Source organism: Hyperoodon ampullatus (genome assembly GCF_949752795.1).
Source record: "Hyperoodon ampullatus genome assembly, chromosome: X".
NCBI lineage: Eukaryota > Metazoa > Chordata > Mammalia > Artiodactyla > Ziphiidae > Hyperoodon > Hyperoodon ampullatus.
This window is the reverse complement of record NC_136913.1, coordinates 42,821,371-42,893,459: the sequence shown is the minus strand read 5'-3', so window position 1 is coordinate 42,893,459 and position 72,089 is coordinate 42,821,371. Positions and strand designations below refer to the sequence as shown.

General features: G+C 39.1%; 1 protein-coding gene across 1 annotated transcript; it reads right to left on the bottom strand.

The window, feature by feature from the left end:
• Positions 1-28,144: 28,144 nt before the first annotated feature.
• Positions 28,145-66,734, bottom strand: RP2 (RP2 activator of ARL3 GTPase; the record flags this gene model as incomplete). The annotated part of the gene is made up of 5 exons (XM_079727480.1): positions 28,145-28,358; positions 29,733-29,818; positions 47,081-47,195; positions 51,824-52,489; positions 66,633-66,734. The coding sequence occupies 5 exons, from the start codon at positions 66,732-66,734 to the stop codon at positions 28,275-28,277; spliced, it is 1,053 nt and encodes a 350-aa protein (XP_079583606.1). The 3' UTR covers positions 28,145-28,274.
• Positions 66,735-72,089: the final 5,355 nt, after the last annotated feature.

The following is a 72,089-nucleotide window of genomic DNA, read 5'->3' as shown; positions in this document are numbered from 1 at the left end:
GTGGGTTCTAGAACCAGACCAGGACCCCTGAGTATTCCAGGACTGACTGGATGAAGAATGCAAGAAACTCTGTCAAGGCACCAATACTGGGTTAAGAGCACTTCTCTAGCAAACAAAACTGTAGAGAAGAGCATAGCTGAAGAAAAGGTGTCAATGATGGTAGCCAACACTGAGATCTCATGTAATTCTCTCACCCTTGGAGAGAGTCATTATCCTTTTACAGTTCAAGTATTTAAATTTAGAGCTCACTTTAAATGAAAAAGAAAATGATATGTTATAGAGGTAGAATACTCCTAGGCTAAACAAAAGAGGAAAAAAAAAAACACATTTTCACTTATCCAGAGAGTAATCACACGATACTATAAAAGCATGAGAACTACACTATTCAAAAGGTACAGAGGCCTGGGATCCACATTCCCATTGTTTACAGATGTTATGAAAGTATTAAATTAAATAAAAACGCGATGCTTTGTTCAGGCCGACTCCTTTCTCACACCCCGCCTTCACCCCCAGGCTGACAAGAAATGGCTGCAGGGAAGGTATTTAAGAGAACTACTCTGGGAAAGTGGATTCTGGGTTGCTTAAACTAAGCCAAGATGTTGTGCAACCAGTCTTTACCTAAATTATTTTCCATTGCTTTGCCAGTTTTGAGAGAAGCAGACAGTTATCTTTATCAGGGAATGAGGTCGCCTTTCCCTCCAGGCCACTGGAATCACCATCAACACGGTTTTGATTTCTTACACAATCAGACGGCAGGGGGGTGGGGGGACGCGGTGGGGGGGACACGGGGACCTCAACCTCAGCTTCATAGATCAACGGATCTCACATCAAAAACAATCCCTCTAACATCTGAGACCATGGATTTCCCTGCAACTCAGAAACCCAGAGAAGCGGCCAAACAAGTTTCTTGCCAAATGCTTAGGAGCTGCATATGTCCCAGGGCTACACAATGATACCAACTTTTAAACATGCCTTCACATACCACCATTACGGTCACACACTCGAAATCCCGCCCCCCCCTTTCCTCCTCACAAATAATAAACGCAGGTTGCCCGGTGCAATTTAAAGCCAGACTTCACCGAAGCAGTGGCTCTGAAAAGCGAGAGAAAAAGATTGGAGGGAGGCTATCTTTTCTTTTCTTTTTTTTAAATCGATTGCCCCACGGCGGAGGGAATAAAACCAACTCGATTGCTGGAGAAAAGTTAACTTTGCCGTGCCCAGCGATGGGAAATTTTTCCCATAAGACTGGCAAAGCCCTCCCGTTTTCACCACCCCCGCCTCCGGACCGCCCGGCGCTCACCGCGGATCCGGACCCGGAGCGCCGGAACAATGACGCGAGGGGGAGGGAAAGTTCGCCGGCCCGCGGGGCGCCCGGGCTCACCGGGGACCTCGCCGCCGCCCGCACTGCCCGGCCCCCAGTCTCCGGGACTCGGTTCTTCCCGCCCCCCGACATCGAAACAGTCAGGGCGCGCCCCCGCTCCCCGGAGCATCCGGCCCCAGGCGGCCAGCAGAGCAGGTCCTCCCGCCGCGGGTCTGACCCCAGGAGCCCCGAGAGCAGGCAGTGGACCGGGAGGGAGGGGGCGTCAGGATGGGGCACCGTAGGGAACGGTCGCAACAGTTATGGCGCTCAATTCCTGCCCGAGTGTAGCCGCAGCCGAGCCCGGCCGGGCGCCCCCACCACCCCCGCCCCCGCGCCGGCCACCCGGCGCTGCGCCGGCCGGCCGAGGGACCACCGGGCACTTCACCTTAGCCCACACACGCTCTCGGCCCCAAGGCGCTGGGGACGCCGGAGGCCACCGCTGTAAGGAGCCGGAGCGACCCGGAGCGCGGCGAGGCTGGGCCGGGACGTTGCGCTCCGCGGCGCCCGTTTCCACTCCCCGAGGCCGCCACTCCCGCTGCCCACCCAACGCGACGCCCCCTAGCCCGCTCGCCCCGCGTCCAGCCTCAGCGGCGCTTACCTTCGCGCAGCTCGGTCGCCGCTCCTTCCCGGCTCCACACTCGGGCCCGGCAACGTGCCTGGTGAGTCGGGTAGGGGTGGTAACCGCCCCCCGAACCGCTCGCTTTCTTCTCTCCCCTCCCTCGCACCTGCCCCCTAATCTCCTCCCCACCCCCGCCCCCCGCCCCCCGCCCGGCCACGGGATCCGCCGGGGCCGCCCCCAGTGCCTCAGCTCCCGCCCTCGGCCCTCGCCCGCCCGGCCCGTGAGGCCTCAGCGCTGGGCAGGCGGTTGGGCGGCGGCGGCTGCAGCGGCGGAGGCGGCGGCGGCGGCGGCTGAAGCGGCGCGGAGCACTATTGTATTCCTGACACTGTGCGCTCCCACGCTCCGCCTCTTCCCCTTCCTTCCTCCCCCCCGTCCCCCCAGCCCCCGCGCTCCACTCACCGCCCCCCCCCCCACGCAGCCAACCGCTGTCCGCGCTCGCCCTACCCGACTGGCTCCCCGCCGTCCGCCCGCCGCGCGCTCTTCTGGCGGGCTGGGCGCCGTCGCTACCGCCGCGAGCCTCGAGGCTCCGCCCACTTAGTGCTCCTGCACCCGCGGCGCCGGGCTCCAGGTGGGTTCCTCTCTGCTCCTGCTGGGCGCGTTGCTGTCGGGAGGCGCCTCAGCGCCTCTAAGGGCCGGAGGCGCTGACTACGGGGAGGTTCCTGGGCCGTGTTGAAATACTACCTAAGCTTTTCATGGCCCCTTTCAACTCTAAAGTTGTATAAGTGGACCCTCATGTATACAACTCGTTGTCGGCCACTATTGATTTAAGTCGTTTGCACTTGAATTACCTATAATAATCAAGCCAAAGTGGCTATTAACAGAATAAATTTATTCAGTTACAAGCACAAGTGGTTTATGATGTGTGGCTTTTTGATGAGTCAACTTGGTTAGGCTACAGCCCCCATTTATTCAATCAAACACTAACCAAGGTGTTGCTGTGAAGGTATTTTCACGTAATTAAAGCTCCTGATCAGTTGACATAAAGTAAGGGAGATTATCCTGGATAATCTGAGTGGGCCTGATCATTCCTTTCTGACTGCATGCCCAATAGATTTTGGATTTACTTAGCCTGTCCCACATTTGTAAGCCAATATCTTCTAATTAATGAATGAATAGAGAGAGAGAGAGAGAGAGAGAGAGAGAGAGAGAGAGAGAGAGAGAGAGAGAGAGTGTGTGTGTGTGTCTATAGCTATTGGTCTGCTTCTTTGGTTGAATACTGACTCATACAAATGTTTAAGCAACAAACCCTTTACCATGAACTCATAATTGTCATTTTCATTTACATTTCTAGACTAAACAAAAAGGTAAGCTCTATTTCATAATATGCAAATGTGTGAATTCTAAAATATTCATGGTCCTTCAGACTTACCTCATTTTATTATACTTATGTTGAAATAATTATAGATTCACAGGATCTGTAAAAAAATATTACAGAACAGTCTCATGTAATCTTCACCCAATTTCCCCCAATGGTAATCTCTCACATAACCAAGATATTGACATCAGTACAATCCACAGGCCTTATTCCGATTTCACCAGTTTTACATGCACTCGTTTCTGTGTCTGTGTATATAGTACTGTGCAATTTTATCACATGTAAATGGAATCATACCTTTTGAAACTGGCTTTTCTTCACTCAGCATAATTTCCTTGCTATCCACCCAAGTTGTTGCATGTATCAATAGTTCATTCCTTTTTATTACTGAGTAGTAGTATTGCTATGGATGTACTACAGTTTGTTTAACTATTTACCCATGGACGGACATTTGGGTTCTTTCCAATTTTTGCCTATTAAGAATAAAACTGCAATGAATATTCATGTAGAGTTTTTTGTGTAAACATTAGTTTTCACTTCTCTGTGACAAATGCCCAAGAGTGCAATTGCTGGGTCGAATGGTATAAATTTAGTGTTATAAGAAACTGCCAAAAATTCCAGATTGTCTGTACCATTTTACATTCCCACCAGCAATGTATGAAAGATCCAGTTTCTCTACATCTTTGCCTACATTTGGTGTTGTCACTATATTTTTATTTTAGTCATTCTAACAGGTGTGTAGTGATACCTCTTTGTTTTAAATTGCACTTCTCCAATAGCTGATGATGTTAAACATCTCTTCATATGCTTATTTGCCATTTGTATATCCTCTTTGGTGAAATGTCTGTTCATGTCTTTTGCCCATTACATTTTGAGAATTCTTTATATATTCTGGATATAAGTTCTCTGTCAGATATGTGGTCTGCAAACATTCTTCCCAGTCTGTAGCTGGTCTTTTCATCCCCTTAAGAGATTTTGAAGGCCAAAAGTTTTAATTTTGATGAAGTCCAACTTATCAATGTTTGCATTTATGTATCATGATTTGGTGTCATGTCTGAGAAAAATTTCACCTAGTCCTAGGTCCCACAAATTTTCTCTTGTATTTCCTTCTAAAAGTATTATAGTTTTATATGTTACATATAAGGCCATGCTTCATTTTCAATTAATTTTTATATCAAATGTGAAGTTAAGGTCGAGGTTCATATTTTTGCCTATGAATGTCTGATGGCTCAAACACAATTTGTTAAAATAACTATTTTTTCCTCCACTGAATTGCTTTTGCACCTTTGGCAAAATCAGGTGGGCATATTTGTGTTAGGCTATTTGTGTGGGGCTATTTCTCCGTTCTCTAGTCTGTTTTATTGTTCTATGTGTCTATGCCTCTGTGAATACCAAACAGTCTTGATTACTGTAGCTATATATTTCTTTATTCTTCTTCAAAATTGTTTTAGCCATTCAAGGTCATTTGCCTTTCTATATAAATTTTGGAGTGAGCCTGTCTATATCTACAAGAGCCTTGCTGGGATTTTGATAGGAATTGTGTTGAACCTATAGATCAATTTGGGGAGAATCGACATCTATACTATACTGAGTCTTCTATCCATAAACATGATATGTGTGTCTCTCAATTTATTTAGATCTTCTTTGACTTCTTTCATCAGCATTTTGGAATTTTCAGCATGCAGATCGTGTACATGTTTTGTTAAGTGTATATCCTATTTCATTTTCTTTGGCGTGATTGTAAATAATATTGTGTTTAAAGTTTCAGCTTCTTTATTCATTGCTCATTATTAGTATATAGAAATGCAATTAATTTTGGCTGTTGATCTTGTATTCTTTGACTTTGTTGAACCCACTTACTAGTTCTAGGAATCTTTTTGGTAGATTCTTTGGGATTTTCTACATAGACAATCATGTTGTCCATGAGTATGGACAGTTCTATTTCTTCCTTTCCAATCAGTATGCCTTTTATTTCCTTTTCTTGCCTTATTGTGCAGACTAGAACTTTCAGTACTATGTTGAATAAGAGTAGACATCCTTCCCTTGTTCCCTATCTTAGGGGGAAATTTGCCATTAAGAAAACTGTTAGGGGGCTTCCCTGGTGGCGCAGTGGTTGAGAGTCCACCTGCCGATGCAGGGGACACGGGTTCGTGCCCCGGTCCAGGAAGATCCCACATGCCATGGAGCGGCTAGGCCCGTGAGCCATGGCCGCTGAGCCTGCGCATCCGGAGCCTGTGCTCTGCAACGGGAGAGGCCACAACAGTGAGAGGCCCGCATACCGCAAAAAAAAGAAAAGAAAACTGTTAGCTGCGGTGTGTTTGTTTATTTGTTTGTTTTTGTAGATGCTGTTTATCAAGTTGAGCAAGTTCCCTTCTATTCCTAATTTGCTGAGAGTTCTTATCATGAATGAATGCTGAATTTTGTCAAATGCTTTTTCTGCATCAATTGATATGAACATATGATTTTTCTTCTTTAGCCTGTGGATATGGTAGTTTGCATTAATTGAATATTGATTTTTGAACTAACCTTGCATAGCTGGAATAAGCCCTGCTTGGCCATGGTATAATTGTTTTTATACCTTTCTGGATTCTATATCACTAATATTTGATTGCAGATTTTTGTGTCAAAGTCCCTGAAAGAAGTTTTTCATGCCATGTTTGTCTGGTTTTGATATTAGGTGAATACTGGCCTCATAATATGAGTTAAGAAGTTGTGCAGAAAAGAGTTAACATAGCAGGCCCTTGGCGGGCCTCTGGGAACTGGGATTTCAGGAGGGTTTCCACCATCCCCAGAACTGATAAGAGTGACTCACTATGCCTAAACTGTTTGTACAAATGTGATTTATACTGGGACTAAAATTCAAGTCTCCTGATTTCCAAGCTGTGCAGAAGAGTTAACATAGCAGGCCTGACTGTTATCCTTTGAAAGGCCTGTTTGCAAGGTTGGTTCTTGGATGGCATCTGGAAACTTGGATTTGGAGTGAGTTCCTCCCATTCCCAGGACTGATAAGAGTATCTCACTGTGCCTAAACTGTACAAACAATATGGTTTATGTTGATCATCTGCTTTTCTTCTGGGAGTCTGGAATTTTGGTAAGTGCTAAGCAGAGGGTGCCTACATGACCGACCCTCAATAAATGCCCTGGGAGCTAAGCTTCTAATGAGCTTCCCTGATAGACAACATTTCACATGTGTTGTCACAACTCTTTGCTGGAGGACATAAGTGCATCCTGTGTGACTCCACTGGGAGAGAACCCTTGGAAGCTTGTGCCTGGTTTTCTCTGGACTTCCCCCATGTGCCTTTTTCCTTTGCTGATTTTGCTCTGTATTCTGTCATTGTAATAAATAATAGCCTTGAGTCTGACTATATGCTGAGGTCCTAGTTGAATCATTGAGCCTGGGGATGGTCTTGGGGACCCTGACACAGAAATGTTCCCTCCTCTTTGGTATTCTTGAAAAGACTGTGTAAAATTGGTGTTAATTCTTTAAATGTTGGTAGAATTTTCCAGTGAAACCATGTGGACCTGGAACTTTTTTTCCCAAGACCTTTTAAATTACAAATCTAATTCCTTTAGTAGTTATTGGACTATTCAGATTATAAATTCCATATTGTTTGAGTTTTGATAGTGTGTGTTTTTCAAGGAAACGTTCCATTTTATCTAAGTTGTCAAATTTATATGCATAGGGTTTTTCATAGTATTCCGTTTTTTAAAAAAATTATTTAATTATTTTCACACCGCACGGTGTGCAGTATCTTAGTTCCCCGACCAGGGATTGAACCTGTGTCCCCTGCAGTGGAAGCACAGAGTCCTAACCACTGGACCAGGGAATTCCCCATAGTATTCCTTTTTTAAAAAAACACATCCATCACCTCACACATTTACTCTCCCCTTCTTTTTCTTTGGTGAGAACATTTAAGTTCTACTTAGCAATTTCAATTATACAATACAGTGTTATCAATTATACTCACTATGTCATACATTAGATCCTCAGACCTTCTTCATCTGACAGATGGAAGTTTGTACCCTTTTTGTTTGTTTGTTTTTGGCCGCTTGGCATGCGGGATCTTAGTTCCCCAACCTGGGATTGAACCCGTGCCCCCTGCAGTGGAAGCATGGAGTCCTAACCACTGGACCGCCAGGGAATTCCCTGGAAGTTTGTACCCTTTTACCAACCTCTCTCCATTTCCCCTACCCCTCAGCCCCTGGCAACCACTATTCTACTCTGCTTCTATGAGTTCGACTTTTTTTTTTTTTTTTTTAGATTTCACATATAAGTGATTCCATGCAGTATTTGTCTTTCTCTGACTGGCATATTTTACTTAGCATAATGCCCTCCAGATTCATCAATGTTGTCACAAATAACAGGTTTTCGTTCTTTTTTTTTTTTTTTTTTTTTTTTTTTTTTTTGCGGTACATGGGCCTCTCACTGTGTGGCCTCTCCCATTGTGGAGCACAGGCTCCGGACGCGCAGGCTCAGCGGCTATGGCTCACGGGCCCAGCCGCTCCACGGCATGTGGGATCTTCCCGGACCGGGGCACGAACCTGTGTCCCCTGCATTGGCAGGCGGACTCTCAACCACTGCTCCACCAGGGAAGCCCCTACAGTGACATTTTTAATAAACATTTTGGTCAGGGATTGACTATATATTTGCTATAGACAGACATTTCCATAGCATCTTCCTTCCAAAGAATTTGGTTACCAGGTTGAGAACTTTATTTTCCTTTCAATTGGCTTCAGGATCTGTAGAAGTATCCCCTGGCTCATTTGTGATATTAGTGATTTATGCCTCCTCTCTTTATCTTAGTCAATCAGTGCTATAGGTTTATCAAGTTAATTGATCTTTTCAGAGAAACAGCTTTTTGCTTAATTGATTTTCTCTATTGTTTTCCTTTTTTCAATTTCATTGATTTCTGCTCTTATCTTTGTTATTTCCTTCCTTCTGCTTGCTTTCTTGGAGTTCATTTTATTTTGTTCTTCTTTTTCTAGTCTCCTGAGATGGGAGCTTACATGATTGATTTGAGGCCTTTCTTCTTTTCTAATGTAAGCACTTAGTTCTAAATTCCCATGCCAGCACTACTTTAGCTACATTCCACAAATTTTGATATGCTGTATTTTCATTTTCATTTAGTTCAGTGTATTTTTAAAAATTTCCCTTGAGATTTCCTTTTGACCTATGGATTAATGAGAAATGTGTTATTCAGTTTCCAAGTATTTGGAGATTTTCCTGTTGCCTTTGTTATTGATTTCTAGTTTGATTCCATTATGGTCTGAGAACATACTCGGTATGATTTCAGTTTTTTACATGTGTTGAAGTTTGTTTTATGACTCAGAATATGAGCTATCTTGGTGAATATTCATTGGTATTTGAAAAGAATGTGAGTTATGATGTTGGATGGAGTGTCCTATAAATTAGGTCCTGTTGTTTTATGATGTTGTTGAGCTGTATAATCTTTCTGATCTTATGTCTAGTAGTTCTGTTGCTGAGAGTGGGTATTGAAGTTTCCAACTATAATTATGGATTTGTCTGTTTCTCCTTTCAGTTCTATTAGATTTTGCTTCATGTGTTTTGAAGCTCTGTTGTTTGGTGCACACACATTTAGGATTGCTGTGTATTCTTGGTGAATTGACTCTTTTATCGCTGTGTAATATTCCTCTTTGTCCCTGGTAATTTTGTTTGCTCTGAAGTCTACTTTATCTGATGTTAATATAGCCACTCCTGCTTTTACAAATTAATGTTTGAATAGTATATCTTTTTCCATCATTTTACTTTCTATCTACCTATGTTATATTTGAAGTGAGTTTCTTGTAGACAACGTATAGTGGGGTACTTTTAAAAGCCATTCTGTGAATCTGTCTATTTTATTTTCTAAAATTTATTTATTTATTTTTGGCTGTGCTGGGTCTTCATTGCTGTGCGTGGGCTTTCTCTAGTTGTGTCGAGTGGGGGCTACTCTTCCTTGCAGTGCGTGGGCTTCTCATTGCAGTGGCTTCTCTTGTTTCAGAGCACAGGCTCTAGGCGCACAGGCTTCAGTAGTTGTGGCACATGGGCTCAGTAGTTGTGGCTTGCAGGCTCTAGGGTGCAGGCTCAGTAGTTGTGGCACACGGGCTTAGTTGCTCTGTGGCATGTGGCATCTTCCTGGACCAGGGATCGAACCTGTGTCCCCTGCATTGGCAGGTGGATTCTTAGCCACTGCACCACCAGGGAAGTCCCTGAATCTCTGTATTTTAATTCATGTATCTATACTATTTACCTTTAACATAGCTATTGATACCTTAGGGCTAAAGTCTAATGTTTTATTAATTGCTTTCTGTTTATTCCCTCTCTTTCTCATTCCTCTGTTTTCCTTTTCTTGCCTTATTGTAGGTTACTTGAATACTTTTTAGAATTCCATTTTGATTTACATTGTATTTTATTTATTTATTTATTTATTTTTGGCTGTGTTGGGTCTTCGTTGCTGCGCATGGCTTTCTCTAGTTTGGGCAAGTGGGGGCTACTCTTTGTTGAGGTGCACGGGCTTCTCATTGCAGTGGCTTCTCTTGTTGCTGAGCACCGGCTCTAGGTGCGTGGGCTTCAGTAGTTGTGGTATGAGGGCTCAGTAGTTGTGGCTCGTAGGCTCTCGAGCACAGGCTCAGTAGTTGTGGCACACGGGCTTGCTTGCTGTGTGGTATGTGGGATCTTCCCGGACCAGGGCTCGAACCCGTGTCCCCTGCATTGGCAGGTGGATTCTAAACCACTGCGCCACCAGGGAAGTCCCTACATTGTATTTTTGAGTGTATCACTTTGTACGGTTTTCTTTTTCTTTCTTTCTCTATTTCTTTCTCTCTCTTTTTTTTTTTTGGAGGTGCTGTATGGCATGTGGGATCTTAGTTCCCTGACCAGGGACCAAATCCAGGGCCCCAGCAGTGGAAGCATGGAGGCCTAACCACTGGACCACCAGGGAATTCCCTTTATAGTTTTCTTAATGTTTGCCCAAGGTATTAAAATACACATATGTAATATCACAATGTACTGTCATCAACATTTCACCACTTCTAGTAAAGTGTAGAAATCTTATTTTCATTTATGTCCCTTTACCCTCTCACTTTTTAAATGCAATTTTCTTATCTATTTCCTCTACATACATTAAACCCAACATCAGACGGTTTTTTAATTTTTGTTTCAAGAATCCGTCATGATTGAAAAAACTCATGAGGAAAAGGATAGTCTGTTATATTTATCCTTATTTTTACACATTTAATTGTTTCCCTTCCTTTCTGAAGTTCCAAGCTTCCTTCTGTTATCATTTCCATTCTGTTTGGAGAGTTTCCTTTAGCCATTCATTAATGGTAATTCTGCTAGTAAAAAATTTATAAGTTTTCTATTATCTAGGAATGTCTTTATTTCCCCTTTATTCCTGAAGGATATTTTTGCTGATCATGGAATTCAGATTTGACTTTTTTTTTCTTTTGGCTGTGCCACATGGCTCGCAGGATCTTATTTCCCTGACCAGGGATTGAACCCATGCCCTCAGCAGTGAAAGTGCGGAGTCTTAACCACTGGACCACCAGGGAATTCCCAGATTTGACTATTCTTTTCTTTCATCATTTGAAAAAATGTATCACTATTCTTTTCTTTCATCATTTGAAAAAATGTATCACTATTCTTTTCTTTCATCATTTGAAAAATGTATCACTTCCTTCTAGCCTTTATAATTTCAGATGAGAAATTCACTATCATCTGAATCAGTGTTATTATACAGGTAATACATTTTCTTTTATCCCTAGCTGCTTTCAAGATTTTTTTCTTTATCTTTAGTTTTCAGAAGTTATTTATGATGTGTCTTGGTGTGGATATTTTTTAGTTTTCCTGTCTGAGTTTCACTGAGCTTTTTGAATTTGTAGGTTTTTGTCTTTCACCAAATTTGGGTCATTTTCACCTATTATTTCTTTGAATTCACTTTTACTTTTCCTTCAGTGACTTCAATTTTATGAATATTAGCCTTTTGTTGTTATTGTCCAACAGGTCCCTGAGACTAAGGTTTTTTCCCCCCTTCATCTTTTTTCTCTCTTTTGTTCAGATTGGAGAAATTCTACTGTTCTGTCCTCAATCACTGAGTCTATCCTGTCATCTTCATGCTACTATTGAACCCATCCAATGAGTTTTTAATTTTGATTATTATATTTTTCACTTCTATACTTTGTTTGGTTCTTTTTTTTGAAACTTCTGTTTCTTTTCTTTTTATATAAATTTATTTATTTATTTTTGGCTGCATTGGGTCTTTGTTGCTGCACGTAGGCTTTCTCTAGTTGCAGCAAGCAGGGGCTACTCTTCATTGTGGTGCACGGGCTTCTCACTGTGGTGGCTTCTCTTTCTGTGGAGCACGGGCTCTAGGCATGTGGGCTTCAGTAGTTGTGGCATGCGGGCTCAGTAGTTGTGGCTCGCAGGCTCAGTAGTTGTGGCACATGGGCTTAGTTGCTCCATGGCATGTGGGATCTTCCTAGACCAGGGATCGAACCCATGTCCCCTGCACTGGCAGGTGGATTCTTAACTGCTGCACCACCAGGGAAGTCCCGAAACTTCTGTTTCTTTGCTGAAACTTTATGTATTTCTCCATTTGTTTCTTTTTTCTTTTTTTTGGCCTCGTCACGTGGCTTGTGGGATTAGTTCCCCGACCAGGGACTGTACCCGAGCCCTCGGCAGTGTAAGCACAGAGTCCTAAGCACTGGACCACCAGGGAATTCCGTCTCCATTTGTTTCAAGAGAATCTGTAATTGCTCATTGAAGCATTTTTTATGACAGCTGCTCTAAAGCTCATTTAAGATAAATCCAACATCTGATTCATCTCAGTGATATATCTGTTAATTGTCTTTTCCCAGTAAAGTTGTGATTTTACTAGATCTGGGTATGATGAGTGCTTTTCCATTATCTCCTGGACATTTTGGATGTTAGGAGACTCTGGATACTACTTAAATCTTCTATTTTAGCAGGCAGTAACACTATTTAGGTTTAGTGCACAAGTCCTAGTCTACTTTTGTGGGCTGTGGTTCCAATGACAATTTTGTTTTTAGACCTCTTCCAGTCTCCTTTGTGTGCTATTTGAAGCCGCCTTGAAAAGAGAGGTGGCATTGCACACTGTAGTTCAGTTCTCAGACCTTCAGGCATGTTGATTTAGTCACTTTTACCTTGTGGTCAGTCAGGTGTCTTTCCAGGACTTCCTATACAGATTTAAAGAATCCCTTTCTCCAGCTCCCTCCTCTCTGAGATCCTCTCTTCACTCTCTAATTGAGAGGATGAGGGTGGTAGCTGCCACTGGCCGACAAGGGTAAAAGTCTGGACCCCTCACTCTGTCTCTACTGACATGGCAACACCAGGTAGGGGGAGCATCTCTCTGGATCCTTTCCTTATGCCAGGTGGGAGAGGAGTGGCAGATGTCCAAACTCCCCCATACATTCTCAGCCAACACCACTGGTGGGAGAGGAAAGTGCCTCCCCAGTCGCCTGCCACTTGATGGGGGTCAGGAGATCCTGTGCCTCCCTGGGCCATCCTATATCACCAGGTTCAGGGTAGGGGGGCTGGGAGATGCCAGGCCTGCTGGGGCTGAAAGTGCTAACCCTGGCTACCTGGTGCTGCTGGGTGAGCCACAGCAGTGTGGATTCCTTGCTGGTGCTTTGGCCAGAAAGAACAGGGGTTTTTTTTGGCTTTGCTGTTTTTTGTTTGTTTGTTTGTTTTGGTCTGCTCTGATTGGAGATCCTAGGTTGCAGGCTTCCCCAGCACCCAGTCTGGAACACTGAAAAACCAGGGAGCTCACCTCCATGTTTTCTCGAGTCCTGAGGTCTCTGGGCAGCCCACATTCCTCTTTCCAGCACCAGAGTCTCTTTACGATGGACTTTTGTATTATTTCCGGGGATTTTAGTTGTACTTAGCAGGGAGGAGCAAGGAGAAATGAACCTATGCCATCTTGTCTGGAACTTGAAGCTACCTCATCATTTAAAAGAAATTAGTGAGGGCTTTCCTGGCGGTGCAGTGGTTAAGAATCCGCCCGCCAATGCAGGGGACACGGGTTCGAGCCCTGGTCAGGGAAGATCCCACATGCCGCGGAGCAACTAAGCCCGTGCGCCACAACTACTGAGCCTGTGCTCTACAGCCCATGAGCCACAACTACTGAGCCCACGCACTGCAACTACTGAAGCCCACGTGTCTAGAGCCTGTGCTCTGCAACAAGAGAAGCCACAGCAATGAGAAGCCGGCGCACTGGAACTAGAGAAAGCCCACGCACAGCAACGAAGACCCAACGCAGACAAAAATTGAAAAAAACAATTAATGAAATGATTAACAAAGAGATTTCTGTTTCAGTTGGAAAACACGAAGAATTTGCCATCATGATGACTTAAGCTTGCACTTTAAAGCCAAAACGACTTTTCTTTCTTTCTTTCTTTCTTTCTTTCTTTCTTTCTTTTTAATTTGTAAACTAGAACTGCTAATGCTTGGACTTCAGTGGAGAGAGACTTTCAGAAAGCCTAGGGGACTGTGTATCTGTCTTTGTTGAGCCACTCCTTGATGAAACTGGATGCAAGATCTCTAGACCACCTGTGCTATTGTGCAGACACTATGGTGGTATAACTTGCCAGCAATGGGCTCAGGCAACCAAAAGTGAAAAGGCCAAAGAAATATAGAGAAGTAAATTATCACTCTTGGCAAAACCTTCCATCCTTCTCTTTTCTCTCCAATCTCTCTCTTACTCATCACACCAGTTTCACATGATAAAAATCAATAATAGGCCCTATTTTCCTTAGACAAGTAAAACAGCTACTTTCCATATAATTTCATCTGTCTGTGTACTGTACTATATATGTAAATCCATAGACAAATGGTCTGGAAGAGTACAGACCAAATTGAGAATGGTACTTACCAATGGGGAGTAGGGATCAAAGAGCATTTTTAGATTTATCTCCATTTTTTTCAGGGAAAATAAAATGGTATTATTTGTGTAATTAACAATTAATAATAAAACAACCCGTGCATCTGCCGAGCCACATGAGAGAGACTGATAAGGAAAAGAATATAAGATATGCTCCCTTTTCCTCGGCCAAAAATTATTTCAAACTTGTGAAATCTGGTAACACCTAACCTTTGTTCAGAACTTCATGACTATGACTCACAGGAATATTTTCAGATAAAATTTGGAAAATTGCTGATTTTTCAAACAAAAAAAGCAATTGTAAACACCTGGAGAATTTTATCTGCACTCATGGTTGAAATGAAAACATGTAAAAATGGTCTTCATATGCACATAAGTAAATACAAAGGAAACTACAGTGAGAGTATAGTCAGTGTGATAAATTCACGAGCCCTGGTAACCTCAATTGATTCTTTACTATATATTGATATCCAAAATAATGCTATCAAGTAGAAACAATCTGCAAAAAAAGTTGGAGAGAACTTTTAATTCACAAGAGTTCACTTGTGAAGGCTATATTCATGGAAGGAGACAGAAAATCAATGTGTGGAGAATCTACTGTGTTCCAAGTGTTTTAACTTATATTTTCTCATCTAATCCTTCCCCAAACCCTCCAGATAATAATCATTATTCCCACTTCACAGGTAAACAAACTGAGGCTCAGAGAGAAAATAACTTACCCCACATCATTAATAGACAGTAGGTATGCTTCATGCAAAATGCTTTTTACTCTTGTGTAGGTTTCATTATTGAAAGCATCCACCATTTTTATTCCAAGGGAGAGTAGAAATTGCCAACTAACCTAGCCCAGTATTCATTAAACATTTGTGGCATGATGGGAATTCCTGGCGGGCCAGTGGTTAGAACTCAGCGCTTTCACTGCTGGGGCCTGGGTTCAATCCCTGGTCAGGGAACTAAGATCCCGCAAGCCAAGCAGTGAAGCCAAAAAGGAAAAGAAAAGAAAGAAATGATTTACAAATGAAGAAATACACACCTATTCCTTGAAATACTTCTTCCTTTTTAGGTGTTAACTGCAATTGAGTTGGAAGACTAATTTTCGTACCAATAAACTGAAAAGAATTTAGTGGAATCAAGTAATAGCATACGCCCAATGGATGAATTATAATCAGTGAAGCTTCCTTTTATCAGATGGTTAATGACCTTTATAGACCAAATATGTATTAATGCTGATGCCACAGATTGATAATATTGGCTCCTTCTCTTCTTAGAAGTCTGTCCAGGCTTGTGATTTATTTTCACAAAGAACAAAATGTTCTGATGGCATTTAAAAACAAAATGAAACACCAACCAACACCTTAGTGTTACAGGGCTAGGCTATAGTTCCCAGCTATTCATTCAAACACTAATTGAGGTGGGGCTGTGAAGGTGTTTTGTAGATATGATTCAAGTCTTCCTGACTTTAAGTAAGGAAGATTATCCAAGATAATCTGGGTGGGCCTGATTCAATCAGTTGAAGGCCTTAAGAGCAGAACTGGGGCTTCCCTGAAGAAGAATTCCCACCTACGGACAGCAGCATCAGCTTGTGCCTGAGAGCTCCTGCCTGCTCGTCCTGACACTCCCCTCTACAGACTGCAGATTTTGGACTTGCCTAGCCAGCCCCCACGATCACCTAAGCCAATTCCTTGGTTCTGTTTCTCTGGTGGAATCCTGAATGATACAATCACTATCTTTACTTTTAAATCCAGAATCTATACGTACTTAAGACAAAAATTAATTTCCCCTGAACTTTGTCTTCTCTCCTTAGATTGGATTTTTCTAAATCAGAAATTTCAAAAGGGGTGAACTGTCTGATTCCAGAGAATGCTCAGCTTTAGAGACTAACCATCATTTTCCATATTAGAAGTAAACTGCACCATGTGTGGCTTAGGCGAGAGTGGTTCCTCTTGGAAACCATCATCTAAGTGAGTTCTCAGAAGTCTCTATCTGGCTTTCTGAAGATATAAGCACCAGGATCTTTGGGATAGAAAGCCACGAAAACTGTTCCAGGCCTTCTATGCTCTATTTAAGGCCATCCATAAATCCTGCATGTCTGATGGGATACATGAACCAGTTGTTGTTTTTGTTTGTCTGAGTCACAACAGCAATAATTTGGTTCCTGAAGTTCTTCAGAAATTTCTTGGAGATTTTTTACTTCTCTGAGAGACCTTACCCAAATGATGTCATCTCATTCTTTATCCCTCTGAAGAAACTTTTGGGTTATTTGGAGAAATGTTCTTAAACTTTTCCCCTCCCATCTGTTTATGGTATATTCTAAACTACACGGATTATAAGCTTCATGTGGCAAATACTGAGAGTTGTTTACCCAATATCTATTCTTTTCATCTTACTGTCAGAACCTCAAATTTTCAGGGAGACAATATGCCCAGTAAGAATACTCACCTCCTCAGACTCCCTAGAAGGTAGGATGGCCATGTGATCCAGCTCTGGCAAATGAGATATAAGTTGAAGTCTACCGAATGAGACTTCTGGGAAAGTTACTGTTTTCCCAATGGAAAGGTACAGATTTAGCTGGCCTTTTGCCATTCACCTTCTGCATTCTTTCTACCTAGAATGCAGTCACCATACCTAGAGGTCTGAAAGCCATGTTACTGGCATAAAGAAAAAGTTACATGTTTCGGATGGCATTGCAGGAAGATAGAAAGAGCCTAGGACCTTAAAGACATTTTGGAGTTGTTGGGCTGCCTAGCTGCCTACCTCAAGACTTTGTTACATATGACCCATCACCTCAGCTCATATAAGTTCAGTACTCATAGTTGTTCAGTCAGAGTTACTAATTGAGTGGCATTAGAGTACTAGAGCCCCCTACACATGTTTATATTTGTATTCATCCGACCAGTATTCATTTGCCTTAGGCAGTATTTGGCTGCCTGAGGCCAACAGGGGGCAGGTACAGAAGTCTCGGTGGCTGTCCACAGTGAGTTTTGTGTCATGTTAGAAAAATAAGACACAAGAAAAGTAATACTTCAGAGTTTTGTGTGATTAAGGTGAAGACCTAACACTGAGGCTAGAACTTTTACTTACTTTATTTCACTGAATACTCAAAATAACTACAAAGCAGTCATAATTCTTATTTTACAGAGCACAAAACTAAAGACATAACTTATAGAGATCTACACAGGTAGTATGTAGTAGAATGTAAGTCAAACCCAGGTCTGACGTTTCTCAAACCCATACTTGTTTTTCTTTGCAACTCTGACATGACTAGTTCAAATGATCAAGGGTCAGTGGCTTATTGGAGGAGATGGAAATCAGGCCAGTCCAGAAGGAAGGGCAGAATTTGAAGCTTTGGGGTAAGGGGGCGGGAAAAGTGGAAGAGTGATCAAAGGATTCCAGGCATGGAGAGGAACATAAGCAAAGACCAGTTTTCATTGATCATGACTATTCGCCAGTCAGGAGATCAAACGGCTAAAGTGGAGGACTGAGTTCTTCAAACAAGTAACTGTGATAGCTGCTGTGGGCTATACCAAAGTTAATTTTGTGAAAGTACCTGGCATGTGTTGCCACTCAGTTTTTTTAAAATTTATGTTATTGAAGGATAGTTGATTTATAACGTTGTGTTCATTTCTGCCATACAGCAAAGTGTTTGTTATACATATATATATTCTTTTTCATACTCCTTTCCATTATGGTTTATTACAGGATATTGAATATAGTTCATTGTGCTATACAGTAGGACCTTGTTCTTTATCCATTCTATATAGAATAGTTTGCATCTGCTAATCCCAAACTCCCAATTCTTCCCTCCCCCACTCCCTGCCACTCAGTTTTTGACATTGTTTTTGTTCTTTAAGAAAGGGACTTCCCTGGTGGCACAGTGGTTAAGAATCCACCTGCCAATGCAGGGGACACGAGTTCAATCCCTGGTCCGGGAAGATCCCACATGCCATGGAGCAACTAAACCCATGCGCCACAACTACTGAGCCTGCGCGCTACAGCCTGTGAGCCACAACTACTGAGCCCGTGTGCTGCAACTACTGAAGTCCATGCGCCTAGAGCCCGTGCTCCACAACACGAGAAGCCATCGCAATGAGAAGCCCGTGCACCGCAATGAAGAGTAGCCCCTGCTCACCGCAACTAGAGAAAGCCCACGTGCAGCAACAAAGACCCAACACAACCAAAAATAAATAAATAAAATAAATTTATTTTAAAAAATCAGATATCATTAAAAAAAAGAAAGTGGTCCCAGACTTGAAAACAAAGGTGTTCATCATTTGGATTAATCCAGAAGTTGACAATCTAGCTTGTCAACTGTGCATCTCACAAGATGATGCGAGATCAATGATAACAAAAACACCCCCAAAGGCTATGCTCTTAACTACTATGCAGGGCAAAACCGTGCAGTGTATGGGATGTGTGAGAGGAAGCGAGCAGAGATCTTAAGTAGGGGTCCTAATGAGGAGGCCAATGTAGCAACCATGTGCCTACATTAGGTTGATAAGTATGGGCATGCAAAGGAAAGGATGGAGAAGAGAAACATTTCAACAACAGGGCTAGTTAAGAGCTGCCTAGCACGGGGTGGGGAGAAGAACATTCTAAAATGACCCCAAAATGTCAGTGGTGTAACTGAGATAATTTCGTGTCATCAATGGAAACAAGGGTGCCAGGACAGGGAGACCATCTGGGAAGGAGGAATGTGATGAGTTCAGTGTACTACATGGTGAGACCAGGGGAACAATTAAAATTTAACTACTCGAGTGAAGATATTTGGTAGAGCTGAAGATTGAGCAACAGCAGCCAGATAAATGGCTGTCCTTAGCGGTGCTGGTTGAAGCTGTGAGAAAGGTTCATGGACCTAAAGGAAAGGACACAGAGATCAAAGCAGAGGATTCACGACTGACCCTTGTACCATGATAACAGCTGAGGTGGAAGAGGGAAAAGGAAGGGCAGAGAGAAAAAAAAAGAAATGAAGAGCTAACCAAAGAGACTAAGTCTCAAAGAAGTAGGAAAAACTGAGTCTAGCACAGTGCCTGGCCCAAGAAGCAGTGCTCAGTGAATTCGTGGATGGTGGATAACTGCCTTCATTATCACAGGAACCAAGGTGGGAGAAATTTTAAAGAACAAGGCAATGATTATCAGTGAAAAATGCTATAGGGAACAAAGTGTGATTAAAAAACAAACAGGGAATTCCCTGGTGGTCCAGTGGTTAGGACTCTGCGCTTTCACTGCCAAGAGCCGCGGTCGGGGAACTAAGATCCCACAAGCCACGTGGTGTGGCCAAAAAACCAAAAAACAACAATAACAAAACCCCCCAAAAAACAAACAAACAAAAATAACAACAACCTATGGATCTTGACGAGAAGATTTAGAGGCACTCTTCTGAAATATAAGTGGCATTGACACACACAGTATAAAGGGGGTTGTAATACACATGAATAGCAATAGGAGAAGTGCCACTGACTTGAGAGTTACTCAGTTCCTATCCCTTCATCAAGTTGGATTCTTCCTCAACTCTCTTGGTCACTCAGGAAACATCTTTTCTATCAGGATCCAGGTCTGGTCTAAGGTATCAAGCCAAAGGTTGTCTCTTTCCAGCCATCTCTGGGTATTAACTTTTTTTTGCTTTCCCTGAATTCCATTCCAAGTAAAAAAATCCATCCCAAGTTAAAAAATCACCAACTTGTCTTTGGAAAAAGTATTCCGATGATTTTTTCTATTCTTATTCTTTTTCTCTTTTACTCTCTAAGCACCTTCTTTCTGCTTCTTTACTCCCAACTTGGATCTAAAAATAGATAATATATTTACAAAGTTCAAAAATCAAAGCTGTAAAAAGGTATACATTTAGGAGTCTCATTCCCACTTCTGACCCCATCCCCCTTGGTTTCTCTTGCCTCCTCTGGGCAACTTTTATTGGTTTATTTGTCCTTTCAGTGTTCCTTTATGCAAAATTAAGCATATATATACATGTACTTATTATCTCCCCTTTTCTTACACATAATGTAGCACAGGGGGTACACTGTTGTAGACCTTGGTTTTGTAACCTACAAGTAACATTACTCCTTATCAGTACTGCCCACTGAAGAAAAGCCCACAACCTAAACGTTGTGACTTATGTTTTATTTGGGGACCTTACTGAGAGAGGACTATAGCCCAGGAGAAAGCCTCTCAGATAGCTCTAAGGAACTGTCCTGAAGAGGTAAGGGAGTGGCCAGGATATACAGGAGTTTTTTCCAAAAAAAAAAAAATGTAGTCGAACGTCAAAAGATTATTGCTGGGGCTTCCCTGGTGGCGCAGTGGTTGAGAGTCCGCCTGCCAATGCAGGAGACACAGGTTCGTGCCCTGGTCTGGGAAGATCCCTCATGCCGTGGAGCGGCTGGGCCCGTGAGCCATGGCCGCTGAGCCTTCGCGTCCGGAGCCTGTGCTCCGCAACGGGAAAGGCCACAGCAGTGAGAGGCCCACTTACCGCAAAAAAAAAAAAAAAAGAAAAAAAAAGAAAAAGATTATTGCTAATCACACACAAAAAAGACATCACCAGTGAATGACTTTAGTGCTCTTCTATGTATGGGAAGATGTAAGAGTCTGGGCTCATCGAAATTATTCCTTTGATATGCATCTTAACTATCTAGGGCCAGTATCCTGTTTTTCTCCATCTGGATTCCCCTGAGGGTACACCACTGGCGGGGGGGGGGGCGCTGCAGTGCCCGATGGCTTAATGGCAGGCAACATTGTTATTTACTAGAATGGCAGGCAACATTGTTATTTACTAGAATGGCAGGCAACATTTTTTGTCCACAGTACATAGAGATCTTTGTTTTTTGCTATTCGAATGTTGTTTCTCTGCCCATCTTTGATCTTCTTCCCCCACCTTTAATGCTTTGTACAGCCCCCTTGTTTAGGCTTTCTAACTGCCTGAAGGGCCATATGTATTTTGAAAGATACCCACAAGTAATTTTGATATGCCCCTCTCTCTGGAACAGTGGTTAACAGACAGCCATTTAAACCCCAGCTCTACCACTTACCTGCTATGATAATGCTGGTCTTTAGGAGAAAGGAGACTCAGGGTTACTAGTCTCCCACTACTTCCCTGGACAATCCTGCACACGTTCTATTGATGATGATGGCCAAGCTCATCCCTAAACTCTCCAAGTGAGAAGATGTCAAGAGATAAAGAGGGAGGATAACATCTGAGAGGGACTAAATGACTAACTTTCCCCACAAGCCCAAAGCAAGTAGCTGACTGCTGTTTTACTTTAACTCAGCTCCAGCATCAACAAAGCACCACTCTGGCTTATGCAACACATTTCCTCATTGAATAAAACAAACTTGAATACGAAAACACATCAGAAAAAAATTTAAGTCAGAAACTGCTGTGCTCTTCTCTGTTTCCAGTGCATACCACTGATGTTCTTAAAGCTCCCCAGGAGCCTCAGTGGGCAGAGACCCTGTTTACTGTTTCAACACAAAATGGGGGGAAAAAGTAAATATTGTAGAATGTTTTTATTCCAAAGCCAATCAAGGAGAGTACATGAAGAGAGGCATTACAGAAAAGACTAAAATCTGATAGAGTAGAGTGAAGCACTGGATTATGTCATTCAGTCAAAAATATTTATTAAATATAGATCACATTACTGGACCCTAAGCTACTCTCTATGAATACAAAGGTTTCTAAGCCTTGATTTTAGTGCTTGAGGAGCTAACAGTCTAGGACAGAGCTTCTCCAACTTTAATGTATATATGAATCCCCTGAACACCTTGTTAAAAGGTAGAAGCTTGCAGACAGAAAATGTTGCCTGCCATTTCAGTAAACAATGTTGTCCACCATCAAGCCAGCAACCACTGCAGCTGCCCCCTGCCCCATGGTGCACCCTGGGGGAATTCAGGATGGAGAAAAACAGGATACAGGCCCTAGATAGTTGAGATGCATATCTAAGAAATGATTTCTATGAGCCCAGACTCTTGGATCTTCCCATACATAGAAAAGGACTAAAACCATTAACTTAGGATGTCTGCTTTTTGTGATTAGCAGTAATCTTTTGATGTTCGCTACATGTTTGTTTTCTCAGCAAAAACTCCTATATATCCTGGCTCCTCCCTTACCTCTTTGGGGAAGTTCCTCAGAGCTATCTGAGAGGCTGTCTCCCAGGCTACAGTTCTCAGTAAGGTCCCTGAATAAAACATATACATATATATTCTTTTTTTTAATATTCTTTTCCATTATGGTTTTTCATAGGATACCGAATATAGGTCTCTGTGCTATACAGTAGGACCTTGTTGTTGATCCATTCTATATATAAAAGCTTACATCTGCTAACACCAACCTCCCACTCCATCCCTCCCCCAAACCCCTCCCCTTGACAACCACAAGTCTGTTCTCTATGTCCATGAGTCTGTTCTGTTTCACAGAGAGGTTCATTTGTGTCACATTTTAGATTCCACATATAAGTGATATCATATGGTATTTGTCTTTCTCTGTCTGACTTATTTCACTTTGCATAATGCCCTCCAGGTCCACCATGTTGCTGCAATTGGCATTATTTCATTCTTTTTTATAGCTGAGTAGTATTCCATTGTATATATCTACCACATTTTCTTTATCCATCTGTTAATGGACATTTAGGTTGTTTCCATGTCTTGGCTATTGCAAACAGTGCTGCTATGAACATAGGGGTGCACATATCTTTTTGGATTAGAGTCTGAATAAAATATGACTTGCAACTTTTAGGCTGTACATTGTTCTTCAGTTGACAGGCTTATTCAACAGATCTGGAATGGGGCCTGATATTCTAATAAACTCTAGGTGATGCTGATGCTGATGGTCTACAGGCCACACTTTGAGTAGCAAGGGAGGAATGGCTAAAGAAATAGAATAAAGTGTTACAGGAAATCTATACAGAGGACTGTGTAAGCACCAAAGAGGGGCTGCGCCTTTGTGAGAGTTAGAAAAGGCTTCGTAAAGAAGGAGCCTGATGAGCTGAGCCTTGTTCTCTGGGTGATTGCAGGGAAAAAGTCAAGAGGTCTACACTGTAGTTCAGTGATTATGGTTTGAGTTGGACAGGCCATCTAAATTTTCTGACCCTCAAATTTATCATCTGTAAAATGAGGGATTGAAAATGTCCATATGCTTCACAGTCCTAAAACTAGATGACTCTAATGAGACAATTTTTTTTTTTTGGCCACACCACACGGCATGCAGGATCTTAGTTCCTCGACCAGGGATCAAACCCATGCCCCCTGCAGTGGAAGCACGGAGTCTTAACCACTGGACCGCCAGGGAAGTCCTGGGATAATATTTTTTTTTTTTTTTTTGCAGTATGTGGGCCTCTCACTGTTGTGGCCTCTCCCGTTGCGGAGCACAGGCTCCGGACACACAGGCCCAGCGGCCATGGCTCACAGGCCCAGCCGCTCCGCGGCATGTGGGATCTTCCCAGACTGGGGCACGAACCCATTTCCCCTGCATCGGCAGGCGGACTCTCAACCACTGCGCCACCAGGGAAGCCCTGGGATAAATTTTAAAATCACTTAATATATGCTCAGTTTAGAAGTTAGGGTGAAATAGTATAAAAGGTTCTATTAATGAGCCTAACAAACTGACCTACAATTGACAAATGAAAGTACATCAATCAATAAGAGAACAGCACTTAAGTCTTAACAGCCTCTTATATGTGTTTTCTCTTATTCAGTTGCCTATTTGTAGGTGGGTGTATGGCTTCACAACTGAACTACTTTAAAAGATTACCATACTACTTTGCTCAGCACAGTAATACTTAACATCCATAAAGCACCATTTCAAGGCACTTTACAAACATCAGTTAATTACTTGTCACACCACTTGCAAGTTACTTTTCATTAGTCCAATTTCTAGTGGACAGATTAAACTGAAATGGGGAAGACAGACCCCAGAGGGAGGATCAGAGCCGAGAGAAGGATGCTGGGGGCTCCCTGCTACCTGTGCGCCTGCTCCCACAACATCTACTTATAGGTAAGAACCTGCCCTAACCAGGAAAGCACCAAAACACTAGAAAAGGAAAAAAAAAAACAAAAAACGCTGCTTCTGAACATCTTGCTGGAGTTGGCCACTAAAAGCCAAAAATGTCACAAATGTCAAAGGAAAGAGAAGAAGTAGTATAAAGGTTTACTGCCTCCCCACCTGAGTAGGACCGATTGCCACCGTCTTCAAACACTCGACCAAAAAAGGAAACCAAGGGCCTCCCTGGTGGCGCAGTGGTTGAGAGTCCGCCTGCCGATGCAGGGGACACGGGTTCGTGCCCCAGTCCGGGAGGATCCCGCGTGCCGCGGAGCGGCTGGGCCCGTGAGCCATGGCCGCTGAGCCTGCGCGTCCGGAGCCTGTGCTCCGCAACGGGAGAGGCCACAACAGTGAGAGGCCCGCGAAACGCAAAAAAAAAAAAAAAAAAAAAAAAAAAGGAAACCAAGTCAACGGTGAATGACTCCGTTTTCACAAAAAAAGTTTTCATTACTAAAATTCGAATGAAATGTGGCTTTTTTTAGTGTTACACTTTTAAAGGATATTTTCTAGAATGGATTTTGAAGGAGTAATCATACCTTAATTACAGTATCTTCTTGTCCTATGTAAAACAGAGTTAAATATGACCCTTTTATTATTTATTTATTTATTTTGGCCGCACCATGCAGCATGCAGGATCTTACTTCCCTGACCAGGGATCCAACCCGTGGCCCCTGCATTGGGAGCACGGACTCTTAACCACTGGATCACCAGGGAAGTCCCTAAATATGTCCCTTTTAAATGAGAAAAACACAGTGCTTTGTGACCACCTAGAGGGGTGGGATAGGGAAGGTGGGAGGGAGACACAAGAGGGAGGAGATATGGGGATAGATGTATACGTATAGCTGATTCACTTTGTTATACAGCAGAAACTAACACACCATTGTAAAGCAATTACACTCCAATAAAGATGTTTAAAAAAAAGATAAAATCATAACTCACACAAACATAAAATGAAAAAAAACTGAGAAAAAATTTAAACTCAGCACAGCAAGAATTATCCAATAAGTAGGAAGTAATTTTTGCTACTATCTTGCACAGTTCTGTTTTTTCCCCCAAATGCTCTAAATATACATGTAGAAGCTTTATACGTAGAAATAATGATAATAAATGTTATTTTTTAAACTAACCAATCTGCAGTTTCTCTGATATATGGGCTGGGAGAGGGAGAAATTGGGTACAAAGGCTGATAAATTTGGTAGCAATTCAAAAATAAGGTCCATTTGTATAAACCTGAAAGTATATCGCAAACAATTCACTATTTTCTTAAATATGGAAGAAAAAGATGCCTAATCTTAGTAAGTATTCAATCATAAGAAAATGTATCTTTTAACAAAGGGAGCATGATATTGGAAATTCCTTAGATTAAAACAGGTTTTCTACTTCCTTTGCATTTCTCCAGAGTGCTTTGTACACACAACATGGCATACAGTTCATTTCTCATTAACATAAGACAGATTAGACCATTGTATTTTACTTTTATCATTAAAAAATTTGTGTCATGATCATATTTTGGTACACGTATGAGTAAATATATGTTATAGAAGTGCTCTTCAAAAATTAGTGTTAATTCATTTTCATTTTAACAATATTTATTACAAATCACATTTTATAAACACTAGATAAATTACATACAAAAGCTAGATATAAATATACAGAAGCAAAAACAGCAGTACTATTAACACAAGAGAAATAAGCTAATATAATGTCTAAACATGTATATCTTAATAAAATTACTAAGTTTTCATTGCTAATACTTTTTCATGAATTAAAAATCTATTCAGAAATGAAATGTAGAATACTCTAATTACAATCAAGGTTTAGAATGATAGAAACAACAACCGTAGCACTACTTATTTTTTAAAAATCTTTTCAAACATTCAGAAGCAAAGAACTGTCCTGAAAGACAAATTAAACTTGGGTAAAAGCTCTTATCTAACTGAAGAGTATAAAATTTTAGGCTTTGGTTAATAGATACTAAATTTAGTGGAAATTTTTAAATTAACATCTCCCGTATATGTAATATTCCTGAGTTTTTGCTAAAATACCATAGGTAAAATAAAGAACTCAATTTACAGCGTTGTATAACATTGTATTATATTTCTGAAAAACAAAGTATTGTGATTTTTTAAACTGTGAATAATGGGATTTAATAATGTAATTATGGGAGCTTCCCTGGTGGCGCAGTGGTTGAGAGTCCACCTGCTGATGCAGGGCACACAGGTTCATGCCCCGGTCCGGGAAGATCCCACATGCCGCAGAGCGGCTGGGCCTGTGAGCCATGGCCGCTGAGCCTGCGCGTCCGGAGCCTGTGCTCCGCAATGGGAGAGGCCACAACAGTGAGAGGCCCACGTACCGCAAAAAAAAAAAAAAAAAAAAAAAAGTAATTATGATCAGAAAGAATATGTTTAATTTAGCTTACCTATGAGAAAAATTAATGTCCTCTGACTACTACTTGGCAAAGCTCATTTGTAAATTATGATAAAAATTATATCAAACCCATCACTGATTTTTGTTTGTATCTTATGAATTCATTTTGATTTAAAGGATAGGTTATGTAGAATAGAATGCTCTTGTAGAAAGACTGAAATGATACAATGCTAATACAAGGTGAGGCACAGGGTAGGTGGTCAATATTACTTACTAATTTAAAGTGAAGTCTTTTAATGTATTATTTCTGAACATCGACACACAATTCAATGCAATAGTTGTAAATGAATCTGAAAATATCCACAAAAATATTTTCAGTTTAAACACGAAAATACATTATTAGTAACAATCATAAGAGGAATTTTTACAAGTGATTATTTTCAGCCTTAGTTTTATCAAAACATAGTTAAATTTAAGGTTCCTTTTAAAAATAGACCTATGAAAGCTAACTTCTTATTAGCTGCTCTGTGTGGTGTAGATGGCAGGTTCAGTCCATTCTCACAAGGTCAGCCTATCAAGATCTTCTGATTACCTTACGTTACAACAAACCCCTTAAAACAGAGTTTCCCCTGGGCACTGAATCGATTTGCCTAAGGATTGGTCCAAGAATGTGGATTTTTAAACAAGTAGCTCTCCCCTGGTCCCTGGTAAATTATTACGGTCAGGTTGATCTGGAAAATAATGTTTTAAAGCAACCAAAATAATTTTATCATATTTGAACATTGATGGATAGAAGTGGCATATCTAATGAAAATCAAGTTTATCTAGCTTGTTAATAATCTGCATAGCTTATCACTATGCTTAAGTATTTCTTACCTAAATGTTGCAAGGCTTTGTTTTAATTCTAATAGCTCATAAGAGCTGATAAAACAATGATCACTTTTTTGAACTGCTGGTGATTGGGCTTCTATAGTTTCAGTGTTGTATATACCTTTTCTTACCAGGAAGCAGAAGAGTCATCTAACAGTTGTATTCAAAAACTAAACAATGTGGAATTTATTCAAATAATCATACTACTCACAAAGTAGTCTTTAAACAGCTATACCAACATCAGTTAGTAGAGTTACTTGCAAAACTGGTTATCAAATACCTATTAATTAAAAAATCTTAATTTACGAAGTATTATGTCAACTCTGTATACAAAATTTCATTTGCCATATTATGCAACTAGGAAACAAATATTTAACTGGATGTATATACATGAAAAAAATGCACATAGGTTCATTCTAACTGATCTGCTAGTAACGAATCCTTCTAAATTAAAAAAGAAAATAAGCAATGGAATATATTCTCAAATATCATGGAGTACTGAGGAAAGTGTAAATTAGAGATTTGAAAGAACGTTTAATTAGGACTAAAATCATGAACTGTTAGCCACTTCTATTTTCTAATAACAGTATCATATGCAGAGAAACAAAACCTACAAGCTCACTGAACTGGGTTAAATGGTTTTTAAGCTGATTAAAACTACTTAATTTAAAATGAACTCTTTTTGAACCTCAAGTAAATGATGCAGTATTCAACAATTTATTTTAAAAATGACTTTAACAACTTTAGCATCAGTAAAAAAAAAACATTGCTAATACACAAATTGAAAAGGGCTTAAAATCAAGTCCTTGGTTCCACATTGCATTTCATATTCCCATTTGTATATCAGCAAAGTTGTAGAAGCTGTCTATATCTCCAGATGCCGCATCCTTGCTTTCTGACACAAACATCTATGTTAAACATAAAAGAGACAAAAAATACATGCTAGTAATCCCCAAATTCCAAAGCCCACATTCTTCACAGAACAGTCACAGGCTTGCTATTTAAAAGAAATTCAAGTACATCATTTATAATATTTGTGGATTTTCTGTAGAATTCATGCAATATAGTTTCAAAAGCTATGATGTAATTGAGCTCTTTTAAAAGCACTTAAGATATAATTAAGATCTTTGCTTTCATAATACTTAAGTTGTATTTTATTACACTTGGAATTTCAGTTTTTAAAATATGTAACAGTCAATATTATGAAAGCTATGAATAAAGAGGTTTATTTAAAGAACTCTTAATTTCTTCTATTTTCTAAATAAGAATCTCAATAGGCTGAGAAGGAAAACTTGAGATTATCTTTTTCAAAGCTGCTAAAGATATATTACTAATTTTAAATTAACTATTTTCCAAACATCAACAAAGCAGTACTCAATAGAACCCTTCAAAAACAGCTTTTATAAATGGCAGCCAGAAATTAGAGGAGACCTGGGTTCTATTTAGCTTTATAATAAACTAGCTGTATGAGGCTGACAATTTAATAAACCTCTCTGGGCTCAGTTTCCACATATGTAAAATCAGAAAGTTGGATTAGATAATCTTTAACTCATTCAGATCTAAAAACTCCAAATCATATAATCATTTTCTCTCTGTTTCCTTTTCTATTCAATTTGATTTGCCTTCTCCCTTAGTACTGTTGAGATGATAAAATGAGACAAAAGACAAAGTACTTTAAATTATGCAAATTCAAGGGACCATAAGCCAAATCAGACTACAAAATCAAAAATTTCCTCTCAGATAGTTATCAAAAAACCCCAGTTATATATACTCATGTAGTCCTCTTATAATGTTTGGTTTTTAAGCTATATTAAGTTGTTTAAGTTTGAAATATTCAGATACAGCAACCTCATCAACCATATCTAGAAAATACCTACATGTAGTGATTTCTAGATATAGCTCAACTTCAAGTTTTGATCAAGTATTACTGAAGCAAATGAAAATGAACACTGGGCAATAGGATTGTCCATCTAAAGTATACAGTCTTAGAGATATAACATTTTCAACATATCACTACTTTTAAAAAAGGAAGAACTTGAAGAGACATTTGGTGAGACATTTTACTTTAGAAACATGTATTATTGAAGGTTTTTAATAAGTAGATACTTTGTAAATTTTTAACCTATTAAAATTTTAGTTTGGCAAGGAAAAACCAAAGCTTAGCTCCCAATTATTTACCATAAATTCTAAAAATCATGATGTGCTGAAAATACTATTTAATTGTAAGGAAAAGGAAAGGAAAGGAAAGGTTTGAATGAAATATAGTCAATAAAATCTTGTACCTTGGTCCCACTGAATATCTCGTTGACAATAAGTTGACATCCTTCTACAGCACCATCTCCATTGAACTCCAAGGCAATAACAGGACCTATAAGCAAACCCAAGAAGTGTTGTCTTAACATGAATATAAATCTATTCTCAAATTAATCTTTTTATTCTTCCCTGAAGAATCTTCAGCATCTTCTTTGGGGGTAAGAGAAAAGAAAGAAGGGAATAGACAGATGGGACACGTCACTTCAGCTACTTCCTACTCTAATAATAAAACGAATTAACATAGAGTCTCATCACATAACAAGTAGCTTCAGTGCCATTATAGGACTAGTGTCACACTTTTAAGTGTTGTAAATAGTCTGGCTTTTCTGGTATTCATACTTCTACGAAAACCATAAAAAGTACAAAAAAATAGTTGATAAAATAACAAATAAGATCAGAAGCTATTCAAATCATTTTGCTAGGCAGCCAGTCTTGCTTCCAACTCTCCTACTTACCAGCCAAGTTCTGGGCCACGAATAATGAAGCTAAGCCAAGTAGGAATTGAGGCCAGGCACCAAAAGTAATGACCATCTGAAAGTATTTTTCCTGAATGTGCCATAATACTATATTCTAGAATCAACGACCAAGTTTTTATTTTTTAATTCTCCAAATAGGATATTTGTGCCTCCTTTCCCATATTTATTTGATTACTTATAAACCACCTGTACTTTAAATTCTGATACAAAGATTCGTGATTCAGTTTGGCTTGGATTTAAATGTAGCATTGGAACTACTGGTGTCAAACTGTTGGCAAACATGGCTGTAAGTGAGCCAAACAAAACAAGCCTTTCAATTCAATTAAATTTTTTTCCACTATCACTATATTCCTAATAGATTTGCTTTTTATCTCCTTCAGTAATGGAGAAGTCCTGACCTCCAGGAAATTACAAATTTCTTTAAAAAGACATAAATCTACAATCCTGCAGCCTCTGGAACAAAAACCACATTCACAGAAAGACAGACAAGATGAAAAGGCAGAGGGCTATGTACCAGATGAAGGAACAAGATAAAACCCCAGAAAAACAACTAAATGAAGTGGAGATAGGCAACCTTCGAGAAAAAGAATTCAGAATAATGATAATGAAGATGATCCAGGACCTCAGAAAAAGAATGGAGGCAAAGACTGAGAAGATGAAAGAAATGTTTAACAAAGACCTGGAAGAATTAAAGAACAAACAAACAGAGATGAACAATACAATAACTGAAAAGAAAACTACACTAGAAGGAATCAATAGCAGAATAACTGAGGCAGAAGAACAGATAGGTGACCTGGAAGACAGAATGGTGGAATTCACTGCTGCAGAACAGAATAAAGAAAAAAGAATGAAAAGAAATGAAGACAGCCTAAGAGACCTCTGGGACAACATTAAAAGCAACAACATTCGCATTATAGGGGTCCCAGAAGGAGAAGAGAGAGAGAAAGGACCTGAGAAAATCTTTGAAGAGATTATAGTCGAAAACTTCCCTAACATGGGAAAGGAAAAAGCCACCCAAGTCCAGGAAGTGCAGAGAGTCCCAGGCAGGATAAACCCAAGGGGAAACACGCCGAGACACACAGTAATCAAATTGGCAAAAATTAAAGAAAAAGAAAAATTATTGAAAGCAGCAAGGGAAAAATGACAAATAACATATAAGGGAACTCCCATAAGGTTAACAGCTGATTTCTCAGCAAAAACTCTACAAGCCAGAAGGGAGTGGCAGGATATACTTAAAGTGATGAAAGGGAAGAACCTAAAACCAAGATTACTCTACCCAGCAAGGATCTCATTCAGATTCGATGGAGAAATCAAAAGCTTTACAAACAAGCAAAAGCTAAGAGAATTCAGCACCATCAAACCAGCTCTACAACAAATGCTAAAGGAACTTCTCTAAGTGGGAAACACAAGAGAAGAAAAGGACCTACAAAAACAAACCCAAAACAATTAAGAAAATGGTAATAGGAATATACATATTGATGATTACCTTAAGCATGAATGGATTAAATGCTCCAAGCAAAAGACACAGGCTTGCTGAATGGATACAAAAACAAGACCCATATATATGCTGTCTACAAGAGATGTACTTCAGACCTAGGGACACATACAGACTGAAAGTGAGGGGATGGAAAAAGATATTCCATGCAAATGGAAATCAAAAGAAAGCTGGAGTAGCAATACTCATAACAGATAAAATAGACTTTAAAACAAAGAATGTTACAAGAGACAAGGAAGGACACTACATAATGATCAAGGGATTAATCCAAGAAGAAGATATAACAATTATAAATATATATGCACCCAACATGGGGGACCCTCAATACCTAAGGCAACTGCTAGCAGCTGTAAAAGAGGAAATTGACAGGAATACAATAATAGTGGGGGACTCTAACACCTCACTTACACCAATGGACAGATCATCCAAAATGAAAACAAATAAGGAAACACAAGCTTTAAATGACACAATAGACCACATAGATTTAATTGCTATTTATAGGACATTCCATCCAAAAACAGCAGATTACACTTTCTTCTCAGATGCACACGGAACATTCTCCAGGATAGAACACATCTTGTGTCACAAATCAAGACTCAGAAAATTTAAGAAAATTGAAATCATATCAAGCACCTTTTCTGACCACAATGCTATGAGATTAGAAATCAATTACAGGGAAAAAAAGTAAAAAACACAAACACATGGAGGCTAAACAATACGTTACTAAATAACCAAGAGATCACTGAAGAAATAAAAGAGGAAATCAAAAAATACCTAGAGACAAATGACAACAAAAACACGATGATACAAAACCTATGGGATGCAGCAAAAGCAGTTCTAACAGGGAAGTATATAGCAATACAAGCCTACCTAAAGAAACAAGAAAAATCTCAAATAAACAATATAACCTTATACCTAAAGGAACTAGAGAAAGAAGAACAAACAAAACCCAAAGTTAGTAGAAGGAAAGAAATCATAAAGATCAGAGCAGAAATAAATGAAATAGAAACAAAGAAAATAATAGCAAAGATCAATAAACCTAAAAGCTGGTTCTTCGAGAAGATAAACAAAACTGATAAACCATTGGCCAGACTCATGAAGAAAAAGAGGGAGAGGACTCAAATCAATAAAATTACAAATGAAAAATGGGAAGTTACAACAGACACCACAGAAATACAAAGCATCCTAAGAGACTACTACAAGCAACTCTATGCCAATAAAATGGACAACCTGGAAGAAATGGACAAATTCTTAGAAAGGAATAACCTTCCAAGACTGAACCAGGAAGAAATAGAAAATATGAACAGACCAATCACAAGCACTGAAATAGAAACTGTGATTAAAAATATTCCAACAAACAAAAGTCCAGGACCAGATGGCTTCACAGGTGAATTCTATCAAACATTTAGGGAAGAGCTAACACCCATCCTTCTCAAACTCTTCCAAAAAACTGAGGAGGAAGGAACACTCCCAAACTCATTCTACGAGGGCACCATCACCCTGATACCAAAACCAGACAAAGATACTACAAAAGAAGAAAATTACAGACCAATATCACTGATGAATATAGATGCAAAAATTCTCAACAAAATACTAGCAAATAGAATCCAACAACACATTAAAAGGATCATACACCAGGATCAAGTGGGATTTATCCCAGGGATGCAAGGATTCTTCAATATACGCAATATATGCAAATCAATCAATGTGATACACCATATTAACAAACTGAAGAATAAAAACCATATGATCATCTCAATAGATGCAGAAAAGGTTTTGACAAAATTCAACACGCATTTATGATAAAAACTCTCCAGAAAGTGGGCATAGAGGGAACCTACCTCAGCATAATAAAGGCCATATACAACAAACCCACAGCAAACATCATTGTCAATGGTGAAAAACTGAAAGCATTTCCTCTAAGATGAGGAACAAGACAGTCTCAGCACTACTATTCAACATAGTTTTGGAAGTCCTAGCCATGGCAATCAGAGAAGAAAAAGAAATAAAAGGAATACAAATTGGAAAAGAAAAAGTAAAACTGTCACTGTTTGCAGATGACATGATACTATACCTAGAGAATCCTAAAGATGCCACCAGAAAACTACTAGAGCTAATCAATGAATTTGGTAAAGTAGCAGGATACAAAATTAATGCACAGAAATCTCTGGCATTCCTATACACTAATGATGAAAAATCTGAAAGAGAAATTAAGGAAACACTCCCATTTACCATTGCAACAAAAAGAATAAAATACCCAGGAATAAACCTACCTAGGGAGACAAAAGACCTGTATGCAGAAAACTGTAAGACACTGATGAAAGAAATTAAAGATGATACCAACAGATGGAGAGATATACCATGTTCCTGGATTGGAAGAGTCCATATTGTGAAAATGACTCTACTACCCAAAGCAATCTACAGATACAATGCAATCCCTATCAAATTACCAATGGCATTTTTTTTTGGAACTAGAACAAAAAATCTAAAAATTTGTATGGAGACACAAGAGACCCCGAATAGCCAAAGCACTCTTGAGGGAAAAAAACGGAGCTGGAGGAATCAGACTCCCTGACTTCAGACTATACTACAAAGCAACAGTAATCAAGACAATATGGTACTGGCACAAAAACAGAAACATAGATCAATGGAACAAGATAGAAAGTCCAGAGATAAACCCACGCACCTATGGTCAACTAATCTACGACAAAGGAAGCAAGGAAATACAATGGAGAAAAGACAGTCTCTTCAGTAAGTGGTGCTGGGAAAACTGGACAGCTACATGTAAAAGAATGAAATTAGAACACTCCCTAACACCATACACAAAAGTAAAATCAAAATGGATTAGAGACCTAAATGTAAGACTGGACACTATAAAACTCTTAGAGGAAAACATAGGAAGAACACTCTTTGACATAAATCACAGCAAGATCTTTTTTGATCCACCTCCTAGAGTAATGGAAATAAAAACAAAAATAAACAAATGGGACCTAACAAAACTTCAAAGCTTTTGCACAGCAAAGGAAACCATAAACAAGACCAAAAGACAACCCTCAGAATGGGAGAAAATATTTGCAAACAAATCAATGGACAAAGGATTAATCTCCAAAACATATAAACAGCTCATGCAGCTCAATATCAAAAAAACAAACAACCCAATCCAAAAATGAGCAGAAGACCTGTATAGACATTCCTCCAAAGAAGACATACAGATGGCCGAGAAGCACATGAAAAGCTGCTCAACATCCCTAATTATTAGAGAAATGCAAATCAAAACTACAATGAGGTATCACCGCACACCAGGTAGAATGGGCATTATCAGAAAATCTACAAACAACAAATGCTGGAGAGGGTGTGGAGAAAAGGGAACCCTCTTGCACTGTTGGTGGGAATGTAAGTTGATACAGCCACTATGGAGAACAGTATGGAGGTTCCTTAAAAAACTAAAAATAGAATTACCATATGATCCAGCAATCCCACTACTGGTCATATACCCAGAGAAAACCATAATTCAAAAAGACACATGCACCCCAATGTTCACTGCAGCACTATTTACAATAGCCAGGTCATGGAAGCAACCTAAATGCCCATCGAGCAACGAATGGATAAAGAAGATGTGGTCCAAAAAAAAAAAAAAAGATGTGGTACATATATACAATGGAATATTACTCAGCCATAAAAAGGAACAAAATTGAGTCATTTGTTGAGACGTGGATGGATCTAGAGACTGTCATACAAAGTGAAGTAAGTCAGAAAGAGAAAAACAAATATCGTATATTAACGCATATATGTGGAACGTAGAAAAATGGTACAGATGAACCAGTTTGGAGGGCAGAAATTGAGACACAGATGTGGAGAAGAAACGTATGGACACCAAGGAGGGAAAGCGGTGGGGTGGTGGTGGTGGTGGTGGTGTGATGAATTGGGTGATTGGGATTGACATGTATACACTGTCATAAAATTGATGACTAATAAGAACCTGCTGTATAAAAAAATAAATTAAATAAAATTTAAAAATTCAAGAAAAAGACATAAATCTATTGAACAATATGGAACAAGTGAGAAAAATGAAGTATTAAGGAATGAAATACTAAGGTGAATGTAGTCATGTGCCACAGAACAAGGCACAAGAAGGAGAGAAAAGGCTTGTGATTTAATACAGACAACAAATATAGAAAAGGCAGGATATATCACAGTCGACTGTACAATTAGATACAGAGAACGAGTTAAGGTATGAGTTTTGCAGTATCACAGTATATAGATCAAGATGGGTACTGAGTAAAGAAAAGAAGGTAACTGGGGAATATTTTCTCAGAAAAATGGATGATTCTATGTCTGGGGCAAGAAATGCGTAAGATCAACCTCAAATATCATGTTGAGCCAAAAAGCAATGAGGCTATCAAAGGCCAATAGGGTTTTATCAAAAGGATACAGGAGCCAGCTTGAAGAGGCTCCTAATGACCAAAGATGAGACATGGTGAGATCAGAAGGAATAATGCCTGCAATTTATCGAAACATACTGAATATATAAAGTCATGAGCTCATAATGATATTCAGAAGAGACACAAACAAAATTCACTGAACACCACTATAGGTTGCTAGGGCACTGACTTTTTACTCTGAAAATCGATGCTTAATTATTTCTCCTTTATTTACTCTGCTTTTCTGATATGAAGCATATTTCAAGTTAGCCAAACAGCTCAGTGTACAAGAAGTTCTGTTAACATCCATTAATAAATGCAGAGGTAATGACACAATTAGAAAATGATCATTTTGAAACTCCTAATAAAATAACTGGATCAGGCAACAATCATCAATGGCTTTAGCATCCCATAGGGAAGACTGACAGGAAACTCTACAATAAAAAGACTGTCACCACCTGAGCCTAACAATATTGGCATCACTAGAAGTACAACAATCAAATATTATGTGCCATCTCATTATAGGAAATAGTACCACCTGTGAAATATTCCCCCCAAAAAACTAAACCTGAGTGTAAACAAGGCTTTGATTTAACTTCTAATCTACAAGAACTATAGAGGAACAAATTAAACAAACCCATGCATACTACAGGACAACTGACCACATTTCTTTTACAAGACGAAGGCACGAAACAAACAGGGGAGGGAGAACACCTGTTTCTGGTTAAGAGCGATATAAGATACAAAATAACCACATACAGTGAGTGAGTGTGCCAGTTTTAGATCTGGATCAAATTAACTGTAAAAATACATAAAGAATGTTTTAGACAATTAGGGAAATTTGAACATGGACTAGTTAGTTGATGATATTAAGACACTGTTAACCATGTTAGATGTGATAATACACCCCACTTAAGAAAACATTTGTGTAGCTGTCAAATTGTTAATCTTATGGTATATAAAATATATCTGAATAAAACTGTTATTAGAAAGCATTCATTTTTAACTTCACTTTGTTTAAGACACATACTGAAATATTTAGGGATGAAATGACAAGACATGTCAAAATTTGATTAAAATATTTTAGCAAACAGGAGAATATATAGATTATTTTTTAAAGTATGGCAAAAGGTTGATAAAACTGGGGGATGGGTACACATGGGGTCACTGGAAGCTACTTCTGAGTAGAAACAGTACATTTGGAAATTTGCAAAAAAGAGTTTAAAAAGCATTTCAAACCGAATAAATATTGAACTAAAAAGAAAAATTTGATAATGTAGGGTTTCCAGTTTTGCAGAGAGTAGAAAGTTTGAATTAAGGTAGAATGGAATATGCTTTTATTCAGGATCACTAAAAGAAATACAGTAGATATATCTTTTAAAGTCAGACATTTATTACTGAAAGTTCCTGTATTCTACAAAGACAATATAATCTAGAATTCAGAAATACAATTTTGGTAGAATTACCCAAGTATGTAACTTGGTTGCTATCCTTTGAATAGGATATGAAGAACTTCCAATAAGTGACTTAATTTGCCAACAAAGAAACATCAACAGGGCTTCCCTGGTGGTGCAGTGGTTGAGAGTCCGCCTGCCAATGCAGGGGACATGGGTTTGTGCCCCGGTCTGGGAAGATCCCACATGCCGTGGAGCGGCTGGGCCCGTGAGCCATGGCTGTTGAGCCTGCGTGTCCGGAGCCTGTGCTCTGCAATGGGAGAGGCCACAACAGTGAGAGTTCCACGTGCCGCAAAAAAAAAAAAAAAAAAAAAAAAGAAACATCAACAAAAAAGGTGGACAAGTGCATCAGTTTTGATTAACATGTGTGGACCCTAAATTAAAAAAAAACCTACACCACCAACAATGTGCTTTTTAAGCAGTTCTATTTGTCTCTCTATCTAATGATGAGGACTACAAGTACTTCAAAGTGCTTACTTCAAGTGACTATTTCAAACTGAATTATGAGGTCAACAAGATCACTGGTCATGTTTTTACTGTTTTAATGTGATTGTCTTATCAAATAGCTTGCAGTAGCTTTAAATCTAAATATTTGAACTGTCATGAAAAAATTGTGAGACTTTGAAGTAAACAAAAAAGATTTCTGGATATCCTATCTAATGAACTCTTCTGTGTTATTTAATATGACCTTGGAACAGGTCACTGTCACGTCTCAATTAGGTTACAGCAACAGCCTCCCAGCTGGTCTCTCTGTTTCTCCCTTAGAGTAACCAGAATGATAAAAGCTACATTTTAAAGGGACCATGGCATTCATATGCTCTAAAACCTCCAGTAATATGTCTGTATTTTTCTTATTTTTAATTGTTCTAAAAATAACTGACAGTTTAAAGTAATAATGTGAACAATGCATTAGGTGTTTATAGCATATGTAATAGTAAAATATATAACAGTGACACAAGGATGGGAAGGAAGATTTGAGAATATGATATTATTAGGTCCTTATATACTACAGGTGATGTGTATAATATTATTATAAGGTGGACTCAAATTATTTACATATGTATACTGTAAAACCAAAGGTGACCATTAAATAAGATTTAGGAAAAGAGGTATAAATAGTAAGTCACTACGGGAGGTAAAATGGAATCATTACACAATACCCAATTAAACAGAAAAAGAGGTAACAAAAAACAAAGAACAAATGGAACAGAAAGCAGCTAGCAAGATTGTAGATATTGATCCAATGATATCAATCCCTTTCAATATGAATGGTGCAAACACACCAGTTAAAGACAGACTTCCCTGGTGGTGCAGTGGTTAAGAATCTGCCTACCAATGCAGGGGGTACGGGTTCGAGCCTTGCTCTGGGAAGATCCCACATGCCGCAGAGCAACTAAGCCCGTGCGCCACAACTACTGAGCCTGCGCTCTAGAGCCCACAAGCCACAACTACTGAGCCTGCGAGCCACAACTACTGAAGCCCGTGTGCCTAGAGCCCTGCTCGGCAACAAGAGAAGCCACTGCAATGAGAAGCCCATGCACCACAACAAAGAGTAGCCCCTGCTCACTGCAACTAGAGCAAGCTCGGGGGCAGCAACGAAGACCCAAGGCAGCCAAAAAAAAAAAAAAAAAGACAGAGACTGTCAAATTGGATTGAAAAGCAAGAACCAACTATATGCTGTCTACAAAAAATTCACTTTAGATACACAGACTTTGATAAGTTAAAAGAAAAGGGATAAAGCTTTATGATGAAACACTAACAACCAAACAAAAGCTGGAGTAGCTGTATTTCAGGCAAAGCAGATTTCAGAACAAGGAAGATTATCAGAGACAAAGAGGGACATTACATAATAATAAAGGATTCTTCAAGAAGACATAATCCTAGATGTGTATGCACCTAACGACAGAGTTTCAAAATTCACAAGGCAAAATCTGATAGAGTCTGAGAAAAGAAATAGACGAATCTACAATTACAGTTGAAGACTTTGACACTCCTCTCTTTAATTCATAGAGCAAGTAGGCAGAAAATCAGTAAGGACATAGATGACTTGAATAGCGCTATCAACCAAACCGACCTAGTGGACATTTATAGAACATTTCAGCAAACAAAAGCAGATTATATATTCTTCTCACCTGCGCATAGATTATTCACCAAGATAGACTATATTCTGTTCCAGAAAACAAGCCTTAACTTATTAAAGAAAATAGAAATCATACAATGTGTGTTTTCAGACCATAACAGCATTAATCTAGAAATCAGTAATAGAAACACATCTGGACAATCTCCCAAATGTTTGGAAATTAAACATTATACTTCTAAATTATCCATGGATCAAGTGAAAAGTCTCAAGGGAAACTACTACATCAGGGGTCAGCACACTTTTTCTGTAAAGGGCCAGATGGGAAATATTTTAGGCTTAGTGAGCCATACAATGTCTGTCACAACTAATCATCTCTGCTGTTACAGTGCAATAGCAGCAAAACATAATAAATAAAAGAATGAGTGTGGCTATGCTCCGATAAAACTTCATTTAAAAAACGTACAGTAGGCCATACTTTGCCAAACCCTGAATTAAATGAAAATACATCATATCAAAATTGGCAGAATGCAGCTAAAGCAGCACTTAAAGGAAAATTTCTAACACAAAATACACATACAGTCAATCCTCATTATTTGTGGATTCCTTATTTGCTAATTGCTTACTTGGTAAAATTTATTTTACCAAATAGGTAAAATATTTTACTCAAAATCAATACTTGTCTTTTCATGGTCATTCATGGACACACACAAAGTGGCAAAAAATATGAGCTGCCTGACATGCATGTTTCCAGGTAAATTTGAACAAAGTGATGCTCTGCCTCCTTGTTTCAGCATTCATTCTGTAAACAAGTGGCCTTTTCACAGTCCATCTAGTGCCACATTTTTATACTTTTTGTTGGTAATATCAGTGTTTAAAATGGCCTTCAAATGTAGTGCTCAAGTACAGTCTAATGTTCCTAAGCTTAGGAAACCTGTGATGTGCCTTACAAAGAAAATGTCTGTTAGATAAGCTTCATTCAGGCACAAGTTACAGTGCTGCTGGCTGTGCGTTCAATGTTAATGAATCAAAAACATATCTAAATGAGGTGTCTTTAAAGAGAAGCGCACATACAACAAGGTTATACTGATTGGTTGAAAGAAATGTTGTGACCAGAGACTTGCAGGAACCTAGCCCTGCATTTCTCCTAGGAGTAGCAATTCAGTACTCACTGATTCAGTGTTCACAGCAACTTTATAGAATAGACCTACTGTGAATAATGAGAATCATTCTATTAGAAAAGAAGAAATCAGTAACCCAAACTTAAACCTTAAGAAACTAGAGAAAGAAGAGCAAATTAAACCCAAAGCAAATGAAAGGAAGGAAATAAATATTAGAGCAGAAACCAATGAAACTGAAAAGAGAAAAACAATAGAGAAAATCAATAAAACAAAAATCTGCTTCTTTGAAATTATCAATAAAGTGATAAACCTCTGTCGAGGCTAATGGGAGAGGGAGAGGCCTCAAATCACCAACAGGAATATAAGAAGGACATCACTACTGATCCTACATACATTAATAATAAGGAAATACTATAAACTCTACACCTATAAATTTGATAACTCAGATGAAATGAAACAATTCCCCAAAAGACAAAAACTATCAAAATTCACCCAAGAAGACAAATATATCTTGAAGAGCTCTCTATGTAATAAATAAATAAAATGTATGGCTAAAAATCTTCCCCCCAAGTCTTCAGGCCCAGATGGGTTTCACTGGCAAATTCTACCAGACATTTAAGGAAGAAATGATACTAATTCTCTATAATCTCTCCAAGATCACAGAAGAAGAAGGATACTTCTCAACTCATAAAATGAGGCCAGCATTACACTAATATCAAAGCCAGAGAAAGATACTACATGAAAAGAAAACCACAAACCAATACACTTCATGGACAAAGATGTAAAAATCTACAATAAAATATTAGCAAATTGAATCCAGCAATATATTAAAGGGATAAAACTTCATGATCAACGGGGTGCATCTCAGGAATACAAGGTTGGTTCAACATTCAAAATTAACAAAAGTCACTCACCAGATTAAATGACTCAATAATAAAAAAAATGACCATCTCAATAAATACAGAAAAAGCATTCAACAAAATTCAACATCATGTGTGATAAAAAATCAACAGGGACTTCCCTGGTGGTCCAGTAGTTAAGAATCCACCTTTCAGTGCAAGTGATGCGGGTTCAACCCCTGGTCGGGGAACTAAGAACCCACATGCTGTGGGGCAACTAAGCCTGAGTGCCACAACTACTGAGCCTGCATGACACAACTAGAGAGCCTGCATGCCACAACTACTGAGCCTGCATGCTCTGGAGCCCACACGCCACAACTAGAGAGAAGCCCATGCGCTGCAATGAAGAGCCCGTGCACCGCAACGAAAAGATCCCACGTGCTGCAACTAAGAACTGACACAGCCAAAAAAACCCAAAAAACCAAAAAAGCCCCTCAACAAACCATGAATAGAATGAAACTCCCTCAGTCTAATAAAAGGTATGTATGAAAAATTTACAACTACCATCATTCTTAATGGTGAGACTGAACACTTTCACTCTGAGGTCAGAAACAGGGCAAGGATGTCCTCTTCTCACTATTCTACATAGCATAATAGTGGAAGTCCTAGCCAACATAATAATGCAAGAAAAAGAAATAAAAGGCATGTCAAAGAGACAGAGGAACTAACCTAAAAGAGCTCCCAAAGGCTAAACTGGAACAATTTGATAGTATTGGACTATAACCCAAAGAATAAAATACATATCTATGAGTCCCTACTGATAGACATAAATGACTGAATAAATAAATGGGAGAGAAGGGACAAATCTTTCTTACAGAATTCCAAATAATGTATGTAGATACTCCCCTCTCTAGGAGGTGGAGCTTAATTCCCTCTCCTTGAGTGTAGACTGGTCTTAGTGACTCAACTTCCAAAGATCATAGAAGGAACTTCCAAAGAGTATAGAAAGGGGAAAAAAGGAAATTTACAGTGTTCAAGAAACCTGGCAGATACCACCTGAACCAAGTCACTAAGGTCAACATCACCAGCATTAAGTCATGTTGCTATCATGTGCCCTATGATGTTATGTGATGTGACGTGATGAGAAGGGCACTTCACCTCTTCTCCAAAACCCATAACCCCAGTCTAACCAGAGAAAACACCAGACAAACGCAAACTGAGGGACATTCTACAAAATAACTTACCAATACTGCTCGAATATTTCAAGGTTATGAAAAACAAGGAAAGACTAAGGAACTGTCACAGATTAGAAGAGATTAAGGAGATATGATGACTAAATGCAATGTGGGATCGTGGATTGAATTCTGGAACAGAAAAAGGACATAAGTGAAAAATACCTGGTGAAATTTGAAGAGAGTTTATAGTTTGAGTAAATAGTATTTTACCCATGTAAATTTCTTAGTTTCAACAAATGTATCATGCTTATGTTAACATAAGTGGAGGGTGAGTTTCAAAACTCTCTGTACTACCTTTGCAATTTTTCTGAAAATCTAAAATTATTCCAATGTAAAGAGTTTATTTTAAAACAAGAATGTCTAGTAGATTCTCATCTCACTCAGACTAGAAGCCACAGTCTCTACAGTGGCCTACAAGGCCCTATATAATGATTCCTCCTTTACTACTTCTCAGATCTCATCTATGTTTGTAGAATAAATGAATATGACCCTCTAAAACAAAGGAACCCAAATCTGACTAATCATCAGAACCATCTGGGGAACTTTTTTTTTTTTTTTTTTTTTTTGCGGTATGGGGCCTCTCACTGTTGTGGCCTCTCCCATTACGGAGCACAGGCTCCGGACATGCAGGCTCAGCAGCCATGGCTCACGGGCCTAGCCGTTCCGTGGCATGTGGGATCTTCCCGGACCGGGGCATGAACCCGTGTTGCCTGCAACAGCAGGTGGACTTTCAACCACTGCGCCACCAGGGAAGCCCTGGGGAACTTTTTAAAATGCAGATTCCAAGGGAATCTCTCAGAGATATTTGAATCAGTCTTTCTGGGGTGGGAGGTGGAAATTTAAATCTTTAACAGCACCCCAGATGGTTCTGAGAATCAGTCAGATTTGGAAGATTCTCAAGATGAAAAACACAACGAATTCTCTCATTAGGTTGTCAAATAGCTTCATTAATTGAAAGGAAATAATTATGACTACTTTAACTGAAGAGGAAAACTTAGAGACTCTAAAGTATAAACTATTTGAAATAAAAGTGAATTTTCAAATGAATAAGTCCATCCCCCTGCTAAGAACAGTGGTTTGCAACTGGGAGCAATTTTGTCCCCCACAGAGCATTTGGCAATGTCTAGAAACATTTTTGGTTGCCATAACTGGGGCAGTGTGCTATTGGTACCTAGTCAGTAGAGGCCAGAGATGCTGCTAAACATCCTATAATGTACAAGACAGCCCACCACAGCAAAGAATTATCTAAAATGTCAACAGTGCTGAGGCTGAGAAACTCTCCTCAGAATGACTGATGGCCACTTTTACATAAGGACCCAATCCATCCAACACCTGCTGGAATATCTCCACAGACAGCCTGCTCATTATTCTACATCCATCAATGCACTATTGGGCAGCTTAAAATTTTTCCCCAACTTCTCTTTTGAAAAATTCCAAACATTGTAGAAAAGTTGAAAGAATAACAAACATCCATTTGCTCTTCACTTACACCCATCAAATGTTAACATTTGGCCACGTTTGCTTTGCCACACACTATACACATACACACACATGCACACACAGACATGAACACACAATTTTTTGTTTTGCTGAGCCATTTGAAAATAGCAGACATCATAACACTTCAGCATGCATCTCCTATGTAACCACAGTACCACTATCATACTTAAGGATACAACAATAATTCCAAAATATCATCCTCAAACTTCCCCAGTTGTCCCCAAAATGACTTTTACAGCTTTATAGTTCACCCCACCCTAATCCAAAATCCAATTAAGGTTCATTCCTTGCATTTAATTGTTAGGTTTCTTTTAATCCAGAACAGTCCCCCATTGTTTTTGTTTTCCAGGACATTGTCTGAAGAGTCCTAGCCAGTTATCTTGTAAAATGTCTTCTATTTTTGATTTGTTTCAGTTTCCTCATGGTGTCATTTAACATGTCTTCAGATTTCCTTTCTTTCCTATAAACCAGAAATTAAGTCTTGGCTCGATTAGATTCAGGTAAAATATTTTTGGCAAGAATACTTCATAGATGATGATGTGTATTTCTCATTGCATCACATTAGGAGAAATACAATGTCAGGCTGCCCTGCCATCAGTGATGTTAAGTTTGATCACTGGGTTAGTGTGATGATCATCAAATCTCTGCTCTAAAGGTACACTTCCCATTTGAATTAGAATGTATAAGTATCCTATGTTTTATCAACTTTTACCCCAATAGTTTTAGCATCCACTGATAACCTTTGTCTGAATTAATTATTACATCAGGGGTTAGAAAATGGTGATTTCTGAAGTCTATCATTCCTTCTACGTTTATTAGCTCAGAGTATTCTATAAAGAGCAGAAGAGCTTTCCTTATTCCCTCTCCCCCCCGCCCCCCTTTTTTTGGTGCTTAATACACATTTATTAACTGAATACATTAAATACTGTTGATTTTTCAAATTAGATAAAAAGCATGGGCTGATGAGTTTTATGGAGATATTTCTCAGATTATAAAAACAAATTTTAAACAAGATCTGTGACTACTTAGATGAGAAACTGATTATTACTGTGAGCCAATTTGGGGTCTTGGAGAAGGGGTCATTTCAAGCTAATGGAAGAGTGCCTCTTTTAATAGAGGATAGGAAGCTTCTAGATCATGGGAATGTCTAGCAGTCATTCATGATATCCGTGTAGACCATATAGTTAGGTAGATTCCAAGCTGGCTGGGCACGCTGGTCCATAGTTCAGTGCCAATTTCATCTCCCCTCTTTTTTATTATCACTATGGATGCATGGATTTCTATTGTTGTTTAATCAATTCCCTTCATTATTGTTTTTGATGCTCAAATTGTCCCAAATTTGGCCAGTGGAAACTTCTTGAGACTCCTTCAAGCTGGCTCCTGTGACCCTTTGACATGACTTCATTAGTCTTTGACCACTTCCTATGGACATCTCTGGTTTTAAAAGCTGTTTATATGATATTTATTTGCTGAAATTCCTATAACATCTGTCCATTGGTTTTGGTTCTACTTTTTTCAGGAACAGAACATTTTATTTCTTCCATGTGGAATGTTACGTGACTTAAACACATATTATGGTTGGGTTGGAGCAATTCTGTGAAACCACTTCACTAACATTACACAAGTATATAAATCATTAATTTGGGCCTACTCATATGCTCACTTCATCCCTAATCCTCACACTTTAGGATGTCTATTACACACACTTATTACTTAATTCAGTTTCTGAAAGCTGCTGAGAGTTTAAAGATTTGTTTCCAATGTTCCATCAAATTTTCCCATATCAAAATGGCTGCATCAAAGGAGCCGGGTCATAATTTCCTATATATGATCTGGGATAGATTCATGCACTGGTTGGAGCCAGTCCTTGGTACTACTAGAGTAACCACTAAGGTATATGAAATACTGCATTACTACTTAAGGGCCAAATCGCACCCAGCATTAGTTATTAAAGTTATCCTAACAATCCTCCAATATTTTCATACAGGTTTTTGCATTTTATTACAACTTATTTATACATAAAGAGCATGTAAATGCAGATGTGCCTTCTTTCTACGGTATATCCAATCAGCATTACCTATTACCATATATATTTGCTCAGGCCGGTCAAGAAAAGCCTGATGAGCCTAGAGCAAAAAATGTCCCTGCCCTAATAGATGAATGGTACTCTGTCTTCTAGAATACATAGAGGCAAATAGCAACACTTCAGGAGGGCACAGGAACTCTAGTTCCTCTGTTTGTAGACATATTTCCGGTATCTGACAACTTAATCAGATCATGTTAAATACACAGAATAGTATACTGTTTTATTTATATTTCTTATTCCTTTTCCAGTATGGTCAAAGCACACTGAAGGCAGAAAGAACCCTTATCAAGTGCTTTGTAACTCTGGGCAGGGAGAAGGAAATGGTCACTCACTATAGTACAATAATAATAATAAAATACATAATAATAAAATGTGACTTTCAAGAACGAAGGTGATAGAACAGGGAAAAAAAAACCTAATGCCTAATTTCTAGGTAATTACATATGGCTTTTCGAAGGATGTGAAATTTTGACATTTCTGAATAGTAATAGGAAAAACATAAAACAAATGACAAAGAGAAGACAATGTTAAGAGAAATACTAAAGGCAAGAGTAAATCAAATCAGCAGGTCAAGGGAAAAACCACAAAAGTATACCAATCATCCAGAAGGTACCTTTGTTCAGAAGAGGAAGGAAGTCAGGTGCTTTTTCCCGAAAAACCCTTTGAGCATCTTCAGCTTTCAATGACACCTCCTTTGTCTGAACCAGGAAAAAGCCTTTACCAACCAGCTGTGGGAAACAAAATTTCATTTACATTTTAAAATGACCTGAGACTAAAACAATATTTTCCTATTCTACAATTTTTCTGTATAAAATGCAACACAGTGCTCTGATTTTTGTTTTAGTTATAACTGTAATTAATTCAGGGTGCTTGCTATAAACAAGTTTTCACATACACAAGATTCTTTCTTCCAGATGGGTGGTTCTGATTAAGAATTAGTACTGCCACTCCAATAAAGACGTTAAAAAAAAAAGAATTAGTACTGCCTACTGTTACAATTAAGGGTCAAATAAATGTAAATTAGCCCTCAAAATTTTAAACTTTATTAAAAAAATTTTGTTGACTGAAACTAACAGAAGCTTTAGTTTGGTGATACTGTTCAGTGAGAGGAGAATGGTTAAGTAAAGTATGGTACTTTCACAAGACAAAATACCATAGTTTGTTAAATATAACAAATAATGAAAGGGGGAAAGCTTATATAATACTGTTAATTTTAAAAAGCATGATTCAAATGTATATAGTATAGCACAATAATGCTAGAATACATTTATGGAGTACTTACTATGTGCCAGGCAGTTTTATGTGTTCTACATGTAAAACATGTTTAACCCTCTCACGAGGCAGGTATTATTATTACTCTCATTTTACAAATGAGAAACTAAAGCACAGAGTGGTTAAGAAATCTGCCCATGGTCACACAACTATTAAGGGACAGAGCTGACTTGAACCCAATTAAACTGATTACAGACTAAATAAATTAAAAATTATTCCTACAAAGACAATTCAAGGTACAGCACATTATGGATGATTTTTAAACTTATTTCTACTCTTCTTTATTTCTACAGTTCTCTACAATGAGTATACATTAATTTTTAAAATAATTATGAAAGTAGTTTTTAAAAATGCAAAGCGATTCAACCAATTAAAGCCTATTGAGTTTTTAATTATAAAAGTAACAAATAGGCTCAATATAGAACATTTATTTTTTTAAAACATTAAAAAAATAAAAAACAGAAACAAAGAAATATCAACCAAAGTGCTACCACTCAAAGATGCCACTGCTATACAGGTATACTTCCTTTTTTTTGGCCATGCTGCATGGCTTGTGGGATCTTAGTCTTAGTTCCCCTAACCAGGGATGGAACCCATGCCCCCTGCAGTGGAAGCACGGAGTCCTAACCACTGGACCACCAGGGAAGTCCCGGTATACTTCCTTTTACCCTTCCAGTTTTCATTTTCCCCCATTACAGAAATAATACATGTTTTATGTAAAATCCATAGAGCTACGAACAAGTAAAGAAAACCCTGCTCTTAATCCACTTCCTAAAAAGAACCACAACTCTCAACATTTTAGTATATATAACTCTCCAGACTTATCTACTTAAAAAAAGATCAGATACGTAATATTCTACAAATTTTCACTTACTCGGTTGTGAACATTTTCCAACTATTCTACTATAAAATCAGTTTTAATGGTTGATAGTATTTCATTCTATGGCTACGTTATTCCATACTATTTCATCAAATTGGATTCAAACTCAAATCCTTTTCCAGAGCCCTCAATGCTGCCTCAGAAAAAGAGAAACATCCATAAAAAAGTAGCAGAAAATTACATAAACATCACTGCCAGATAATGACTGCAAAGTTACTTAAATTATGAGAAACAATCCCACATCTGTTTCTAATTCTCTAGACTGCTCAATACCTCTCATTTTATAGTCAGACACATAAACTGACAAAAGTAAGATGATTAATTCAAAACACTGTTACCTAAAAACAGTGAACTATGAAACTAGTATATTTATTTTGATATTTCACTGCAGACATGTGAAGAGACTCTTTTTCATGAAAATTCTTCTACTTTTAAAGACTTGAAAATAGAGGTAACTACCCAACTTAAATTATACAATACTTCCAAACAATTCCAACTACTTTTACTTTAATTTATCCTGTGCTTATCTGTGATATAGTTAAGAGGCAGCAAGAAATCTGATTTTTAGGTAAGAAAACCGAGGCCTAGTAACTTCTCTTGACTCCTATGGAATGTACTTTCTGGTTTACTCAGTTTTTCTGGACTTCCTACTCTCTAAAGTTTTACACTTCCTACCTTAAAAAATCATTATGATATGTTTAATTTATGAAAACACTATGAAACAAAATTCTGTGCTAGTCCTAGGGTTTAACAAAACCAGTTAGCAATCATAGTTCCAGTCTAAGCTGTTCTAAGACATTTGTGTTATGATACGAGAAAAGACTCAAGTTTCATTTTTTTCCGTCTCAGCATTAACTAGCTTCTACACATATTTTCCAGGGAACTCGAGCTTCATTTTTTAAAAAATATGTAATCGCTCTCTTGATATGTAAGTTACCGGTCTTTCAGCACGTTGTGATACCCTCTTCACGTGTACTCAGCATTTCCTTCTTTTTGTTCTCTTAATTCTGTGATTTCAGAATTAGTCAGGATAACTCTAGCCAAAAAGTCCCAGGGTTTTTCCTTCTAGGCTGGAGGGTAGTATCTGCCTTGCCTCCACACATTTTCGGTCATATTCCAGCTCCACCAGGCATTTATCAACTTTCCTTTACCACTGAGGCAGCATAATAGCATCATGCTTAAGGGTTAAGACTATGGCCTACAAAGCCAAACTGCCTGGATTTAAATCATGGCTCTGCTACTTACCAGCAAGTGACCTTTTGCAAGTTACTACCTTCTCTGTGGCTCATTTTTCTTATCTGTATAAAGAGGAACAATGGCACCTATTTCATAGGTTATTCCTGAATTAAGTGAGTTAATTCACTTAAATACTGTACAACAGTCACCTGACGTATAATGAACACTATATTAACTGTTAGCTATTATTATTATTGTCATCATTTTTGTTACTGTTATTGCTGGATTTTTATTTAAATTATTTTGTAATCCAGAAGGACATCTAAAGAACATCACTCTTCCTGGTCATATTGCAAAAAGTGCACACAATGGTGCCATTTTGTACAACAGATATCAAAAGTTAAAAGGTTAAGGACATCTGATGACTCATGAAGAATGACAGTGTTTGTTTTGATGGCTTTTTTCTTTAAACGTACTGTACATTCTTTATGTCCTCTCCTCATTATCTACCAAAAAGGAGTTTAACCTGAATAATTACCTCTGCTTTTTAAAAAAATCACCATACAGTATAATGAAAATGTTTACCTCTCAGATGTTGGATTAACATGTGATTAGATAGCTCAAAGGCCAGAGCACTTTTTCTATATCTCACCAGATCCATAGCACATTTTTATCAGATTGGCATAATCAAGAAAGAAAATATCAAAGTCTTAAGATTATACTTGGCTTCTGTTGTTTTGAAAACTGGACCTCAGATATACTTTGTGGGTTTCAGACATGGGTTTTCTACATTGTAGAATGTATAAGCTAGAGAGAGGTGGTCATTTTTCTAGTTTTTTTTTCTAAAACCATTCCTTTTGACAGAAGTATTACAACTTAAAAAAATCCATTCAAAAAGAGTTTTCCATTCACCTCTCCATTTCTGGAAGTTTGATTTTTAAATTGAAACAGACTCTTTCTGAAGAAAGCCTGATAAATGACTAATCAATACATCCTACTGCTGCCTCCCCACTGGAGGAACTGCTGCTTCTGGAGCCCCTAACCTCCACATGCCCATTTATTTTTCAAGTGAAAGCTGCTACCCAAAGAACCCTTCTCTACTCCTGAAAGCACTAAAAGCTCCTGCTCGTGAGTCCACAATCTCTGCTGTCCCAGCTGCCACCTCATTGTTTCACACCAACTTCCTCTTCATGGCAATAGGGCAAAGGAAAGTAATGTGGAGGTTGCTCTCAGTCAAAGCGGGCTCCAAAAGTTGTATGCCTAAATGCCTTTCCCACACCTTAAACAGTTAAAAACTCCAAATAAATTTCCCCACTAAATAATTATAAAAGGTCATGCTTTACTTTGCAGTACTACTTTTGTGAGCTCCCATGGAAATCAGTTATGATAAAGAATGGAAGTTCTTTGAGGGCAGAGAATTTTGTCTATTTATCTCCAGTCCCAGCATATATTTCATCAGCTCTAAACTGCCATCAATTGTAAGATGCATTTCAGAGGAGCAAAACTGTGGAAAACAAAGGTGCATCCTATAATCAATGAAAGACGGTGACAGAGTAACCTGCACACAATGAGTGCTTAACAGATGCTTCCTGAATTGAATTGTTTTTAAAAAGTTTCTTTGGGGGCTTCCCTGGTGGCGCAGTGGTTGGGAGTCCGCCTGCCGATGCAGGGGAAGCGGGTTCGTGCCCCGGTCTGGGAGGATCCCACATGCCGCGGAGCGGCTGGGCCCGTGAGCCATGGCCGCTGAGCCTGCGCGTCCGGAGCCTGTGCTCCGCAATGGGAGAGGCCACAACAGTGAGAGGCCCGCGTACCACAAAAAAAAAAAAAAAAAAAAAAAAAAAGTTTCTTTGGGAAAGTATTTGAGGCCTAAGCAACTAGCTTACAGATAAATCTGTAGGGGGCAGAGGACTATAATTTAAGGATTGCCTGTATTTCTAATAGCCAATTTGAAAAGAATGGACGTTCTCCAGAAAGTGGTGTGTTTCTATGTAGGTGTATGTCTGTTTCTCTTCTCTCTCTTCTCCTTACCTCATCTATTAGTTTCCTGGCATTTGCAATAGTATAATCACCAGCAAATAATACCACTAAGCATGACTCATCACTGTTCTTCTGTCTCTGACCCCGGGACACTGGAACGATACTTCTACTGGCTTCTGTGGAAAGGCGGACAGCTTTGAGCTCTTCAGTAGTAGGTAGAGGAACATGGTCCTGAATGACAGCATCTTCTGGAAGAAGGCTCCAATTGAGTTCTCCTGACACAGGTGTAAAGTCATGAATGTTACTCCAGGTATTATTGAAGATACTGAGCCCTGCATCTTTGAACTGGAAAGCTAATTCAGGGTAGTACCATTGAAAACAGCCAAACTTGATATTCGTGGAAGACTCAATAATGGGCTGAGTGGCACAGCACAAAAAGACTTCCAGCTTTCTACAATCCCGCACACGAAACTGTTGGCAGGCTAATGCGCACTTGCAATCTCTGCAATTCCGGAAAAACACACTGCCTTTCACCGGTCCCAGAAAAATGACACAGTTAGTACAGTCATCAATAGTAACTGTAGCAGAGTGATCAAAAATATAGATGTTACAGTTCTCACAGTCTTGAATGAGAAACTGTTGTCCTGCCACTTTCCCAGGTAAGCGACCTACTGTTTCATCCTTCAGTCCACTGAACATGTAGTCTTTCGGATCAACCTGCAGGAACAAAACACAGATCTTGAGTATTATTGACATTATTCAGCAAACATTAATTGTCCATTGGGAGTCAGGAACGATTTTTATTGCTAAAATAATATGTTCCAACTCTTACTGACTTTGCGACATAATAAGAAAATGAGCAGGACAAAAAAACTTTTTTTTAATAAATACATAAAAGGAATGGGGGGAAGAAAGGGAGAGGAAACTGTTATAGATAAAGAAAGACTCAGGACGTACCAACCAAATGATGTGTGGACATTGTTGGATCCTGTTTTAACATATCAACTGTAAAAGTACTTTTTGGAAACAATTGGGGAAATTCTCATACATACACACAGCATACTGGATGATATTAAGGAATATTTCAGCTTTGAGCCTTTTCTTTTTCTGACGCTTCACTTTTAAAAAACTTATGCGTCCTTAAAACTTCTGAACTTGGAAATACACCCAGATTGGAATATGTTTCTCTATCTTTCCATAAATTGATGCCTGGGTCTTAGTTTCTAAACCCTGACTGATTTCTGCAATATGCTACAGAAAATGGAAGCACCTGAAGGCCCAAGAATCACTATATGTCAGAATTTGCATCTACAAATTTGATTGAAACATTTACTGAGCTACTCCTACAATGTAAAATTTTCAAATTTCACCATTTCCATCTTTAGGCATTTTAAACTAAAGCTCACAGAATCTTTTAAACAGTGTGCCTGGAATCTGTTACATTATTTTTTAAATTTTAGCTGACCTCTCAAAATATAGTCATTAAGAGATCATTTTGATTTTTCTAAATTACTTTTAAATCTACTTGTACTGTCCTAACCTCTTTGTGAATATTAAATTTCATACAAAACTATTCATGTACCAGAAACAGGCTCCCATAGGTAAGGTACACAAAAACTTGATTATTTACAAAGGATAATTTAATCATCTTAATCGTTAGCAAACTAGCTTAAAGTGACTTATTCAGTATTACACAATAAATGTTGTACTCATCAGTTTTACACAATGTACTAGAAGTAGTATTGGTCTGTAGCATGAGGCAATAAAAGACACAGTACAGTCATCAATAGTAACTGTAGCAGAGTGATCAAAAATATAGATGTTACAGTTTTCTAGTCTCAATTTTGTCACCTATGAGCAACATGAATGAAAAAGGCACTTTAACTTTCTAGATTTTCATTCAACCATTCAGCCATTTGAACACCCAATAGGAGCCAGACATTGTTTTAAGCACCAAAATGAATATGACCAACTCTTTCCATAAAAGAAGTGAACACTAACCTAAACAAATGATTTTAAAACAACCTGGCTGTGTAATGAGAGATGCTCAGAATATTCTGGAAATACAGAGGAGGGACACCAGGTGCAGGGGAGGTAGGGGTGTAAGACTTCCTGTGCAAAGTGAGAATGAATAAGCTGAAGTTCACCAGGTAAAAGGGGTAGGAGTAAAGGATCCTCCCTTCCCATATCAGGCAAAAGTGAAAGAATGAAACAAAATAAAACTCTTCAGGGAGTGTGAGGAAAAGTGAACATGGTTTGGTGTTACCAGTGATACTGCAATGGGAGCAAATGAAGCTGGAGAGGTAGGCAGGGGCCATATTATGAAGCTTGGAAGTTCTCTGTGGACAAAGGGCTACCACAGAATGATTTAAATAAGCAAAATTTACATTTTAGGAAGATTATTCTGGTAAGAATAAGGACAAGTGGCGTGTGGATCGGAGAGGCGGTTGCAGTCATCCAGAAAGGGCTGGAACTAGAGCAGTGGTTAGCAGGGAAGAGGAAGATGGAATGAATTTGAGAAATACTGAGGAAGGAGAATCAGCCGATTTAGTAATTCAATGGCTGTAGGAGGTAAGGCAGAAGGATGGGTCAAAAATGATTCCTAGTTCTCTAGTCCAGTATTTTTCAACCTTTTTGACTACAATTCACATTAGTAGATTCTCCAGCACAGCCCAGTACATGTATTTATGAGTATCTGTACATGTACACATACCAATGAAAGAAAAGTTTCACAAAATAATACTTACCCTTATTTTGTGTTAAACCCCAAATATTTTCTATTATCCCACCCACAGGTTTGAAGAAACACTGCTCTGGTTTATGTGATTGGATGTTGGTAGTGCCACACACCAAAAAAAAAAAAAGAAAAAAAAGAAGAAAAAGAAAATATAAGAGGCAGCACAGGTTTAATGTGGGAAGAGGTGTTCAAGCTATTCCATTTCTAGGATTTTACAGGTGACACACATATATAAAGGTACAGTGTTCCAGTTTGGTCTCTATCAAGATACTGAACTAGCATAGTTGCTGGCTCCCAATTATCCAAGATCAATCTCAAATGGACCAAGTAAGAAGAATACCAAGAAAAGGGGAAACTATGAGACACCCCTGTAGTGGGCGTGGGAACAGAAGACAGAAAAGGAAACTCAGATTTCTTCTCTTGTTTCTCCCTTTCCCAAATCTTGAGACAACAATGCTTCCCCTACACCTGCTAGGACTCAGACCTCTGGTCCAGATTTCCCTGGGAGCAAATTCCGGGCAGGGCAGAAACCCTGTGCTGGCAAAGAGCTGAGAAAAATGGGTGGGGATTAATTTTGACAGTGGTTCAGGACCTCTCCAAATCCTCAGAACTGGCAAATTAAAATCTAAGAAGTGTCTTCTAATGCTGCTTCTCAAGTACTGATCGGTCAAGTGAACCAAAAAAAAAAAAAAAAAATCAACAAGGATCTAGGAGATCCAGACCACACAATGAATAAGTTTGAGTTCTGCACCCAACTAGTAGAGTATACTCACATTTTTTCTCAAGCACACATTGAAGGATTTTTTAAAAAATCATGTACTAGTACTAGATCATAAAGAAAGCCTCAACAAATTTTAAATAATAGATAACTTACAGGCTATTATATGCGACCAAGATGCAATTAAATTAGAAGTTAATAACAAAAGATACTTTAAAAAATCTTTGCCTATTTGAAAATTTTAAAAACACACTGCTAAATAACTCAAGGATTCAAGAAATCATAATCAAAACCTAAAAATACTTAGGATTAAACGTTAAAACACCAGCTATGGAATGCAGCAAAAAATGGTGCTTAAATAGCTACAATAAAAACTCTCAAATTAATGAGTTAAATGTCCATCTTAAGAAATTAGACAATAAATAGTAGAATAAACCTACTTTCTGTAGTAGAAGGAAAAAAGATAAAAATAATGGAGAGATTAATGATTTAGAAATCAAATATACAATAGAAAACATCAGCAAAGCCCCAAATAGGTTTTTTTGGGGGGAAAAAACTAAAATTTGGGAATTCCTTGGTCGTCCAGTGGTTAGGGCTCCACACTTCCACTGCAGGGGGCATGGGTTCGATCCCTGGTTGGGGAACTAAGATCCCGCTAGCTGCGCAGCATGGCCAAAACAAACAAACAAAACCAAAAATGAGGCAAACTTCTGGCATGAATGATCAAGAGAATAAGAACAAAAACAGTATGAATGAAAGGGGTGTATAATTATAAATAAAGAAGTTAAAAAGAGAATAACAACAACTATATACCAACAATTTAAAAAACATTTTGTCCATGAAATGAATGCATCTCTTAAAAAATAACTTACCACAGCGAATTTGAGAAGTTAAAAGCTTAAATAAAAAGCTATTACTACTAGGGCTTCCCTGGTGGTGCAGTGGTTGAGAGTCCGCCTGCCGATGCAGGGGACACAGGTTCATGCCCCGGTCCAGGAGGATCCCACGTGCCGCGGAGCGGCTGGGCCCGTGAGCCATGGCCGCTGAGCCTGCGCATCCGGAGCCTGTGCTCCGCAACGGAAGAGGCCACAACGGGGAGAGGCCCACGTACAGCAAAAAAAAAAAAAAAAAAAAAAAAAAGCTATTACTACTAAAGAAATAGAAACAGTGGCTAAAGTGTTCCCACAAAGAAAACACCAGGCCCTGATGGTTTTATAAGCAGATTCTAGTTTTATTCATCCCAGTTTTATGCAAACCTTTAAAGACAATAGAAAAAGAAGCAACAGTCCTAATTCACGCTACTAGTCTGTCCAGCAAGAAATAAGAAAAACAAAGACATAACAAAAGAAAATTTTAGGTCCATTTCACTCATGCCTATAGACGTTTTGAAAAAATTGTCAATTAAATCAATCCTATAAGAAGAGAAAGCACCACAACCAAGTTGGATTTATCTCAGGTTGTGTAAAAATGGTTCATTATTAGAAAACCTTTCAATGTAAGTCACTACTATGTGATATCAACTCACATTTTAGTCCTAACTCCTGTCACCCTCCTATGGGAACTTTATTCTTCAGTAGATCTGACGCACTTGCTGTAACTTGTCTATGCCCTCTGATTCTCCTTTGCCCAGATGGCTCTCTCCTAGTTCTTCTACTTGCCCACCTGTCACACTTTTCCTGTGACGCTTTCCAGTTCCCTCAACCAGAAGTCTGCTCTCCTTTTTCTAGTACCTACATTACATTAAATACCAATCTACATCCCCTTATGTATCTAAAACTTTGGGCTTGAATCCTGTAACCAATCTATTTAAAACAGAAACACCTCCTCCAATAATATTACCTCTTTACCCTTCTTTATTTTTCTCCAAAGCACTTAGCTTCTTTTTAACACACTATATATGAACTGTATTTATTGTCAGTCTCCCCGCTGCCCTCCATTAGAACATAAACTGTATGAGCGAAGGGATTATCTGTTTTGTTCACCTGTTTTCCCCAGCACTTAGAACAGTGCCTGGCACCACAGAGGCCCTGCACACATACTTATTGAACCCATTTTAACTAGTTAATCTTCATTACCTCAGAGTATAACCAGAAGTAGGTGGTCTCCAGGTATCTCTTGAATAAACAAATATGAAGGGTAACTGAGACTGATGATTATACACTTCTCCACACCCCATCTCTCTACTTCATCCCCAAAGAAGACAGACTCTGAAATGTATTTTTAGGGACATTCACTTAGGTCACTGTTCAAGTTAGCCAACTTCTGAGTAGGAAGATAATTATACACAAAGCCAGGCAGAGGCACTCCTTTTAATGTCAGTCATGGGTCTCTCCATTTTACATACTCTTCTGTCCCTACCTGCAGTAAAAGGAGGCCGAGGCTGCCTTCCACTTGGCAGAGCCAGTGGAAGGGGATGGGAATGTGGTCATGGAGTAGGCTAATGGGATCTTGATCTAATCAGGAACATGCAAGAGTGGTTTAAGTTGGTTCTGCTTTAGGCCTTAAGGAGGATAAAAAACGTTCTCTGGTCTTCTTCAGCTTGTCTTCTCAGCACCAGTCTACCTCCCACAGTGGGAGTGAGATGATCTAGAGTGCCACCAATAGGTTTTTTTGAAAAGGAGTCCAGGAGTTGGCCTGTCTCTACCAAAGCCTCAAACTCAATGAGCAAGGGGAATCTTCAAGCTTCAGTTTATGGTTTCTCTCACTGTACCAGAAATTCCTTAAAACTTTTATGTAAAATTTTGTGTGTATTTTCCTGGAGAATTGATTTGGGCTTCAAGATTCTGGCCAAATTATCTTTGCCTAAGACACAGACAGCAAGTTCAAAAGTTTGCAAGCATATTTATCTCAGAATTAAATAGGAAACAAACCACTGTTTGGATAAAGATAAAAAATAAAAGTTAATACTTCTTACTTAAAGGAATTCAGCTAATTTTTTTGGCATGGGAAATGATATATATTATAAATGTACAGTATTAAACAGAAATTTCAACTATATTAATTATAATATATTATAATTAGTACTATATTAGTAGTTGTAGTTGAGACTTATTGCAAATGCAGAAGGAAAATCTATTCTTAACTTTAAAATTACTGAGCTGCTGTCTTAGTCTGCTTGGGCTGTGTTATGGACTGAATGTTTGTGTCCTCTCAAAATTCATATTTTGAAGCTCTAACCCCCCAATGTGATGGCATTTGGAGGTGGGGACTTTTGGAGGTAATTTGATTTAGATGAGGTCGTGAGGGAGGGGCCCTCACGATGGGATTAGTGTCCTTATAAGAAGAGATCTCTCTCTCTCTCCATGCAGGCAGGCACTGAGGAAAGGCCACGTGAGCACATGGCAAGAAGGCGGCTGACTACAAGCAGGAAGCAGGCTTTCACCAGTAAGAACTGCAGAACTCTTGGCACACTGCAAGTCAGTCCAAATCCCTGCACTAACAGACTGGACCAAACTCTAGCATGGCTCCTACTAGCACAAGGCTTTGCCCCTAGAATGACCCCAGGTCCCCATTAAAATGCCTGCCTGAGGAAGCTCAACTCCGCAGGAAATTTTACTATTTGTTCTAGCCAACATCTAATGATAGGCCACTGACCTCCCTTTCTTAAAGCATTTACTAAAAAGGGCTTACAACTGTGACTGTATCTCTTACTAATAAGAAGTGTCCTTCTCAAGGACCTGAGATCCATTCCTATGAAATGTAATTATTAGGAAGGATAGGGCCTCTGTTTACCAGTCTCTGTGGGAGGATAAGATACTAACTTCTAAAACTGCCAGCTAACACGACTGGCCTAATCTTATTTACACGGACCAACTTTGTAATTTTTCACTTCTCTGACTCTACTGAGTCCCTGCTCTCCCCGCTCCCTCATTCTTCCTTAAATGGCTTAAGTCACCTCTGCACAAATCAGAATGGAGCTCAGCTCCTTCCCCCGTCAGTAGTTACTGAACAAAATCTGTTTTCACTGCTTTAACTAATGTCCAGCTGTATTTATCTCTGACACCAGACACTGGATCTGTTGGTACCTTGATCTTGGACTTCCCAGCCTCCAGAACTGTGAGAAATAAATTTCTGTTGTTTAAGCCACCCAGTCTATGGTATCTTGTTACAATGGCCTGAGCAGACCAAGACTGGCTGCCATAACAAAATAATACAGACTGGGTAGCTTAAACAACAGAAATTTATTTCTCACAGTTCTAGAGGCTGGGAAGTACAAAATCAAGGTGCCATTGTGGTTGGCTTCTGGTGAGACCTCTCTTCTTGTCCTGCAGATGGTTGCCTTCTTGAATTATCCTCACATGGTCTTTCCTGGGTGGGTGCATGGAAAGCTTTCTGATACCTCTTCATATAAGGACACTAATCCTATCAGATCAAGGCCCCATCGTCATGACCTCATTTAATCTTAATTACTTCCTTACAGGCCCCATCTCCAAATAGAACTACACTGGGAGTTAGGGTTTCAACATATGAATTTGGAGGCGGCTGCGGGGTGGGACAGTGGTGGGGAACCACAAACATTCAGTCCATAACTGCTGCCAATGCTGAGGAATTAAATGTGATTTACGACTCTACATATTTTATCTAGACACCTTAGTTCTCGTAGTTCACTGGGTGAAATTAATCCTATAGCTAAAGAGTTCTATGGTATAAAATTATTTGGACTATCATTATGACCTACAAAGGAGAAACTTAGGATTTACGTTGCTGTACTTACTTTCTCAACAATTCCTGAAAGCTCTTCAAAACAAAAAGTGATAATAAAAAACTTGAAGCTTAGTACTATAATAATTTTGCAAAAGTTACTAGTTCTCAAAGTGCCCAAAATCACAAACATGAAAGGTGAAATTTTTAAACTACTTTTTCACAAGAATCACTTATGAAGTGAGCTTAGTTTAGGTCATATTTCTAACTACAATCCTTGAAAGGTAGTGGATATACTCTCAAAAATCAAAGAAACATTTCAGGAGTTGGAATTCACCTGTTATAGCTAATAAACTAAGGTAAGTATTATTTTCCTAACAGAAGACAAAAGTGAACATCTTATTCTTTCACTGAGCAGTTATGCAAATTTTTCATTAAAATTCACCTCCACAGTTAAACTTCCATAGTGATAATCTAAGATGAAATAATGGCATTTGTTAGTTTTAATGGAAATCTGGTTTGGGTAGAAGTTCAAAATAAGACTCAGGAGTATAAGGAGCACTATGTAGGCACCAAGCACCATTCTAAGTGCTTTATAATCATTCACTCAATCCTCATAAAAACCCCTATGAGGGTTGTATACTATAATTATCTCTATTTTACAGATGAGAAAATTGAGGCACCCAGAGGCTAAATAACTTACCCAAGGTCACACAGTAAATGCTTGAGCTGAGTCTCAGACCTAGGCAGTCTGGCTCCTAAGTATATTCTCTTGGCTGCTTCTTCATATTCAACCATATTCAAACAGAAACCAATGTTTACTAGGTGAATAAATCAATGGAACAGAATTCAAAAACAGACTTATGTATATATTGACAAAGATGCAAAGGCAATTCAATAGAGAAAGGATAATCATTTCAACAAATGGTGCTAGAACAATTAGACATCTATATGTAAAAAAATAAAATAAAGAATCTCCCATACCTTGTATCATATTTAACAATTAACTCAAAATGGATCATAGAACCTAAATATAAAACCAAAAACTCTAAAACTTCTACAAGAAAACAGAGGAGAAAACGTTTGTAATCTTGGTTAGGCAAAGATTTCCTAGATGTGAAACCAAAAACATGATCCATAAAAGAAAAAACTGAAAATTGGACTTTTATCTAAATTTTGAAAACTTTTGTTCTTCAAAAGACACTATTAAGGGGCTTCCCTGGCGGTCCAGTGGTTAAGACTCCGAATTTCCACTGCAGGGGGTATGGGTTCGATCCCTGGTTGGGGAACTAAGATCCCGCATGCTGCATAGCAAAAAAACAATAAATAAAATGTGAATCTTAAAAAAAAAAAGACACTATTAAGAGAAGACAAGTCATTATTTGGGAAAAAAATATGTGCAAGACACACATGACAAGGGACTTGTATCCAGGATATATAAAAAACTCTCAAAACTCAATAATAAGAAAGCAAATAACCCAGTAAAAAAATGGGCAAAAGGTTTTAATAAACATTTCACCAAAGAAAATATACAGATGGCAAATAAATACATGGAAAGATGCTCCACAAATAATTAGTCATTAGGGAAATGCAAATTAAGCCACAATGAAATACCACTACACTCCTATTAGAATGGCTAAAATTTTTTTAAAAACTGACCATACCAAGTGCTGGTGAGGATGCAGAGAAACTGGATTTCTCATACATTACTGGCGGGAATGCAAAATAGCACAGCTGCTTTGGAAAAGGGTTTGGCAGTTTCTTATAAAGTTTAATATACAATTTCCATATGACTCAGAAATCCTACTCCTAGGTATTCACTCAAGTGAAATGAAAGCTTCTGTTTTTTCAAAAACCTGTATGCAAATGTTTATGGTAGTTTTATTCATAATTACCAGAATTTGTAAACAACCTAAATGTCCTTCAACTGGTGAACGGATAAACAAATGTGGTAAATCCATAAAATGGACTACTACTCAGCAATAAAAAGGAACTCCTGATACATGCAACAACATGATGAATCTTAAATGTGTCATGCTAAGTGAAAGAAGCCAGACTCAAAAGGTTACCTACTACATGATTCCATTTATAGGACATTCTCAAAAAGATAAAACTATAGGGATAAAAAACAGATCAGAGGCTGGAGGCAGAGTTGACTACAAAGGAGCATGAGGAAATTTGGGGGGGATGATGGTACTGTTCTATATCTTGATTATGGTGATAGTTACATGACTGTATTTGTCTGTCAAAACTCATAGAACTGTACACTTTAAAAGGGTAAATTTTACATTATGTAAATTACACTTCAATTAAACAAATTATTTAAAGCTTAAACATTGCTAAGTCAGTTTCAAAGCAAATAGCTATGTAGCTGAAAGGTAATTTCATGAGTGAAAATAACAAATACCAGTACCTTGATCTTATATACATTGATGACAAGAGAAGGTGAAGTATTATATTTATATAACACACCATGTTGCTAAATATATAACCACAAAATAGAATTATGAAATTTTAGGATTAGAAAGGATTTTTCATATCTAATTCATTTTTAATCTAATTTTACATCCTATCACATTCTCTCTGTTCATTCAGATTTGCCTGAATGCTTCTATCGATGCTTACCTCTTCTCTTAAGATGCTCAAAGAATTAAAGAACTGGAAGGGATCTTAGGAAATTGAGGGCTGGAAAAGCTAAATGACTTGACCAGTGAGATACAGTACAGGGCAGAATGCAAATTAAAACCCCAGTCCCATACACTTTCCACTCCACGCGCTTTTCCCCTTTTCCCACTTTATATGAGTGAAGAAATTGGAACCCCCATACACTGTTGGTGAAAATGTAAATGGTGCAGACACTTTGAAAAACAGTTAGGCAGATTCTCACAAAGTTAACCACAGAGTTACTATATGACCCAGGAATTCCACTCCTAAGTATACATCGAAGAGAAATTAAAACATATGTCTACACAAAAGCTTGTACACAAATATTCATAGCAGCATTATTTGTAATGGCCAAAAAGTGGAAACAAGCCGAATGTCCATCAACTAATGAATGGATAAACAAAACGGACAGTAAAATAAATTTTATTTATAAATAAAATGAAATAAAATATCTACTCTGTTAATGTCATTCAGCAATAAAAAGGAATAAACTACTGATATATGCTATAATATGGATGAATCTCAAAAACATGCTAAGTGAAAGTAACAAAAAGACCACATATTGTATGATTCCACTGATAAGTGTCCTAAATAAGCAAATATATAGAGATAGAAAGTAAAACTGTAGTTTCTAGGGGCTAGGAGGAGTGAGGAGTAACTACTTATGGATCTGGGTTTCTTTTGTGAGGGATAAACATGTTCTAAAATTAGATCATAGTGATAGTAACATAACCCTGTGGACTTGCTGAAACTATTGACTTGTACACTTTAAATTAGTAAACTGTAGGGCATATGAATTTATCTCAATAAAGCTATTTTTAAATGAATAAACAAAGAACTAGTTACTTCCTTTAAGCAGCAACAACTTTATGTAAAGGATTTAAAACATGTCAACAAGTTTGACACTTCTCCCATCAAGAGGTCCCCTCCTCTTGGACGCAGGTGGACATCTGTGATTGCCTCAACCAACAAAATATAGCAGAAGTAATGCTACATCACTTAAGATGTAGTTAGAAAAACTAGTTAGAAAAAGCCATGCAGCTTCTGCCAGTCTCTCTTAGGACACTTGCCCTGGGAACCCAGCCATCACGCTGTGGGGAAGCCCAGGCTACAGGAAGAGGCCTCTGGCCCTTAGCCCCAGCTGAGCTTCCAGCCAAAAGCCAGCATCAGCTTGCCAGCCAGCTCTGTGATTAAGTCATATTGAAAGCAGATCCTCCAATCCCCAGTCAAGCTGCTGCAGCTGATGCCAGATAAAGCAAAGAGCCAACCTGGCTAAGCCCTACACAAATTGCAGAGTTGTGAGCAAAATAAGTACTTGTCATTATTCTATGCCATTAAGTTTTGGGGTGGTTTGGTATGCAACAATGGATAACTAGAATACCTCACGTACTTAAAAGGCTAAAAACAGCATCTAGCCCCCTACTCAATGCAGACACTTCTTTCTAGTAGGTCTCCATCCAACCTCTGACTGAATGTTTTGACCAACACGGAGATCAGTTCTTCACAAAGCCACCCTTTCCACTGAAGAACAACTCTGGGAATTATGATCTGCCTTATACTAAGACTGGTTCTGTCCTGCCCAATCTCTGGCCCAAGTTCTATCCTCAGAGGTGACCAGTACTGTCTAACCCTCTTTCTCAGGACAGGCCTTTACCTTATTAAACAGTAGAGAAATTTTTACCAGGTTTGATTTTATAACTGAGGAACCTGAATGGACACAAGATGTGTTGTCCATACTCAAAATCACAATTTTCATACCTATGCCATCATTTCTATTGTCTAGAAAGAGTATTGGTATGAACAACTAGAAAATGAAAGCTACTTTTCTGTACTACTCATCTTCCCTTGATACTTAAATATTTCCTGTTTTAACTCAAAAAAGCCAGTCAGCTCTTCAAGGGCAGGGAAAATAATTCTTATAATTTTGAGTTTTCCTTGGTGTTTGAGAACATATATATTGAATAATTTGCCTAGCTATGGGAGGCAGCATACAGATAACAAGGATAAAAGCATTTCCTTCCAAATGATTTAAACACAGATCTTGTAATCCAAAAATATTTCTCATCATGTTAATGTAGTAATTGTACAATAAGCCTTTTTTTTCCAAGTCAGCAATAGAAAATGAGCTTCTTACGCTGTTGATTACAGTATACCAGTTGTCGTGACAACACTGAGTCCCCAAACATTCTTTCTAATTGAGACAATTTCTTCTAGCTTCAGTGCCCTAAGACTGACCCAATTACACAAGTCAAAACCCAAAACCCAGAGGGTGCCTCTCAATAAAGATACTCTGATTACACAACCTAAGGAAAAATCTAAACATCACTTTTCCAAGTTGCAAGGAAACTTTTCAGGCAATGCACTTTACTTTTTTTTTTTGGCACTTTCTTTTTACAGCTAAGTCTTACAAGTTGAATGGTAATTGTCTGATATAACTTTAAAATGTTTATGTTATAGTCCATGATCACATTAGAGACCTAAACTTTTAATACAAACCATTCTGTTAATATACATCCAACGTATCTCATTTATGTTCTCTGGGCTGCATTTGCATCCCATTCCTTTTAAGGTACAATTAAAATCTTCTAGGAGCAAGCAAGACCATGCTAAACTCAGTAAAAGTATCACTGGACTAATACAGAACATTTGCACACAACCCATACTGACCTCATGAGAGCTAAGGAGCTAGAAAAAAAAATCTTTAAAATCACATAAAATTTAGCAGGCTATCATAAATTAGAGGTACCCTAGAGTGAATTCTTAGTAATTCCAGAAGAAAAAGAAAAAATTCCCAAAAGAAAAAGCAATGTTGGGAAATGTGGTATCTCCACTGTCTCAAAATGTAAGCTGGTAATTCTTTCTCTAATAGTCCAGGAGAATTTTTAAAGGGGTTGTTTTCAGACAGAAAATATAGTATTTTCCACTCTTACATTATAAAATGCTGCTATCAAGTATGGATAAAAGAGAATTAATAAACAGACCATGCAACCCTGTGTAACAGGGGCAGAAAGATGGGGCTGAGAAGTCTGTAAAAAGCGTCCAATTTTTAAAATCTGACACTTGGAGAACCGAGTTTATGTGAATACATTCTGCTGGGGACTGGAAATCATGTGGGATGGTCTATGAAATCAAAACATTAGTAAGACATTTACTATAAAGTAGTCATGGATACAGATATGTTTATTAAGCAAGGAGTTAACTGTTCATAACACTCATTTAAAAGTCTTTCTTTTCGTTTGGATGAGAAAAATAATTGATGGATCTATCAACGTATTTTACTAAACACAAATGGAGAACTATGTAGAAAGAGGAAGCATTATGAAATTTATGACTAAGTGCGCTTTGTGTAAGACTAGTGGACGTGTTCAAAGCTTTCTCGTTTCTGGCTATATAGAAAAGTAAAAATAAGGGCATTTTCATTCATGAAAGCAACAGTAAAATATTGCCTGGCTTATGCTGGTTATTTTCATCTTACGGTCTTTACACACATTCCAAGGCTGATTACATTTTCATTATTCCTTTCGGGTAAGTGGAAGAGGAGGTCATACAAAGCTGTATGTCAAACGGTCCACTTCGTCATTGAGAAAATTCAGCAGTGTAATATATCAGGAGGCACCAAAGAGATTTACTGGCTAGGGCAGACAAAAGAGAAAACAACCACAGAAAGAACACAAGCCTCGAAAGAGATGAGATCAGTCCCATGTGTAACTCGAGGACTGGACAAAACCCCGCTCTGCGCTGCGAGTGAAACGAGATGTGAGATTTGGGGCATTCCGGGTTCTCCTTCCTTCCCTGGAGTCCATCCTTGGGCTGGAGGGCAGGGTGCACAGAGGAGGAAAAGCCCGAAGGGTCCATCTGCTTGGACAATGAGCTCTAGGGCCCCTTCCAGCGCTGCACCGCCCTCCGTGGAGCCCTCTCTGACGCTGAATTTCACGGCTCCCCCAAAAGTCATTCACTCCGACTTCAACTACTCGCGGGAGAGAGCGAGCGCGCAAGAGCGGCAGCTGCTGGGTCCACCCCCTCAGCGCTGCCCGGCCGCTGGGGACCCTTGCCGAGCGGCTCGGGAAGGCTGAGACCAGCCGCTATGGGACGTTGGTTACCTTCTCGCGCTGGTCCCAGCTGTACTGCTTCGGCCGCTCCTCCTCGCCCTCCGGCTGCGACTCCTTCTCAGCCTTCCGCCTCTTGGAGAAGAAGCAGCCCATGGTCCCGGCCCGCGGGGTCCCACTAGCCACTACTCCTCGCCGGCGCGCTGGCTCAGGCACCTCCTGGAGTTGTGGCGTGAACCCCGGAGGTCCGGGCCCCGCAGCTCTCTGGACACCGCCCCGCGGAACCGCCAAGCCGCCCGCAGCCTGGGTTCGCCTGCCAGGCCCCAAACCCCTTCTCTTTTTCCTCTCAGTCGCCTTGACGACCCACCACAGCCAATGACCGCTCAGCGCCCTGGGAGCCAATCCAAGTCCCGCGAGCAGCCCTGCGCGGCCTATGAAGAGAGGCCGACTTACGCACACAGCCAATCCACGCCCGGCTCCTGCGCCAGCCCCCAGGGGCGGGCCCGGTCGGCCCAGATGCACTCACAGCCGACCCCGCCCCCAATCCTGCCCCACCCCTCCTAGGAGTCAGCGGGGCTGTCCAGCTACCGGAGTGCAGCCTCGGCAGCCAGGTCTTTTTGCCCTAGGTTCTCAGTTTCCAAGTTCTAGACTCGGGAGGGCTCCGTAGTTGAACATTAGACTTAAGTTTTGTGGTGCAATTGGGAGGGAACAGGAATTCCTGCTGATGCAGGAAGGGCCATGAAATTCGTATGCCTCACTCTTCGTCACCCATTCCCCGACCCCATGTCTGGCCAGTGTCACCTCTTCGGGAAATTTCCCCAAAGACCTTCCCGAACCTCCTTGCCCTCTCTTATGTGCTTTCTTAGAATTTCCACGAATGACTCTAAAATTGAACAAGAACTTAGAAAAATAATTATTTTTGTATTGTCTCCTTATTGGAACTGTGAATTTCTTGAGACCAAAAGCCCTGTCTTTTTCTTTTATTTAATCCCCCAAGCCTTGCTCAACTCCACACTAGTTGCTCAATAAAACGTTTGTCGAATGAATGCTTGCACACTAGTGAAGGAAACATTTACAACCTTTCCCTATTCTTTCCCAAAGAAAGTGACTAAAGTGGAGCGGAGGTGGTGGGATGGGGGGAAGAGTAATGGTAAAGGGATTCTCCTCATGGAGTTTATAGCCTGGTGGAGGACACAAGCACTGCCATATAAACTATCAGATCTGTTCTCAGCAAATGGTATAGGGTTTGTCTGAAGATATTTTTAAAAATATATACTAAATATTAGCATTTGCTATACTTGGGTTGAATGTTACTACAATACACATGTATTGCTTGTGTAATAGAAAAGGTAAGTTGTTGGTTTAATTCTCTGAGCACAGTATTTTGGTATTTGGTCAGACATCAAATGCAGATTAGTTTAGGCTCAAATTTGGTTATCTTTCTGCTTTCCCACACTAATTCACATCTAGTGTATGTCCTAAATGAGCCTCTGACTTAACTCGAGCATTAAGAATGTTCCCCTTTTCACTTCCTGCCTTTTATTGCACAATCAGGAAGAAAAGTGCATGTGCTCAAGTATTAGAAATTACTGTAAATTTAAGTTCCAGATCTTAGGCCACAGAGTCTTCACCCGGTACACACTTTTTCTTACTCAGAGTGAGATGAAAAGTCTATGTGAGGTTGTTTTGGATAAGACCCTTAGAAGACCCTTAGATGTTTTACATTCATAGAAGGTTAAAATTGTGATCCATTGCTTCATAGTACAGTGGAGGAAACAGAGGTCCACAGCGGTGAAGGCACTAACTTGTGGTCACAATGAGAGTGGTTAGACAGGTTCTATAAAAATCCAGAGCCTGTGCTGTCCATTGCTCCCTCCTCCTAAATTTGTTCCTTTCTGATTCATCTGAAAGAAAGAAGTACCTGCTTAGGCCTTCTGATGCCTATGGAGCTCTGTCCCACAGTGATGTTGTTCCTCTTAATGAACAAACAACAAAACTAATTTTAGAGAAACAATCCCTAAAACTCTCGTAGTTTTGAAGTATTCATTAATGAGAGACTTAAACCTAAAACAAAATCTATATCCAACAGTGATCTTTTCAGGGACCCTTAAACAAAAGTGACGATAAAATCCCCTTTCTGTTAAATCCCATCCCACCATCACCCCTGACGAAAAGCATATGCATAGCTGAGAACAGTCATCCTACCCTGATTCCTCATGGCCTTTCTGTCCAAGTGCATACTACAATTTCTTTATATCTTAGTTCAGATTCTCAAGGGAGATAACCAGATAAACTGCTGGCCAATCAATAGAATGGTTACCCACCGGTCAACTGTGCACTCCTGGTCTAATTGCTGCAGCCATAAGGATGAGTTCTATATTGCAAACACAAGTGGGAAGCAGGTCCTGGAAAGGGCACATGTGCTGGAGCCCTAACTCCACAGAGTCCAGACAGAAGTTGGTCGCTCCTTCTGCTTATATTCCTCCTCCTACTTATACTCTTGTGACTTCTTTTCTATAGAAAGCTGCTCTTCATGATCAGCCAAACAGGTAGATGTTCATCTGTATTAAAAAGTTGGGTTGTGGGTTTGCACCTGGCCACAGGCTCCAGACATGGTCTGGGTCCCCTGTGTTTCTTGACCACAGAAGTGACATTGTTACCTCTCAGAAGACAGTCCTGACAACATATATCTTCACAGCATGAATAAGCCAAGTACCCCAGCAACAGCGGCTGGAAAAGTCCCTTTTCTTGAGTTGACCTGACACAGGCTTGCTCACTGTGCACTCACCTAAGGAAACACTTTGCAAGTGAAGGAGAAGGGAGGAGAGGAGTGTTTCCATGATCCATTGCTGCATAACAAACTTAATGGCTTAAAACAATGATTATTTATTTTCCTCATGAATCTGCAATTTAAGCAGGGCTCAGTGGGGACAGCTCAACTCTGGTTTCATGTGGCATCCAAAGCCTCAGCCAGGATGACTCAAATGGCTGAATCATTCTACATGAAATCTCAGAGCCTCTCCATGTGATCTCTCTAGCAAGGTAGCCTTAAGTTAGTCATATTTCATACACTATACTGAAGGCTCCAAGAATAAATGTTCCATGAGACCAAAGCAGAAGCTGCAAGGCCTCTTATGATGTAACTTCAGAAATCACACATCACTTCCACTGGATTCTATTGATCACACAGGGCTGGCCCTGACTCCCTCAGGAAGGGAACTAAACAAATGCATGAATACTGGAAGGCATAGATCTTTGGGGTGTCATCTCAGAGGCTGGCTACCATAGCGGGAGTCGGTTCTGTCAATAGTATTACATATGTACTGAAGAAGAGAATTGGGAGGTTGAAAAAAATTGTACAAGCAGATAACTTCTTTCTTTTAATAGATTTTTGAACCAACATCTCTTCTCATACTTTAACTTTTAGGTAGTTCTTACCGATTTTCTTTCACCCTCTTATCAACCAGTTCTAATGATTTTTTTAAGAGCATAAAAATTGTGTGTAATCAGGTTATAAAGACTGTATATTTTTCCGACTGCTCTTAGCATAGGGTATCTTGTTCACTGTTGTTGGTAAAATTCTTAATGTAAGCCAAGCAAAAAATATTTGGAAGTTAGTACAGAAAAGGAACAACAGAGGAAACAGACTTTTAACTCAAATAGGGATGGGGAGGGTGGAAAAGTCAAGGAAGGAGTCTCAGAAGTGAATGGTTTTAGCAGCATAAAATAAAAATCATTCCAGTAACTTTTACAGCAAAGCAGTTCCAATGGAAACTACTTTAAAAAATAGTTTCCGGACTAAAAAAAATCTTTTTCTAGTGGAATTTCCATTTTCCAAACACTCATTTCAATACTTTTCAGGAAAGGGACAAACTGTGATAAAACTAAAACCTCAGAGTTAATCAGAGTGTGCTAGTTCATAAAATTTGTTTTTACCTTTGGGATTTTATTAATAAAAGAGCTACTTCCCATTTCACCCAAGCTAGGTTAGAGATTTTATTTCCTAATTTCCTCTATGCATGTAGATTAAAAAAAATAAGCTCTCAATCTGACATCGAGAAGATCCCAACTCACAAAATTGCTACTCATCAACAGTTGTATAGTATACAATTCCAAAATAGTCAATAAGAAAGATTTGGGCAAGAAAACTGATGCCACAAGACAGAAGATTTAGTAAAAGGATATTTAATAACATTTCCTACATCTTACATGAGCAAGTGGTTAATATCATATAGATGGCCAACACCTAAGCAGACCTGAAAGTCCCTGAGACCTTTATAAGTAGGATTTCTTTCCTACTCACCCTTTTCCCTCTCTCCCGGTTCCTGATGAAAGTAAAAGAAGTCAGGGCTCATTCTAGATAAAATCTTCTGTGAGAGCTTCTTTGCTGGGTTTTGTACAATTCCCACCTCCTCACCTCCCCACCACAAACACCCAGCTGCACGAATTAGGGAGGAAAACATCACTTTAGCACTTCTTTCATTCATTCACTAATTCTCGTGGTGCTAAGTATAGCATCTAATCAGCAATAGTTCACTCTAAGAGAGAAATCCAGGATTTGTAGGGTTTGCAGTTTATACAATTTAGGTTGGGTCTTTTCTAAGAAAAATGATACAAATTATGAATACAAAATTGCTAGGGCCCCTCTTGGGGTACGTACAGGACCCATGCAAATGGGGGGCCCAAAAGTTTCCATTCCATTTGCTGTACTATAAGCCATTTGTCCAAAAGTATTAGGGATATTACTTCTTGGGGAGTCAGGATCTAAATTCACACATACTACATATTTTTCATATACTAATTGGCTTCAGAATGTATACATGATGGCACATGATACAGACAAAGGACTAGAAAGACTATATTTTCCGGAAAATGTTGCAGATCTGCACAATTAATGAAAAACCTCAACGGGAACGGAGAAACCCATAGGTGCAGGCTGATGGAAACCAATAAAAAATGAGCTACTGGAGTCAGATATGCAAAGAACAAAATTTCTAATGCAAATTTACTGACTGGTTAACTATCCACAGAGACAACTAGGTAACAAGACATTCAGATGACCAGAAGTGCAAATTTGGTCAAACTCTTTTTTAAAACTTTCCTATGAGAAAGATAAGTTAGAACCTTGAAATTTATATGTTGGCCTGGTATTTTAATTTTAAATTAGTATGCTTACGAATTTTTCTTTTTCTCAAACTGTTTAGAAAACTGATGCTTACACTTCCTGTTGAGACAGTGTAACTTCATATCAAACCTGTCGTATCATGCTTCCCTGCTGGCAGAAATAAACTCAGTTCCTACATCTCTTGTCCAACTTTTAATTTTAACAATGACAACATTCTATTTTGTAGTTACTTACCCTACTGCCTCCTACTTGATAACCTTTGCTTGAAAAGGGTGCTACCAAGGTATAATTTTCAAAATATTTAAAACATAATTCGGCTTCCCTGGTGGTGCAGTGGTTGAGAGTCCGCCTGCCGATGCAGGGGACACGGGTTCATGCCCCGGTCC